The following is a 72,089-nucleotide window of genomic DNA, read 5'->3' on the forward strand; positions in this document are numbered from 1 at the left end:
GTCTCTAGATGAGATAAACCCAAATTCAAGATCCATCCATTTTCGGTTCCCACTTATCCTATTCAGGGTCACAGAGGGTCCAGAGCTTGTCCTGGGGGCTACGGATGCAGAGCAGGGAATAAACCCAGGATGGAGCACTCACACTGCCCTGCTCGTCTGATCCTCCCGTGTGCCACGCCCCCTTCCTACCTCGTGTGGAATCCCCGTGTTTACCAGCTGTTTCTCGTTGTTCTTAATTAGTCCTGTGTATTTAAGTCCGCATTCGAGTATGTTTCCCTAGCCTGCTATTTTCCTCATGTTCAGTGTTGCTTTTGAAATAAATCCCTCGTTCCCCAACCCTGCGGCTTCTTTCCGCGTTTCCCTGGTCCGTGCTTCACCGCAAGGCACGACAGAATGAATACAATTGAAACACAAGGGAACAAAATCTACAAAAACAGAGGAGGTGGGATTCGAACACGTGACAAAGGGATCTGCAGGCAGCCGCATGGCTCAGCACATCGAGGAACAGGAAGCAGGGGAAAGCGGAAAGGCGGACAGGAGGGAGAGGATGGCCAGCGATGCCTGCGGACCAAACAGGGAAGGGACACAATAAACTGGGAACAACAGGACCTGACCTTGAAACACACATGCAGACCAACAGGCAATTCAGTAACTTCAACTCATCTTAGCATGTCTTTGGACTTGAAGGGGGGGACCGGCGTACCCAGAGGAAATGTCATGATGATATGGGGGGAACATGCAAGCTCCACACGAACGGAGCCAAGGCAGAGACTAAGGTGTGAGGCAACAGTGCTAACCACTGCGCCACCACACTTCGAAATCCAATTAACTTTTTTTATTCTTTATCATTAGGTATCAGGGAGTATTCCAGTAACCCATCACTTCATCTCCACATTACTTCAGAGCTGCACAGCTTTCAATCTGAAAATGAGAAATGTCAAAAAAAGAAAGTAATTTTTAACTATCGTGTGCAAAACAAATCGTGTGTGGTTCACCTCGCTCTTCAGAAAAGCATCCAACCCACATGAATGATATGAAATGTCTACGCAAGGTCTTAGGGGAGGAAATAATAGACAAAAGAAACAAAACTAATCTGGCAACCGAGTTCATGAGATCATAAGACACATTAGCTGAGTGCACTTCAGGCGACACCTTGTTTTAACAAAGTGGCGATTTATTCTCACAGTCACATTAACTGTCGGCTCTGGAGGATGTGGAAACAGACCGAGCTGCTTACACACTTCCTTACTCTCATTCTAGCTCTGTGGTCCCGGCAGGTGAGCAAAATAACAAATAGCGAGCATTAATTCTCGGCTAGAACAGGGACATGTGCAAAGTGCCTAATGCACAATATTACCGTGTAATACAGCATTACGCTTTGCATGGTAAAAAAATTAGTTAAAGCTTCCCTATCACGCAGGATCGTGTCCCTGGCAGGATTAGGAACATCAGAGTTAGTTGTGTTTGCCTTTTACATGTCCCAAAGACAGCTCTCCAACATCCATTCTTCTGCGTCGGCAATGATCTTTGCTTTTCCCTAATTTAATTTTAATTTTCTTTTATTGCCTGCAATTTACATTTCTTCTAAGCGTTTTTTGCACAAATACTGCCCTTCCACATCGTGCCTGCTGCTGAAATTACTTTCTAATGTATTGTAAGCGGTGTTATTTCTAAATGGAATTATATTAATTTTGGAACAAACAAGTAACCATTACAGCACCAATGCATTCAGCCAACTGCCCTCCATTTCACAGAACTGCAATTGGACCTTAATGCATAGTCACTGGCTACTTTAATTGAAAGAGATCCTTGGTTTCCATTTTTATTTTTTCATTCTCCTGATCTGGAAAAAAAGAGTTCAGGGAGGGGCGATTTCATCCAATTTCTGTACGAAGGTCGTGAATTTTTCCAACATGTCACAAACACTTGCCATCTAATAATAGGCAGCAAAATGCTGAGGTTTATAATGGACCAGAAGGAAAATGCAAATAAGAATTAATATTTATTTAGCAGATCCCATTATCCAAAGTGATGTACAACTGAAAAGCAGGGTCACCAATCCGTATCACTTCGCAGATCATGGCATTTGAACTGACAATCTTCCGATCATGAGCACAGCATCACAACCACCCCCCCCCCCCCCCCCCCCCCCCCCCCGAGCCACACACTGTTACGTAGATGCTGCCCCAACAGAAGCTAAACAGGGAGTCAGCTAAATACATAATGCGATAAATAATAACAAGAAATTTCTGCTGGAAAGACGCTCGCCTGGTTATTCCAAGCTTGTCTTCACTACTTGCTGCTACATGATTCCCCCCCCCTATGTTTTTATAGTTTGCCGCAAAACAACTGATTAAAAAGAGGTCAGAACAGAAAGTGCTATTCTGTCTTATATCACGTTTCATTTCTACAGATCTTTTGCGGCACGTTGCTGTCCTCTAGAATTTCCAGACTTCACTATTTAGACACCTTAAAATTCGCCCCCATTCTGGTTTAAATAAAACAATCCAGAAGAATATTATTTATCTCTGTTTATTCTGAATAGTAATATTGTATATTTATTGTTGTTATCTCAGTTGTTACTGCGATGTTATTGCTGCTATTGTGATGCTGTAGTTGCGGCATATTCCCATAACCAAGACATAGCTGGTAGAGTGAGGAGCCTAATTATAGGAAGCAGCCACTGGGAAAGGCAGAGTGTGAATAGAACTGTTATACTTTTCAGGGAGATGGAGCAGACTGGGAAAGCAGTAACAGGATACATGATACAAGAAACTTGTAAACACCGGCAGGGGGAGTGAAGGCCCTGTGCATGAAGCCCTAAGGATGGATGAAGAGAGCCCAGGGCTGGGATGGAGCAGGGGAGAGAGAAGGGGAAGGGAAGGATGGCAAAGGAAAAGGAAAGGAAGGAAAGGAAAGCAAAGGAATGGAAAGGAAAGAAAAGGGAAGGAAATGAAAGGAGGGGAAAGCAAATGATAGGACAGGAAAGGAAAGCAAAGGAATTCCCTCCTATTTTAGAGCAAGCTTTTTTTATTAGTTATTATTTTTAACTGCAATATACAGGTATCTGTATTGTAGAAATACTATGTAAATTGCACTGTTAAGTTGCCCGTTGGACAGTGAAGAGTGAAGGTCAGGCGCACGGCAATTGGACAATAACGCAGGTGATTATGGAAATAATGTTTGGTTGATGGATCAAACACGGTGATCAGCGGCGCAGTTGGTTCCCCTTATCTGACAGCTTTGACACCACAGTATGGCAGGCGGCGAATCAATAATTCAAAAGGGTCCATATTTTAGCTGGACAGAACCCACAACCCCCCCCCCACCAGTAGCAGCCGCCTTCCCAAAACCCAACCCCCTGCCGTTCCCGGGTATTTAGTAGCTTTTTCGAAGACTAGCTCCCGAAAACCCTCCCGTTAAACAGAGAGGGGATTGTTAGGGACCGGACGAGCGCTGGCTTCATTGCGCTCGCCAAGTTTCTCATAACCGGACTTATTTAATATGGCCCTTACAAATGACAGGGTTTAATATCACGCAAGACACCTAAATTAACATGCATTAAACGTTTTTTTTTCCTGTTCTTGAGATGGATTCTTCATTTTAAAGTGAACTGGTTTTCCACCGCATCGCCGAATAAAAAAATACTGAATGTTACACCTGTTCGCTTGGAGCAGAAATACGGCTCTTTAATACTGCGATTGATATTGACTGTGTATGAACACGATGCAAAAAGTATCTGGACCCATATGCCGAGGTAGTTGGAGGCGGAATGAAGCCTGAATCTTAGGAAGCGGAGGGTCTGATCGCTTGGATAATCAAACCAGAAATGTTTCTGGTCCCAGTTTTTTGGTTTTTATCCGGGACTATCGCGGCGCCCTCGCTCACGGCAGAGCAGATGAACCTGGGGGTGGTAAGTGAGCCGGGGATCAAACGTAAATTCCCATTTGAGCTTTTATTTAATAAGTGTTATCTTTTATATACCAAAACCCAGATACTGTACAAGTTTCTTTAACGTTTATGTGAATTAAAATTCATTTCCAGGGCTGCCACATCTCAGGAGTCTGACGTGACACTCGGGCTTTCAGACTTTCACGCAAGAAATCTTACGGCAAATCTGTATTATTACATTACAACTTAAAATTAGCTGCATCAGAAGCGTTGGGGTAGTTTGCAAACCGCACAGACTATTTACAAGGTAATAAAGCTGTTACATACATGTACTGGAAATGTGTGCGCAGACTTGTCACGAAAATCTCACGCCCGCCAGCTGACCAAAGTTGGCAGTCCTGCATTTCAGACAAACGGACCAGCCTTAATGTTCTAGGTTAGATTTAGCTTTTGTTTCGGCATTTGATACCGCTGGATTGATGTTCTGGAGAATATACACTAGCCTAAGTAATAATTTTTCTTTCTTTTTAAATCATGAATGTTTTTTTGTGTATAAACTGCTTAATGTGAAATGCCGTTTGCGCGTTTAAAATTGATCTTAGTTACAATCATCAAAGCAAAACGAAGCAATACGATGTTTCTTAACTTAATTACCTGGTTCGCGTCCTGAATTGAAGATTAAAATTCTGTGTTTTAATCGTAGGCACAAGATAAAGATTTCCAAATAATGCGTATGTACTTAATAAATTTACTCATATCAAAAGCTCTTGACAGTGAGCCCGATGCTGTTTTGGTACTGTTTGTAATAATCCAAAATCTGCACTTTCCTTGCAATTAGAAAACTTAGTTGCACGTAAGTTGCTGAAATTCAGCTGTTGGATGAATTATATAATAGTTCTATCCTTCCATCTTCTAGTCGTTATTGGTGGGCAGGGTCGCCAGGAGATCTTGTCCTAGGCAGCATCACAGGCACGTTCACATGGTCAGGGGCTCCTGTAGTGTTTTCTATGATGGTGTAGTTGTCGATCGGGAGGGGGCAGGCTACGGTAAAAATTTGTTGCCCTGAGGGGGAGGGGGAGTGGCGGTGGTATAAGTTAAAAACGTCTTTTTAGCGGAGGCACCTGGTCTTCACCCCGGGGAGGTACGCGCATTAAAGCGTCCCTGGACAGCAACGGAACGCAGGGTTAATCTCGCAACCAAGAATGCAATAACAGTACTTGTGGTCGCGGCAAGACCAGTCTTGCTAACTTATCTTCCAAGAACGAACTAGGCTACTGCGATCACGGGATTGGCCTCGTTTGGTAAGTATGCAGCCGAGGTATCCTTGACATTTGGGGCGGAGCAAGATCAGCATCTGGGGATTTTTACTGCCCTCCTCTTTTTGTGTGTTCTTAGTATTGGAAATGGTTTTCGGCAATGGAAGATAACATAAAACGGGTTAACACGAGAACACAATTATGGTCAAGTACGCATACTGAGATTCACCCTGAAATTACACCCTGGATTGGAAGCCATTCATTGCAGAGAACATAAATTCACAAGGTTCTGAAAAAAATATATAGAAGTGAGTACATTAGTCAATATTTTCTTGATTTTAACATTCTTATATATTGTGATGGACTTTATATCATTCCAACATGGCTCACTGCAATTCAAGGTGGATAAGCATCCATCCATCCATCCATCCATCTTCCAGTCACTTATCTTAATTGGACAAAGTCACAAGTGATTGGATAAGAATTTGTTGGTAACCAATGGCTAGATGTACTGTACTGAAGTCAAATAATATCAAACGTGAATATACCGCACGTCTCATGACATGCTGTTAACATTTATTAATGACTTCTGATTTTCTGAATGTCACAGACTTGATTTACTTCTGTCATGCCATACAATCTGTATCTCCTGGCAAAAGCTGTCAGGTTCAGTGTGAAAGTCAAAACATTGTTAAAAAAAACAGATGGATTTTAGTTTGTTGGATGTCATGTGGGTTATTTTCTTAATATATTATCTTGCATGGTACCATATGTAATGCACGTTCATATATTTTCTTGGTCACATTCTCAAATCATTCCAGTGTTTTCTTTTTACTTCAGATAGTGTCTTTCAAGACAAAGCAAATCGTTATATACATCTGTAAAATATATATTAAAACATGTCATTCCCTACATTTTTTTTTCAAAGGGCTGGCATAAATCATGAGGTTTAATCTTTTTTTTTGTCAAATGGCAACAGAAATCGCCATAGTCTTCAGCGTGGCTTTGATGGACCCGTTTTTGGATCTATTTTTCTTGCGCCATGCTAGTTAAAAATTAACCCTACAGATACACGAAGCTAGATGGTACCTATATAGGTCTGAATAATGTTTGATTGTTCCTCTGTTATAGTCATTCCTGAATTTATAGCTTAGACGTACAGTAAGCAAAAACAGATGTATTTTGAGCTCTTTTAAATGGACAACACATGCTCTTAATAAAATTTACTCTGGCTTAGATGTCAGTCCTATGAGATCGGATTTGTGCTCAGGCAGGCATGTTGGTGTGAGATTTAAAGGACAGCCAGTCAGTGCCATGAGCTTTGACTCCAGATGAGGTTGATGTGGATAAATTTCTTCAGAAGTGCACTTCAAAATACTATGCAGGTTCGTGTACCACTTTTTATATTTTTTGTATTCAATATATTATGTTAGGGTAAATGCTATAAAACGACAGCAAAACAAACTTCCGTCTCTGCATTTTCTTCTGACTTTAATTAGACATTAATCTTGTCACAGAAAATGTGTATGTGTAAAAGGGTTTAGATTAACAGATGATCACAAAAACAGCAAACAACTACAACTGTCACGATTACTCGATTAAACCCGATTACTTGATTACTAAAAGGCATCGATTCAATTTTTCCTTTGATTTCTCTGCAATATGGCGGAAGTGGGACGGCGTATAGCAAATGAAGGTGAAAATAAGAGCGAAAATCATCAGTTATGTGCAAGCACTTCACATTAATGAGAATGAAAGCGCAGTGCTCTATCGGTATTGCAAAGCAGAACTTAAATATCACCACAGTACGATTGCAAAGCGAAAACATCTTAAATACTTTCTGGTTTGACGGACTCGCCCAATATTGCGAGGTTAGCCATAGATATGTAACATTTACCTTCCGAGTAGCTTAGTCTTTTTCCATCGCTTGGACTTTAATTCACTTTGCTTAATTTACTTTCTACGATTCCTCTATTTAATAATAATAATAATCACTGTTAAGAGAAAAGTTAGCCCCGACATTTAGCTGCATCTTACATAATACGATACAAATTAACAATATGCTATTATTTTTCGTGAATATATTGTGTGTTTAACTACTCTAACCACCAAATACACGGTTATAGCCTAATCAATAAAACTTGTCAACTAAATGATCATTTTGTGCAGTACATGCATTTCGTGATCGAAAGTCATTTTGTGGACGAAATGCATTTTGTCAACTAAATCAATTCATTATGTGTACAATATGTATTTCTTGAGTGAAAGGAAGTCACAATTTTTTTTGTGGATGAAATGTATATCATGAATGACACAGTCATTTCGTGGATTAAATTGATTCTGTGGAATCACGAAATGGTTTTGCGGAACCACGAAATGCATTTCGACTTTGGCTGAGTCAGAAAGGCACGTGATAGGCGTGTGCCCGTGGTGGAAGTAAGACCACTAATGAGTAGAAGATGGAGCGCCGGCTCTGATTCCGCAGACCCGTCTAATTATATTAAACTAGAATTAAAATGTGATAAAAATACAAAAAAAATCGTACTTTTTTTGCTGCATGTACTCATTAGTGTCAGTATTTTTTTTAATTTCATTTTAAATATTTCTAAACCAAGCCAATGAAAAATCCCGGCTTGGATTCCCTCTAATTGTAGTCCATTCTACTTTCTCCTGAATAACACCGTCCTCGACAGTTCAGATCAGACACAGAAAATGAAGTCATTTATTTGTCCAAAATGCATTTCGTCCACAATATGATGTTCTTTCATTCATGAAATGTATTTCGTCCACAATGACTTCCTATCACCCACGAAAGATACTTAAACAAAATGAATGTATTCAGTTGACAAAATGCATTTCGTCCACAGAAAGACTTTCTTTCATTCATGAAATGCACTTTGTGTACAAAAATAATTTATTTAGTTGACAAGATGCAAGGTGCTGATATCAGTTCTGTGCGCAAAATGAAACACTTTTTTTTATTTCTGTGCACAAAAGAAAGTGAAGTGTTTATGCTTTTGTGGACAAAATGTAACTGGAGTTTCTCTTTCTATGAACAAAATGTAGCAAGGCATTACTTGATTTCATCATTAAATAATGCCTTTTGTGGTACAGAATGCATTTTGAGCACGAAATTGAGCACTTGACACTTGGCACCCCATAAGTTCTGTTTCTATCATAGGTTTTTAAAAGCATTATTTATTTACTTTTTAAGCAGCCTGCTAATCTTGCATCACTAAGCATACCATTTTTTGTACTTCTTTAGTTATGTATATGATACCATTGATTATTTGTATAAAATTCAGAGGTTTCATAAAGCATTCCAGTCTGTTCATTTGATTGTACATGATTTATGATCAATAGAATTGTTCATTTGACGTAGCTCAATTGTGAGAAAACAAACCTCTACTACTGAAAGAACAAACTTGAAAAAAAGCAGTTTAACTGATCAAAACAAATAAGACAAATATTAAGGATGCTAATAATATTTTACGAATCTAACAAACATATTATTTATGTGGCCCACATGAGTTTGGACAAGTTCCAGTGTGGCCCATTCACTAAAATGAGTTTGACACCCCTGCCTGAAATTTACCGTATGTGTGACCCCGCAATGCTTGGCTAGTTCCTGCCTTGCACCAAATGCAATGTATCTATTATATTATGTTACATTGTAAACATTACTCAATGGATCATCAGATTAATCTGTAGTTTACTCCATCATTGTAATTCATAGTGACAGCCCTAAACAGAACCTGTGTAGATCAAGAATAACATACTGTAAACAAGTACAGTAAAACATATATTATAAACGGTATGTAAATTCTGCTGAATCTCAGCGGCATTGTGTGTTATATAAATACTCTGAAATTCCAAAAATGATATTTACCTAGAAACACTTAGGAGACTCTAGGAATTTCAGTGTCTGATCGCTTCTTCATGACATGCACACACAACCACAAACAAATGTTTGTTTACTTGCCTTTTTGAAGAATGTCACATTGGCTCCCTTTTGGTTCCTAACAATCAGAATTCACGTCATTGGCTAGGTACAACTGCATGTACTGGAATGACGTGTGAGTGAATGACGCGTGAGTGAATGATGTGTGAATGAATGGTGTGTGAGTGAATGGTGTGTGAGTGAATGATGAGTGAGTGAATGGTGTGTGAGTGAATGATACGAGTGAATGACGTGTGAGTGAATGATGAGTGAGTGAATGGTGTGTGAATCAATGATGAGTGCGTGACGGGTGTGAGAGTGAATGGTGTGTGAGTGAATGACGTGTGAGTGAATGGTGTGTGAGTGAATAATGAGTGAGTGAATGGTGTGTGAGTGAATGATACGAGTGAATGACGTGTGAGTGAATGATGAGTGAGTGAATGGTGTGTGAGTGAATGATGAGTGCGTGACGGGTGTGAGAGTGAATGGTGTGTGAGTGAATGACGTGTGAGTGAATGGTGTGTGAGTGAATAATGAGTGAGTGAATGGTGTGTGAGTGAATGATACGAGTGAATGACGTGTGAGTGAATGATGAGTGAGTGAATGGTGTGTGAGTGAATGATGAGTGCGTGACGGGTGTGAGAGTGAATGGTGTGTGAGTGAATGACGTGTGAGTGAATGGTGTGTGAGTGAATGATGTGAGAGTGAATGGTGTGTGAGTTTGCATTGCCATGGATCGGCTCTCCTGGGTTGTTCCCTGCCTTGCCAGACCCCCTGTGACTCTGAATTGGATTAGCAGTTGCAGAAAATGGATGGATCTCACTGAAGTCTGTTTTTCAGGGTTTACTACCAATGTGGCAACATATTCCTCCATTTATAATACTAGGGCAGTTTATATGAATTTACCACAAGTAGACAGAGGATGATCTTTGAATTGCATCTACAGTCAGTGAGACTGAGGCAAGATTAAATTGTTAGAGATTACAGAAGAAGTGCTTCTTGGTCAGGCACTTAATTCATAGGGACACTTAGCGATTACTGCATGTGGGAGCAGCAGACAGACACGGTACCGTCATCTTTGCAGATTCAGACTTTGTTCTCTGCCGCCTCAAATGACATAGACATTGGTGGGTGACACTGAGTACGCAGCAAGAATGACAGCTCCAGTCAATCTGCCTGTCCTCACACTGACTCTAATGATCAGGCAGCATGTGCTTCTGGGACTCAGACAACTTCTGCATTCATATCCCTTCCATGCTCTGCTTTCTTTTTTATTAGGCCAATTAAAAGCTGGGTACAAAGGTCTGTTTTTACGTTATTGGCCAATTTTTTTTTTTCTTGATAATCACTCCAGCTATGAGTTACTTCACCCTAGCTAGGACTGCTGGGCGTTAAAACGGGGGGGGGGGAATGAACAGAAACAACTTCAGATTCTTCCAGACACCCCACAACAACGGTCTCAGTGAGTGGCGTGGACTCGCATATCAGAACTCCTACTGTGATGAGCAGATATAGACATAAACCTCCTGCAATGTGAGCAGCTCCTTCTTTGAGAAGCTCCCCCTTTTCTTGTTCTCCATCTGGGGAAATAAGGAAAGATATATTGCATCTGTTGCAGTTGAATGTATTCCCACAGGGACGTAAGCCTTATTGGTTTTTCATTATAACGCGGGTTCTAGTGTGACAAGGGACATCTTGCAATGCTGGTGCCCACACGTTCCATAAACATTATTTTTTTTCCAATCTCTTTCAATTTTTCGGACTGCTCTCTAATGTCCATCCAGATTAAGTGTCGTTTGGGCCTTCGGAGCCTCCACTAAGGAATTGTGCATTGGACTCTGCATCCTATCCCGCAAGTCAAGAATGGAGAGATGGATGCCGATGCTGGATGCATAACAGGGGGGTGGTTTAAGCCTATTTGTGGATCGTGTGACACAAGTGCAACATAAATCCTTCTTTGATCTCTGACTAATGTAATTCTTTTTTTATTTGACTAACCTTAACTTGTTATTTACTATGCTTTAGTGTTCTAAATACATTTGTCAGCCTGGACTTTGGTCCTGATTGCTACCCTTGAGCACAAAGGCATCGTGCAGTGCACATGCCGTGAGATGAGTAAATACTGATCAGGCGGTTTCTGTGGCATCTATGCTCAAAATGGAAATATCGCGAGGTATGCACTGTGTGTGTGATTTTCGTGGGTGCCTTAATTTCCTTCATATCTTGTCATACATGCCAGGTTGGTGGATCATGTGGAGTCCAGTCCTGCTAGCAAACTGGGCCAAAGTTTGGGGGATCCGGCTGAGGATTTTAGCGAAAGCATTTCATCGTCCGCCACCCGCATGATAGCAGTGTCTCACTGATAACACTGCGAGTCACTGGCTCTGCTCAGACCATACCAGAAGTGAGCCACATTTACATTAATTCAACTGGCCAGTGTTTTTGTCCAAGGCAATGTACAAATACCATCCTCTGTCCCTTCCCCTTTTGTTACTTCTGTCAAACCCTGTCAGAACGCCTGTCATTTGTCAGAACGCCTCAGGGTCTGACATGCAGGGTGCAGGTTCAACATAACAGCTATTTCACTTCAGTACGTGGAAATTAGTCAGGGACATACAATGGGCATTAGGGGATCTGAACCCGAGATGGATGTGTGATCTGAGGTCGAGAGACAAAACATGAGTGATACATTTTTGGCCATTTGGTACAGGGACCAAAGGAGCCTGTTACCTCACTGGGGTAGTTAAAGCCCCCATCTTATCGTACAGGGAAAGTCATTGTCTCCTTCATTTGGTCATACTTACATAAGTGTCCCAATAACAATGGAGGATAACGAACATAAATCACACCATAAATCACACAAGGATGAGATTTCTATAGGTTGGGCTAAGGTAGGAAAAATGTGATGCTTTTGGAAACGCAGTGACAGCATGCAGGTTGCTATGGTGAATACAGTGTAGATGCCTAGATGTCACATTAAGTTTTCACTTGCAGTACAATCATTACGGAGCCTGAAGTCTCTCCCAAGCAGCACAGGGCACCTGCCAAGGGAAAGAGCCCAAACAAGATGCCAGTCAATTAAAGGGCAGGGATGGATGGATGATATTCCAGTCTGTGATTCACGCTGGGTCTTTGAGAACATGCTGTCGTTGAACCTCAGGCTTGAACTCAGGCCAGAACTTTAGCTGCATTGTGTAACTTCCTTGTTTTTTCCCCATGATCATGCTTGACGCCAAGCATCCAATCAGGGATAATCATAAGATGCAATAGCAAGCCCCCGAATCAGGCCTGCTGGGTTTCCAAGTGTGGTGCTATGTACAGGATTTTCAGAGGCAAGCCATGCCTGAAATTGTACGCAATAATAGTATTATGTGATGTATGTGTCTGCAGACTCAATCAGACTGAAAGTGTACAGCCGCGGAAAATATCAAGAGACCACAGCACAATTTTTCGTTTCACTCATTTCTCAATTTATGGGTATGCATTTGTGAATGTGTTTCTCATTAATGAAGGGCTTCTTCTTTGCTTTATGGGACTTCATTCCTGCTTCTAGGAGCCTGATACGAACTGTCCTAGCAGTGCACTTCTCACCTGCACTTAATGTTTCCCATTCCTTTTGAAGGTAGCTTGATGTCATCCTACGATTCATAAGAAGTTGTCACGTTAGAGAGCATTAGAAAGTCGCTTCCACCCTTTAGCTGGCTGGTTTCTGGTCGTTCCCAGTGTCTCCTGCTTCACCTTATTCTTATGTACTGCCATCTTACAAATATTAAACCTTGAAGCAGCCTGATGCTCAGCGTAGCCTTTTTCAAGCAGAACCAGCAATAAACCAGCGTTTAAAAATGCAGATTTGTTTAAAAATATAGAGTGGTCTCTTAATTTTCTCTGAGGCTGCATTTATAATCCAATTTGGTAATATTAATTATTTGTCTTGGGTGATATCAGTGTAAAGGATCAGAAATATCAGAAATAGATATAAATATTGTTATAGCACGCTCAAACACATTTTTTTCATACAATCTTTACCGAAAGTCATCACTGCTCTCCTACAATTTGTGATTTCTGTTTATGGATTTAACATTTATCTATTTTGCTTTGTCTTGGTTGCTTAGGAAAACCAGTAAATACACAAAATGTCAGAATTGCCGGGTAAAGCGGGTACGGCGAACGGGCAGGCAAGCGGGCAGGAAGCAGGCAAGGAGGCGAAATACGGGGAAAACGGGGATTTAATGAAGGGACGGTCAGGGAAACAGCTAGAGAACATCGGACATTGACTAACATCAATGACCGACTAAAATTAAGGCAAGACGTGGACTGGAAATAGACGAGACTGAGCGAAAATAATCGGACACAGCTGGGCAAGATCGGGGAAGCACACGTGGATAATCAGGGGGCGTGGCACACACGAGGATCGTACGAGCCGGGCGTGGCACAAAGTATCAGCCTGAATGTAATTGATGGAACTGCACCGATTACGAAGAGCTGATGCCTCTTTGATGGTTTATAGCTCATACCTGAAACCATGTAGATCCATGTAGTTCCAGGGATCTGCCTGATTGAATGGAATAAGTATCTGAGCTACTTAACGACATCAGTAAAAAGAGTTCTGCTTTTATAGTGACAGAAACTTCTCGATTCTGACCTTGCCAAGTTTTGTAACAATAGCCTTTCATTTTAATTGTTTTGTTTTTATTACAAATTTGTGGGTTTAGCTACACATTTTTTGTGGTCATGTCCTGTTTGTATTTTTTTTTTATTTGTTTGTAAAAAGATCACAAAAAGAAGTGAAGAATGTGGAAGAAGAAAAAGACTCAGATGAAGGACACACCAATATGCCTGTCAGAAAAATAAGCTTTTGATGTGCAGAGCAAAGTCGCAGCAGCTTGGTGAATGCCGTTAAAGGATGTTTTGGGAAATATTTTCCTGGAATGAACCTCCATGTTGAATTCCAAACAGAAAATCAAAGTCAGGTAGCAAAATAATTATGTGTTTGGTTTACTGACTCATATCTTCTTTTGTTTATTTTATGCAACTATATAGCTGTTACTATTTCTGTTTTAACAATAAATTTAAAATCAGACCAGAGCACAGTCATTCTGACTTAAATATATATTTCAAGTTAGTAAAATGCTCTTTAAATCAGAAAACCCTGCTGAACAACATGAATTATGTACCGTATGATGATTATTATTGTCATTCATTTATTAGTATTGTGACATATATATATTAAAAAAATAAGTCAAATTACATTCGTAAAGTTTGCTTATAAACATTCAGCCCTAAACCAGATAGGCAAATGGACATAAAACATGCTGGCTATGAAATGAAAACATCGTGGCCTTTGGCGCACGTGAACTGACCACATTCAGCACTCAACTAAACTCTGACTTCCTGCATCCTTTGGCCTGCTTGTTATTATATATACAGACTCGTTCAGAGAGAGGGAGAAGAACAGCACTTATGGGATTGGGGGGGGGGGGGCAGGCAGGTATTTGGGAGAAATCAGGGTTACAGAACGCTCAGTATGTCGTCATAGTCAATAATACGTAGCTCACAACAAGTGTACAGATTAGACCAGTTCAATAAAACTGGCAATTAACAGGGGCAGTTTTCAGAGTTCAGTTTATCTAACTGGACTAATCTGCCATAAAATATTCCCTCATTTTTCTAAATAAATGGTGTTTGTCCCATTGGTCTGCCTCACACTCCAATATGAATGGCCCCCATTTCCGACTGGAATGAAGTTTTTAGTGAGTTTGAAGGTCTTGTAATTGGTCATATAAGACTGGTTTGTTAAGGACTGTTTTTTAAACTGCTAAGGTATACAGGTCAATTACCATAACCCATTTCATATTTTCTTCTATTTTTCAGATAGACATACTTTATTGATCCTAAGGGGAAATTCTTCATACTTCATCAAATAAAATGAAGCAAAAACATGTTTTCGGCTCCATAACTTAATTCCTTTGAACTGTGAACAAGTTTTGAAAAACAGGACTGAGAATCTTCTAATTAGCTGTAAAATCAGAAATAATGACAAACCTGACAGAGTGTTTTTTTTTCCTCTTGAGACCAAATTAATGAGGTATTTAATAATGATATATGAAGCTTATTAACTGGTGGTCATGTTATTCACCTTTCAGTCTGTTCTTTTTATCACTTTACTGTAGGTTTCCTAATTTGTAATTTCATGTATCATTCGGAGCCAGTGGACAGATTCACACTTGTAGTCTAATCTAAGTTTTAAGAGATGATTACACTAATCCTATTTTAGCCCTATGCAATATGTATCCAAAACTCAATGACAGATTTTAAAGGTAGAAAAGTAAAAAAAAAAAAAAAAAAAAGTTAATTAATCCAATTTAAACTAAGATATTGAGATATACAGATGTTCCTCTATTAACGAATGAGTTACGTTCCGAACGGCTGTTCGTAACTTAATATACTAATATTATAAACATTAATATATTAATGTTTGTAAGTCGTTAACACCGTTTTAAGGGTATACGCAAATACAAAGAACTAGGATGCTGGGAGTGCGCACGCTACACTGCTGCACGGCGGGAGTAGCGGCCAGAAGTCGTACTAGGCGAAATTGGGGCGCAGAAACAAAAATTGATGTTGCGGACAGGAAACTGGAGCCCAAGGAACACAATTTGGACTTACAGTCCTCTTCGTTCGTATGTCAAAGTTGAAAGTTGAAAGTTCGTAAGTAGAGGAGCATCTGTGCAAAATAAAAATTAAAATTTCTGGTGGACTTTCTTGGATGAACAGAATTGCATTTGACTGTAATGCTGAAGACAGTAATTATTTAAGCAATAACATACTAGACGCCATACTGTTGTACTCTGATTTATCACGGCTGTGATTTGGTTGTTGGCATGAGGCCACGGGCCAAGTGCTGAAGATAGTCACAGCCATGATATTCTGGAGGACAATCACAGTCCTTCTCATATGTTTTTGCTTTTATACAACAGTTTATTGAGAAGTATTTATAAGTTAATACTAATAAGCCACAATGGATAATATTTGCTTGATTATTTGGTAATGCTTTACATTAACTGCACCTTCATAGTGCTTTTATATTGCATTCATAAAACGTTCAGTACACCTTCATAATGTATTCATTAAATATTCATAAAACATTAATAAACATCATGTATGTATGCCTTAACATCATAACATCCCTTAACAACTATAATATACATTAATAACAAACATTATATAATAATAACAAACAATATAATTGTATAATCATGTAATGTTTGTTATGAATGTATATTAAATCTGTTAAGGGATGTTAGGATGTTAAGGTGTACTTGCATGCTGCTTATGAATGTTCTATGAATGCATTACGAATGCATTATGAAGGTGAACTGAATGTTCTGAGTGCGATTATCCTCAGATAAGAGCACTCACAGAATGCTTCTTGTCCAATCAGATTTCTTTTAATAAATAATATTATAAAACACCCTAAAGGTTGAATAGCAAGGTTAATCCTTGCTGAAATGTGGTAAAATGTAACAGCCTGCAACAAGAAATGCATCTTGGAACATACAACAAGAAATGCTCCTTCTAGTCATTAGTGAATCATTCGTATTGCAATAAAAATTACTAAAGTTCAGTAAATGACCATATACTGGGCATTTAACATTGTGTAGAATTGAAAATTACATAGCAGATGAGCGGCTTGAGACTCTGAGGATTATGAAAACCGCTTTTTGTTGTTTGAGGCGAAGCTGTATATTTCTTATGTAATGTGCAAGACCTTAAACCCAAACTGTTGGCCATTTCCACCCAGACCCAAAAGAAACTCGTGTTCCCTTTCTTACATTGTATAGCTGTGCGATTTGCTGGCATGCCCTCTAACTGAAAGTGCAATGCCTTAAGGACAATTCATACTTCACTTCTGTGGATGAGGGGGCGTAATGTAAATTTTGCCATCAGGGGGTGGGTGTGGACGACTGCGGTTGGTACACGCGTAGGCTCAATTTGTACGTCTAGCGGAAACCTTGTGCATCAGTGGGCATTGACCACCTATGTGCAAGATAATTGATGAAGTGTTTCCAGTAGGTGGCAGCGTGGACTTTCACAGATCAGCGGTCAATGACAAAAAAAATAGAGGAAAAATACTTGTTCTTGCAGTAGTCAGGGTGAGCAGCTATATGGGGAGGGACAGAGGTACAGTACAGGTAAGTGTAAATTTTCATACAGTCCAGACATTATATCGAGGTATATAGTATTTTAAATAAGCAGCACGATTCCATCATGTTTAAATCTTGCCGATAAAATTCGCTGGGTGGGGAGTGGGGGGGATTTCGTAATGATTTCAAAATACCACAGCATGACTTTTTAATGTAATACCGCCCAACCCATGACTAATAACTTTAATACTGTTCATATTAATTTACCAGTGTCATTACACCACTAACAGTATATTTGTGTGTGTTGGGTTGGTGGAATATCCTGCCTGTATGCAGCACCGACCGTAACCATCCACCTCTGCAGTCAAACGTAGTACGAACACAAGCTGCAGCGCTGACATCCGTCCCCAGCCTGAAAGCGCATGAAAGCACGCGGAGAGGTGAAGTACAAGAGAGGCTTTACACAAACACCCTACCTAAAACCTTCCAGACACATTAGTAAGCTTTTTATCATTTCAAAAAATTGATAGTGTAATTGCATATTAGGCTTATTGTATGTGTACTGCATACAGATGTGTTATAAAGGACTTAAGTAGTCCCCTTCAATGAAACTGCAATCACTCACACACACATTCAGATTTAGGTGTCCCTGCATGTCCCTGCATGGTATCAGATAGACTCCCCCCCAGAACCATGTCAAGGGTTGACAAGTTAAGCTTTTTTTGCACAGGAGCTTTTATTTTTGCATTGTGGCCTTCCCCTAACCTTTATCAAGTCTGCTCATTCTCCTCTGACCTCTGACCTTGACATCCTCATGACCCTGGCTTGATGCATTTTTCTTTGTTGTACCAATTTCTGTAAACTCCTAACACTGTAGTGTGTAAGAATCCCAGAGGTTGGCTATTTCAGAGATGCTGGAACCACTACATCTGGCACCAGAAATCATTACAGATTTAAAATCACTTAAATCAGGGGTCTTGGCCTTTCTAATTTATAGCTGCACAGTAACTCAACCTCTTCACCCTCTTGTCTACATGCTGTATATATTCAGCGGCAGCCTCCTGATTCTCTTTTTGTTTAATTAGGCTGTATTCCTTAATGAGCAGGTGTACCTAATAAACTGACAACTATGTCAGTTTATTGCATATGAGTGCATATAATCGTTAAGTAAACCATAATTAATTCCATTTTATTTTTTTATTCCCTCCACAATAAAAAAACATAATCTTATACCAATGAGTAATGAAATAGAAATAATTATGGAACATCGAATAATACGTGACAAGGTTGAGGTTGGTGCTTTGTAATTAAATTTTAAACATCTGGACGCTGCTGAATGTTGATCCATATGAACTACTTTGGATTCAGTTACAAAAGCAATTACAATAGATGTACGTAAGTGTAATTTCATGTAAGTGTTTCTGCGTGGACATTGATGCAAATCAGTTCCCATCATCCCATAATCTGATACATTAGTCTGATCTAGGGGCGGCATGGTGATGCAGTGGTTAGCACTGTTGCCTCACACCTCTGGGACCCGGGTTCGAGTCTCCGCCTGGGTCACGTGTGTGTGGAGTTTGCATGTTCTCCCCATGCCGTCGTGGGGTTTCCTCCAGGTACTCCGGTTTCCCCCCACTGTCCAAAGACATGCTGAGGCTAATTGGAGTTACTAAATTGCCCGTAGGTGTGCATGTGTGAGTGAATGGTGTGTGAGTGTGCCCTGCGATGGGCTGGCCCCCCATCCTGGGTTGTTCCCTGCCTCGTGCCCATTGCTTCCGGGATAGGCTCCAGACCCCCCGCGACCCAGTAGGATAAGCGGTTTGGAAAATGGATGGATGGATGGATGGATGGTCTGATCTAATGCAGCTAAACCTAACAAGATCTAAGCATAGACTCACTGGAGACTGTACAGTACAAACTGTACAAGAGAATTAGTACAACTCCTCATGAAAAGAACCAAGGAGCAAATATTGAACAATATACAGTTTTCTCTGCAGCAGGTCAATTTAATTTAATTATGAATGGCAATGGACCTATTTATAATTAATTTCCATTTGTTTGCTCTTTGTAGTATTTTAATAGGATGAATTAGGGCACATGACTGCAACTATGATCTTGTTCAGTAATTTTTCAGCAAGTAGTGGTTCCAGCATCTCTGAAATAGCCAGTAATAACCATCTCGGTAATGGATTTTACAATTTAAGCCACCATACATTCATATAAGATAAGGTTTGAGTTAATTGTGTGAAAATTGTGAATGACTGAAAAAATCCAGGAGGCAAGTTTTTATTGTTAAATGTCCATTAGATATAACAATTTGAAGACACTTCAAGCACGACACAAACCACTACAGCTTGATGTTAGCAGCTGCTTATAGCATTATACTGTAGCTCTTCACTGTAGTTTTTCCATGTGCGATACCCTTTCGGTGTACTGTTACCAGAAGGAGTGCAATGGCAGTGTGTGTCACTTCCTCTCAAATGATATGATACACCTCTCAAATCTCCCGTTTTATTCAGCTGATTGGATATGGTGCATCCATTTCAGATGACTGAAGTGTTTTGCTTTTTAAGGAAAATGTAAAAAGTTACAGTATTTATGTTACTCCTCCAAGATTCTAGGTAATTTAAGTTGATCATATGATCTTAACATGAAAAAAAAATACAATTGCGTGCAGTAATTGCAATGTGACAGTTGTATCGATTTTTGGTGGCTTTGTCAGTTTTTGGACGATTTCATTCAAAATTTGAGTCAAATTGGTGGTTTTGAATTGATGCAGCCATATGGACATTTGGACTGGATTTTAGATTGAAATAGTTTTTTTTTTTTGTTAGAACCCTAGTAGCAATCTGTTGTCTCTGTAATTCAGTAATGCTGGCAGACAGAATTAAAAAACACTCGAATACTATTTAGACGGGGATTACTGGGGACATAATCTAAGAGTAATGATGAGTAAGTAGAGAAGCAATCCAGAATACTTCCCCTGCTGTGGTGAGGAGTTGTGTTTCACTGAATTCACAGTCAGCCAAGTACTCGACGAAAATGTCTCAGGTACAGTAGATCTTTTTTCTTTTTCTGAAACATTCGATAACCCCGCTGTTGTTTCGCAGTGTGGCGGTGGGGGGTCATAGGGCTCTGCGGAGCCACAGCCAGAAGAATCTCAGAACCCGTGCTGCATGGTATCTCGGTCCAAAGCCGCACACACCTGTCGGTTCATGCTCTCACTTTGGAAGTGTCATTCGTCAGTTTTGCTCAGCAGAAATAGAGCATTTTAAGGGGGGAAACAAGGGGGGGAGACAAGCCTGCCGCTCTTTGCAGGGGTATCTGTGAAAAACACATTTTCCTAACACTTCAGAAGCAGGCGCAGGTTGACTGGTCTCTCAGCAGTTTGGCATTTCTAAGTTACACCGGTGTGATATTTACTTTTCCACTAAATGCCATGACAAACTCCTGGCACTTACTTTTTCCATGTCTTTTTAAAAAATATTTATTAACAAAATTATTCAAGGCGGACCATTTGTAACACATTCAGATCAGACTCTGATATTCTACTGCCTGCTTCATTGATTTCACACATAATTTTTTTTTTTAAATCAGACTATAAACGTTATTTATCATAAAGTCATAGCAGATATTTCCCAATGTATGTTGGCTTTTAATGCTTTTAGTTCTGCTACACACCAGTGGATAGTGTTTTTATGCATTGAAAAACCAGGATAGGCACCTGGATATTTAATCCATCCATCCATCCATTTTCCAAACCGCTTATCCTACTGGGTCGCGGGGGGTCTGGAGCCTATCCCGGAAGCAATGGGCACGAGGCAGGGAACAACCCAGGATGGGGGGCCAGCCCATCGCAGGGCACACTCACACACCATTCACTCACACATGCACACCTACGGGCAATTTAGCAACTCCAATTAGCCTCAGCATGTATTTGGACTGTGGGGGGAAACCGGAGTACCCGGAGGAAACCCCACGACGACATGGGGAGAACATGCAAACTCCACACACATGTAACCCAGACGGAGACTCGAACCCGGGTCCCAGAGGTGTGAGGCAACAGTGCTAACCACTGCACCACCATGCCGCCCCCTGGATATTTAATAATTAAAAATATTATTTTTTATTAAATGAAATCATTATTAAAACTATAATCGAGTTAAAATGGAAAACATTTTTTGACAATGAGACATTCGCTCTGTTCCTCTATGAAAGTCTCCCCCTAGAAAACCAGTCAATGATCACTGCCTGCCCTTCAGCTGACGACAGAGGATTGATCCCATGCTAAATGCAATGACGCCCTAAGAATTAAGCAAACTGAAGTATCAGCATCCAAACAGAATTATACTGTCTCATAGCATCTATTGAAATGCTGTCTCCTGTCACTGCTGTGTTTTTCTTGCGGCCTGATGCCTGTCTGTTCCCCTTTTCAGCGATTGCTGCAGTATATTATTCAGGGACAAGGAAACCAGATACTGCTTCATAAGACATTTGTTCGGTTTTCCTGTGGTTCAGACCCCATTTCCGCAACATTTTACCCCAGTCATTCGTTGCTCTGCCATTCGTTGCTCTGCTTGTTTGCTAGATTTCAATGCTTTTAACTGCTCATATTGCAAGTGATTCACAAAAACAACGACAAAAAACAGCTCCCTGCCTAATCGCCCCCCCATTTTTTTGTAGTAGTACATTCCAGAGCTCAGGCAGTGAGGACAAAAACAAATACACATATGCTCAGAGTTTAACAAATGGGTTTTACTTCATATTCGGTAAAATTACATGACAGCCAAGGCATTAGTCACAGCGATGCAGTTTCAGCCCCTAGTTCATCACGGGAAAGCAGTATTTTTCAGGGTTTATTATCAGTTACCGACATTAAGTTTGCACCGACTGCCTTGCTGAGAGTACAAAGGTGGCCGGAGGTGTCTGCTTTCATCTACAGCTTTGCGTGTTTGTTACGCGAAGGAATACAATAAAGATGAAAGTCAGACAAGCATGGAAGGTTTTGTTCACTTTTACGCCAGATTGCGCTGCCTCAGTTCTTATGGACAGCCATTTATTGGATGATTAATTGTAGCCCAGAAGGTCCGCTGTGATGTACTCATAGCTGTGCTTTGAATGCTAAATTAGATGAATCCATACCAGTCTCGTCCTAGAGCTTCTCCCCTGGCCGGCAATCAAAGTCTCCTGTCAAATCAGATTCAGAACATTGATATTGGCCAACAGGGCCATTAAGGACTCAGAGCCACGATCCGAATAAACATCAACTCTGCCCTGAGATCCTTCTACTTCCACTAGGCTCACGGAGTCCATCTTGGCTGCCATTTCATCCATACTATCTCCTGGCTTCAGTTCAGCTGGCTCTGTTAACTTGCTACAGTACAAACTGCAGCTTGATGTCCTCTCACAAACTGAAGACTGTCGGCCAGGCTACAATGTGCACACAGCTCCCTCTGTGCTGTCGTTTTCCCCTCTTCATTCCCTCTTCAACAGGCCTAGTGTTGACAGATTTGTCCCTTTCAAGTAATGTAGAAAGGGGGGTTAACTCTGTGATTTTTTTCCCATTATATCTCACTCTAGTGCTTTGTATCATGCAAGGAGAAGAAGGAGGGGGAGAGAATATCCCAGTTTTCCTGAGAATGGCTAACAGATTGAAGGTTTCCTTATTGTATTTTGGTCCGCGATGTTCTTGTCATTTATGGCTTCTTTGTCTCGGTGGGATTGACCTGGAACATTATGGAGTAAAAGTCTTAAGTGCTTAAATGTTGATGATTATTGTGAGTGTCCAATACTCTGAATAGCATTTGCAGACATAAACTTTAAATGTTTATGCACTGGTAGCAAAAAAAGATAATGGCCTTCATTGTGAAGATGGAGTCTTGAATTCAGAGGAAAGTACATTATACGAAACATTTAAGGCAAATGGCCGGTTTTGTTCAGTTAACACAGTGCTAAGCGCTCTAGCATCTGAAATCAGTATCACGAAAGATACCAACAGCTGTTCTGGTGGTCATCCTGTCTTTTGAATTTAAGCGGAACAGAATGACGGTATTGTCCAAGGAGAGAGGGAATTTCCAACAGAAGTATATATACAGTCAGCATGGAACAGAATGCCGGGTGGGATAAAGGATTATTACCGAAGTAAAACGCGGCTTCTGCCTTCAGTGCATCAAGCCGCAGTACCAAAGAACTGAGGAGGATGGAGGCAAATTCATCAGATAAAGCCTTCCAGCATGTTCATGGAGCCATGCAGTCTGCTTGTGCCTTATCGGGGGCATGCCTGTATGTGCAGCACTGCAGTCAGTGGGAGGGACTGTGAAAATCCAGGAGATAAGGCACTAAAGCAGTTCAATTAGGGGAATTTCAGTTAATTTCATGAAATGTTCAGATAAATGTACGGCTTCTTGGGCGCAGAGTGTAAATACATCCCTTAACCAAACCATGGGTCAAAAACCATGATGCCCTAATCACTGAGCATACTCATTTAGACTGAACCTCAGCTCTTAATTACTTTATGGGGATAATTATGTGACAATTACTGCAGGCTATCGTGTAATGTAAGCCATAATCGCATGTGCTAGAAGTCGCCTTGGGAGGAAGAGTCAAATGACACAACGTGATGCCACTTTCAGTGAAAAACCACGCTACCACTACGCAGAATCTGGTCCAGACCCTGTAACCTTTCACTAACACTGCCAGGCAGAGTGTGACTCTGTTTGTTTTTTAACAATGCATTTGTTTAGCAGCCAAACTGCATAGTTTTTATGACTATCTTGGGTTTTTGAAAAATTACTTTTGCAGTTTCTGTTTCTTTCTGTATTCACCTGTGAGTTTTAATCTCAGTATTTGATGGCTGACTCTACATAGTCCACATTAATCATACGCTGATTCTCTCAGGCACTGAGTTCAGCCCAGTATTAAAAAAGTGATAAGAGTAAAGTGTTTCTGTGCATCCTGTATAGGGGACACTTTAGAGTTTATATATATATATATATTTATATTTATATATATATACACACACACATTATGTAGACTGTATCTATAGACACATATATACAGTAGACACACAGTATATTGATACTTTGGTGCAAATGTCTTTGTTAGCAAGCCCCTGACACATGCTAACATGGCAGAACATTTACATTGGGGAGAAGTATTCATATGCAGTCTGATGCTTTCAAACTGTGCACGACATTTCCTGAAAACGCCTACAGTGCTTCGAAACATTGGAGCGTTAGGCCTGTTAGCGTGTCGCCACAGATACAGACACTTTGCCCAAGAAGACGAAGATGGAATTTGTGAATTTGCCTCAGCCAGAAAGCACCAGGGTCCTGTTTATCCTGAGCCGTGAGCTTTGCTCAGGACCTGGTTTTGTTTGGTGTTTTATGAAAAACACGCTGTTGGCTGCCCTGAGAAAACATCTGCAAATCTACCGTTAGTCAGACTCCGACTTTCAGTTTCCTGTCTGTAGTCTAAGCTGTCTTTCCTACCTCCTTGTTTGCCAAAGTCTTGTATTCTGCCAGATTCCTGTCTCTTGTTTGCTGGTTCTCATTATCTGGTCAAAATTGAGTCAGGAATAACACACAATCTCCTCATGCGCTACTCAACCCTGCAAAAGGAAAGTTGTAATGTTGCTGAGCTAAAGCGCAGTTTCTGAACCGAGTCCTTGGCGGCTCCCAGACACAATGTTTTTGCTCCCTCCCAGCTTCCAGAACATCTGAACCCAACAATAATGAGCAAAGAATACCTGGTACAGGTGTGCTGGGAGCTGGAAGGGAGCAAAAATGTGGATCATCTGGGGCTCCCATAGGACCAGGTTGAGAGACACTGAGCTAGAGGAGGAAGTAGCAACAATTTGCCCATTATGCGAGCGACATTAGTGTTGGGCATCTTATATTCCACTAATGTCCGTGCTCCAGTAGCTTCTGCTGCAGGGTTTTCCTGTCTGTCAAGAAAGAGAAAAAGCTGTTAAATTTTAAAACAAGTAGAATAATGAGAAATGCTGGACTTGACTGGGCTGTCAGGCTCACAGTCAGATGCTGCAGCCAGAACAGACAGGACAGCATGACAGGAAATTCACTGTATTTGAAAACAACTGGAAAGAACCAAGACGCATGACGGTGTTTAATTGTATTAGTGTAACTACACTGTTTAGAGCAATGCGTCTGTGACTGGCAACAGTGATTTGCAAGGCTTTGTTTGGCAGGCCCTCCCTGGGGCGTTTGAAAAGATCAGGTGCTAAGTCAAGTTAGCCTGGGGCTTGTTTCATTATGAGACACGTAGGTTTCAAGGAAACTGAGGCATTCAACCATTGGCTGTTAAATATTACTAGTATAATTTATCATCAGATTATCAAAATAAAAAAAAATCTCACATCTCACCTTTAGGACCACGAAGACACACATTCTACGGTACATTATATTACAGTATCGAAAATCCCAGATGATGTTCAATTGCAGAAGGTCTAAATGGTCACATCCCATCCTGGGTTATTCCCTGCCTTGGGCCTCTAGCCTCCGGAAGAGGCTCCGGACGCCCGTGACCCTGAATAGAACAAGCGGATGCAGAAAAAGGATAGATGGATATACAATCATATATATATACTGCTTTCCAGTCTCTCTCTCTCTCTGTCTCTCTCTCTCTCTCTCTCTCTCACACACACACACACACACACAAACCATTTTCTCCAGTGGATCCTGCCTCAGCTGACTGCAGCAGCTCATCCTAACCATCACTGCCTGCACTGGCTGTGCTGTTTGCGGTCTCTGGGCAGCACAAATGTATGTAGATCTTAAGACTACATCCGCGACAAAAGAGAAAACATTTTGTCCCTCTTATTCCTATATAGCATATACACATGGGTTTTGTACCTCAGGTGTGCTTTGGCAATACCTGTTTCTTATGGTCACTGTTTGGCAATACTGTTTCTTAGGGGCTGTTTCTAAAGGGGCACATTCACACCACAAGAACATATTTCAGGAACCAGAACCATTTTTCAGAACCAGAAACCTTTGTTGTGTTCACACCACAGGACCTCGGCCCCATTGTAGTTCCTCAGAGGCAGATCTGGGACCCCTTTTTTAGTATGACTAGAGGTATTTCTCAATACCAAAAATGTTTGCGGTCTTGGCAAGACCGGTCTAGCTATCTCGCCTTTCAAGAACAACTTTGGGGCAAAATGAGTCATGGGTGGCCAATGTATTCTTGATCCTTTGGTGGGGTTAGAATGACATCCTGGGATTTTTACCATCCTCCTACTAGCATTCTTGAGTATTGAAACTGGTCTTCGGCAATAGAAGATGATCTAAAAATGGGTACAAGCACACAAGTATGGTCAAGTACACATATCGAGAAACGCCCTAGGTACTTTTCGTTTGAACCCAAACTACTAGGGAGGCACTCACAGCAATAGCTTGTTGATTGGTTGACCATAAGCACTGCCGCTAAAACTTGGAATTTCCATGGATGTGTGGGGAAAATACATATAATTAGCAGAGCAGATGGAATTATTTTTGTACCTCAGTTACATTTAATGAATACATGTATAAATACATTTGGTTGCATCTCCATATTTCTGCATTGGAAGATTCAACCGATAATATTACAGGTGCAGAAACGTACAGAGCTTATCAGGACAATACATTGCACCATTTTCTATCCTGTGAAACCCAAATTTAATAATGAAATATGAATGTCATGAGTCATATGAATAAAATAAAAATAAGAAGGCTTTTTTTGAGTCCCCCCCCCCCCCCCCACCGACAAATAACTTAAAAGAACTTGTTTATTCTCCGTTATTTTGGGGTGCCAGTGTAGTTTTGAATTATGTGTGAAGTTTAACCTATGAACTTTTTGCATCTCCCATACATATTTAGCATAAAGTTTCTATTTTGCTTCAGTCTCACTCACATGAAAGTTCCCAGTAGCTACAAAAGTTCCTGGTCCAGACAGCCTAGGAACTTGTAACCAAGGACCAGGTTTCAGTACTTCAATTTAAAAGTCCCTAATACTGCAAGCCTATTTAAATTGAATTGAATACCCATGTTCAATGATTTACTTTGAGTTTTCTTCAAGCTTTTCATCTGGGTGCTCGCAACTTCCAAGTTTTTTGTGCACTTTGTAGTGTTTGATTAGTACCCCGTCCTTCTGGTGTTGCAAGTCAATTTCTACTCTGTTACACAGTCTGTGTGTTGATTTGCTATAACACAGTTAGAAAACTGTGTTATAATCATCAGTTAGAAAACACTCAGGACTAGGCTTAAAAAATACTCGCGGCTAGGCTTAAAAAATACTCGCGGCTAGGCTAGCCGTCTGGCTCTGTCACACTTGTTTTGCCTCCGTTACGCCAGCAGGTGTCGTTAGCCATTCTGTTCCCGCTACGTTGTAGCCCACCGCATAGCTGAATGGGTTTATTGAGTGGCTCAGGAACTACTACCTCTCCAGTAATGGGTTCCAGGCTGGCCTGCTTCACTGTTGTTTAATTTATTGGGTTTTATTTTATCATTAGCTTTTGGTATCATTTATCTTTATCTTTGCTCTGTGTCCCTGTTTAAAGTCTACCCTGTCCATGCCTTGTTGCATTATGTTCTACTTTGGTTCCTAGTCTCTCCTAGTTTAGTAAGCCCCTAGTATTTGTAACTTATTACACCTGTTTCTTGTTGTCCCATGCCTGTCCTGATTGGTTGATTTGGTTATGGTCCACACCTGCCCTTTGTTAGCCTTCTTGTCTATCTGTATTTAAGTGCCTGTTCTTGTTCTGTTCCTTGTTGGTTCATTCTTTTATGATGGGACATGAGGAAGGATGGAAGGATGGTCTATGTTGCAGCTCACAGCAAACAGGGGACTTTGTGGTTACTTTTAGTTGGTTCTTATTTTTCCTGTGTTGTGTTTGACCTGTTTGCATGTTCTCCCCATGTTGTCATGGGGTTTCCTCCAGGTTCTCCGATTTCCCCCCACAGTCCAAAGACATACTGAGGCTAATTGGAGTTGCTAAATTGCCCGTAGGTGTGCATGTGTGAGTGAATGGTGTGTGAGTGTGCCCTGCGATGGGCTGGCCCCCCATCCTGGGTGGTTCCCTGCCTCATGCCCATTGATTGCGGGATAGGCTCCGGACCCCCTGCGACCCAGTAGGATAAGCGGTTTGGAAAATGGATGGATGGATGTTTTTGATCCCTTGTGGTTCCCCCCTTCCTGTTCTGTTTAGTTAATTAAGTCCTCTGTTTGCTGTGAGGTGCAGCGTGAATCACGCTTCCTCCATCATGCTGTGCCATGACACTTATGTATATTTGTATTAAAGGTGGAATGTGTAGCACAGTTTGTTTTTATCTGTCTGTAAATCATGTTATGGGGTTAATTGCCCACACCATTATTTTCCCATCAGTTATCAGCGGTCATCTCCGAAAAGTGCTCCAGCTCAGTAATTCCTGCTTTTTGTGATCAGGAAAACCGCTGTTGCGTTTTTTTTCTTTCCGTCCGCTCATGTTGCTAATTTAAAGCTGCCAATCTTCTGCTGAATGGTAGTTCCCCCACTGCTCCAGTTACCTTTCTTCAAGATCATCAAGTCATTCCCTAATGGTCCAATAAGACAACTCAAAGGATTTTTCTAAGTTCAGCTTCAGTAAATTGAAAAAAGATAAAGTTTGTGATCTTTGGGGAAAAATAAAGCTCCAAACATGATGTTTTCCTGTATATGTTACCCATGTAGGCTATCAGGCGATAAAACCCTGGAAATGCCACAGGATATGAAGAACTTAATCACGTGACCTATAGTTCATCTTATAGGTCTGCAGAATCTTTGTTTGCCTGGTTTCTCGATAACGACAAATCACAAACACAACCTTCTATAAGCAAGTTTTTTAAGATTATTCTTGCCTTTTCTACGGAACATTCATTTCAAGTTATTAGATGTGTATGGATACATACTGGATCATTTTACAAGAAGTCCATAACAGGAGACCAAATAAGAGTCAGTGTTACACTCATACAGAATCAAAAAAAGAAATATTTAACTTATTCTGTACATATCATACAACTTGCTTGCTTTCTGCTGAATCTCTGTACCCCTCACATCTCCTGTTATTCCACAAACATTAACACATCAGATCATGGACAGTGCTCTCAATGAGAAAAGCGACGTAAGATCGTTCTTTGTGGTCAATGATGTAAGTATTGGATATTTTGTGGTTTTGCGATCACCGTTCATAACGAGGACCTTTTGCTATTTACCATGTTTCTGTCATGATACAGGTTTGAACAGACAAATTTAGAATGCATTCCTCACCTTTAATATGAATCCATGCATTACTGAAGCCAGTTTACAGAGCGCAAGGACGAAACGTATAGCTGACAAAGACTGTAGTTCTATGTCATACAAAATCATTTTATAATATCCATCCATCCATTTTCCAAACCACTCATCCTACTGGGTCGCGGGGGATCCGGAGCCTATCCCAGAAGCAATGGGCACAAGGCAGGGAACATCCCAGGATGGGGGGCCAGCCCATCGCAGGGCACACTCACACACCATTCACTCACACATGCACACCTATGGGCAATTTAGCAAGTCCAATTAGTCTCAGCATGTTTTCGGACTGTGGGGGGAAGCCGGAGTACCCGGAGGAAACCCCATGACGACATGGGGAGAACATGCAAACTCCACACACATGTAACCCAGGCAGAGACTCAAACCCGGGTGCCAGAGGTGTGAGGCAACAGTGCTACCCACTGCACCACCATGCCGCCCACATTTTATAATACGGATCAGTTATTTTTTTAGTAACGTTTAGCTGTGAAATTGCAGCCTGAACAGTGTTAGTCTTATTTTAAATTATGAAATCTATTTTAAATCTAGTCGCATCCTTTCACGATGTAACTATTGCATATGTGCCCATTGTAGTGTCACAAAACACATTTCATAGTCATTTTATTATACCAGTAGGCCTATGTTAACTGGTAGATGCTGTTCATGTTACACAAAAGATATCACATATTACATAGACTCATTTGCGGTACAGATTACATTCTGGCAGTTCTCTGTGCTTGTGGGATGGGGCATCTGTATGTATGGAATTTTCATCAAAAGTGTGGATAATTATGAAGTTTGATTCTATTGCGTCTTTGATTTCTGAGTTACATTCCTTCATTTCATCCTGCTTTTCTGTGAGTTTAATAATTCTAAAATGGAATCAGGAGAGAATTAAGTATTTGACACATTCTTCTTGAAGCTTAATACACAACAAATTTGTGAATTTGACCTTGTTCAGCATCGTTTATGTATGTACTGTAGTTAGAAGGGGGGGAAGAGGGATTACAGTATTACATGCTGAGATCCGGGCTGTGAAGTTGTGAGCAGAAATTATATACAACATTGCAAAGTGAGATTGCAGTATGGGTGCTACCATGTTGTCATAGTAGGTAAAAAATTTTTGGTGCAGACTTTTAGCTACCGTCATTATCTTCTTTAATTGACAGGATTGGCTGAGCAAGTTTGGGTACCTCCCACCCCCAGACCCTGTAACAGGACAGCTGCAGACCAAGGAGGCTCTGACCAAAGCTATTAAAGCCATGCAGAAGTACGGTGGCCTGAAGGAGACGGGGGTGCTAGGTGAGTATGTCTGTGTATGTGTGTGTTTTGTCCATCTGTCTCTCTTTATGACTCAATGAACATCTCATCTTCAGATGAAGAGACCCTGGTCCTGATGAAGACCCCGCGCTGCTCTCTACCTGACCTTTCACAGTCAGAGTCACCTCTGAGGCGGAGGAGACGCACGCTACCTTCCCAGACCAAGTGGAGCAAGAGGCACCTGTCCTGGAGGTATCCTGGAGCACGGTGCACAATTACAGACCAAAGTAAACCTAAACAACTCACTACACATTATTGCAGGAAGGAAAAGACACGACACCTGTGTTTGCACAATATGTCCCAATCGGTCAGCATCACAGTGGCAACAGCAATATTTACGAAACACATGAAAGAAATCTGACGCATTCAAGTTTGATGCTCCGATTTTTCCCAAGAGCTCCCTCATCTACAGCAGCACGAACATTATAGCCAGATGCCAATATAATAAAACTTCACTCACTGTTAAAACAGCTGAACCTGGCAAGTCTCACTGTTGAATCACCTCCAAATAATATCGTTCTCCTGGTGGGCACTTTAGGCATTCAACACATCGGCTATTGGGTTCCTTGGGTCACTTACCACCTGAGTGTATAAAATCACACACATAATTCTGCTTCAGAGACCATATTCCCCTATCAACCAGCTATTCCACACAGTAATTTGTAAATGAGAGAAATGCTGTGCTCAGAAGGTAGGAGAATCATGTAAATTCCCCTGTCAGATGGATGATCATGAATAATGCTACACCTGCTACTATCATAGAATACTGATATTTTATTAAATCCCTTTGTGGAAATTCTCTTTACACCTGGGCAGCTGATTCCAGCTCCTGAAGATGTAAGAACCTACAGAGCTTAGGTGCAGCCATAATTTAATCAGGACCTTCAATAGCGTCTCAGTCTTAGAGCCATCTATGCTGAAGCTAAGCTCTGAAGGGTGGTAGATCTCCCGGAGCAGGAATGAGCACCCTTGGCCAACACCATCATCTCGGGCATAAGAGCCTTTTTCAAGTGCTCGATAGACATCTGACTATTCTGCAGAGGTCGGGGATGGAACCAGTGACCTTCTGATCACAGGCCCGAAAAGCCATGTTTGCTGCCCTAAAGAACGCATACATAGTTTTTGAAGGCATATATGTTTGATAGCATTGCTTATCATTGACCTTTTTTTTTTTTTGCATGAAAAATGACACCAATCTAGAATTTGGGTTTTGAGGTATAGATTCAAGCAGATATTAGGAAATTTGATAATATACTAATTTTAGAATTTATTATTCAAAACATTGTTATTCCAATATATATTTGGCCACTTTATTGGGTACACCTAGGTAATGCCAGGAAGTTTCCAGTTTTGCTTCCATAACTGCTTCAAAGTTGGATGAGCTGTGAGCTCAGAGTCTCCTTTTGCACCTCAAAGTTTTATCAATCTGTTGCATTTGACCTTGAAACCTTCAAGTCCGGCCATTCGACTCTGACCTCTCTAATTGATAAGGTTTTTTTTTTTGCTGGCAGCTCTGCCATAGATTGGATGTTTACATGTATTGCTCTGAGAGGATGTCCTTCAAGAATTGTCAGCTCTGTTGATGCCAGATGTATTGACACTGCTGCTGATGTCTGAATGAGGACATCTCATGCTTTTGAGGGCGCCTGCACAGTGTGGCATTTCTGCAGATGTAATTTACAAACACAGATAAAATGTCATATAATATATATTTCTCCAGCCCAACAATGCAGAATGTCTATGGATGGTGCTCCAGGATTAATCCAACAGGCCGCCAACTACACTTTTCCTCCCTTTTTTCTAAAAGAAAATGGTCCATCAGAATGGAAAAGGAAGTAAATAAAGAACTTCCCTGAGCTAATGGGTTACGAAACTTTAATTATTTTTCCTTCAAGGACAGAAGGTTTTTATGTATTTAGAACTAACATGCATGCATTAGCTTTGCCTCTATGCCCCTCATCTCTGTTAAAGGGCATTCAGTAATATGTGAATTTCGCCTGTCTGTATACCCTGTGATGGACTGACATCCAGAGATAGGTTTCAGCCTCACTGCTACGTCCTACCAGGTAAGTGGTATGGTAGATGAATGGAAGGATGGACCTTGTACAATGGTGTTAGGAAGCTGGTATTCTGTGCAGGCCCCTCATGCAGTAACATCAACCAATTAGAACCAAGTGCTGGTTGGCAAGAAATGTATTTTCTTTCGTTTTTTTTTTTTTTTTTTTGCAAAATGTATAAAAAGCGCTGCATTCAAACATACCTACAGTATGCTGTTTATCCGCAGGTTCAGTCTTTGTCATTTGATGACCACTTTCTCTTTCACACTTTTATCTATTTTTGCACTTTTATATTTTTTTGCATAAAATCATTTTACATGAAGTCAGTCAATAGGGAGGCTATAGTGGCTTCTGATTTCAGCCGGGCTTTCATGAAACCCTGCTTGAATGGGTTTAATGGTGTTCACGGGGGAATCATGATCGTGCAATTCCCCGATGGAACAGTTTTCACAATAGGGTGCATCTGCTTCTGGCTCAGAGTTCATGCTCCAGCAGTTCACCTATCAGGACTAATAAATCCCACGAGGTACGGCTGCCTGTTCCGACAGAGATGTGAACTATGCAGATGTAAAAGGAGTCTGGGCGTCATGCTCCTAAAAACCAGGTGATGTGCTGTGCATTGACTCTTACAGCATGCATTCGTTGTCGAAGCCGAGTCACAAAGATGATAATTCAGTCCTGTAGTCATTTTTGAGACCATATTTTAGCAACTATCCAGCAAAGTCCCCATAAATTAACTGTTTAAATAGGTTTAGTTATGTCTATTTTCTAAATATGACTACTTTTAATTTTGTGTCAGTGTTTTGGTCAGGGCTGCATTTAGAGTTTCAAATGGCTGTCACATCTGGGGGACGGGATGGTCCAGGGGAGGCTGTGGAACAGGGATAAAAGGTTTTCATTGTGCCAAACAGAACAAAACAAATGTCCTTGTTGAGTGTGAACTTGCACAACACTGGCTACAGATGTATGGAACCCAGCAAATAGCAACGCAGTCAGGTTTACAAACATTTGTGAAAGAATGGGACGTTCTGAAGAGCTCAGTGAATTCAAGCGCGGTACTGTCAAAGGATGCCGCGTTTGCTACAAGTCAGTTTGTCAGATTTCTTCCATGCTACACTGGTGGCCAAAATTGTGGAATCACATAGCATTTTTGGCATTACACTGTAAAAAATACACAAATGTTTGCGCTAATATTATAAACAGTCAAAGAATGTCTAGAATATGTCATACATTGCATGATTAGCCCCTACTTCACTTGATAAAAAACAATTCAATAATGGGACCGCGTAGGGGATGGGGGGGGCATGGTTCCCCCCAGAGTGTGTGATGCCCCTGGGCACCTGCTCAAATGCCCACATGCTTAATGCTACCTAATCCTGCCTCATACTGTATCCACCACAATGTCATATACTGAAAGTCAAACATACTGCAGTTCCAACAAAAAAAGATGTCAAATAAACTGTCGAACTTCTAACATGAGGACTGCTACAGTACTTCCCACTGCCAAATGTGGATATGGGAGTCTGTATGTGACAAGCATTCAAACAGCAGTGCGTGAGGCTGCATGTTGTGCTTAACCTAGACAATCTGTGGAACACAAAAAGAAGAAAAATCAATCCGATAGCAAACCAATAAATACAGTGAAGTAACTGGTTTCCACTGAGAGGTGGTCTGTTGATGTTTTTTGATAATTTGTTGTATTCAAAGCCTTCATCTACAAAGCCATTGCTCAGAACAGAACTAAATGAATGTACAACTTCAGTAATATTTTCAGCAGAATATATTCTCCATGAAAGCGTGACAGACAGGAACATCAACTGAATATAATGGCAACGGAGCAAGTCTAAGACAGGTAGCCTCTCTTATCGTACAGAACATTTCCCCATCAAATAATCTGTGCAGTGTTAATTGCTTATTGGTAGTGCTGTCTTTTAAGTCTATACATCAGGGGTGACCAATCCTATCCGGAAACGGCCAATGGGTATGTGAATTCTCACTGCGACTCCCTAATTAGGTTGCTAATTAGAGGACTGATTGGCTGAAGAGTCCTCACACCTGGGTTTGAACAGCTGACCTAAAGGTTATTCTAAAAACCTGCATACACACTGGCCCTTTGCGGAGAAGATTGGACACCCTGCTATACATCTTCCCTACAAAAATAAAAATCTCTGGTCTGTTATGCTGACTTTGCACCTCGTGTCTCACTCATCTCATTAGAAAGTTTCAAAAGCAAGAACGAGCTGGTAATGCAGCATTCAGTTCTGTTCCAGACAGAATCCTTTAATCGGAAGTATAGGGTTTGAAATGGCTAGCTCTAAAACCTGGCAATAATATGCTTATATTTATATTTTCTGGAAATCATGTTTTAGACTTTGTAAGTCCTTAATTTTTGGTTAATTGATTTAATGCATTTTCATGCTTTTTAACGAATTGCAGATACTCAGGTCTAGGAGCAGAAAGAATCACAAAGATAGGCCTTTGGAAAATTCCCCATCTTGTCAATATGCATTATGTAACAATAAGGCAATGATTATGTGGTACTTCTCCATAATTTTATCATATTGACTCTGACCTATAAAATATAAATGTAAACTGATGGAAAAAATAATCCTTTATAAATCTAACCAAATGACCTCAGTCAGGTTTAGCTTCTTAGTGTGAGACATTCAGATTACTGGCTATGTCAATACACTTTTGTCACAAATGCGATCATATTCAACATATTTACAAATTAGATTGCAGGAATGGCATCAGTGAAGGGAATTAATGTGAGATCTGGCAGCTCCACTTGCAGGGCCGGATGCAGTTTAACGTCATACCCAAAACTTCTGGTAGGAAAGGGATGTACAGTGTGGATGGATGGATTGAAGGAAGTACAGTGGTGTGTCCGTCACCTCAGACGTCAGGGCTTTCAATCCTTCCTCTCTTCATGGTGGTGGAGAATAGTTGTTCACCCTAAGACGTGCTGTTTTGTCTGTGTTCTCATAGTCAAAAGGCTTGACAGTAGGTGATTTGCTGTATGTAATCGCCCCATGATTTGCGCATGTGTGTGCCCAGTAAAATACAGGAATCCAGAGTGCCCCCCCCCCCATTCCCTAAGCCAAAATTATATTTTTTAAGTTATATTGTCTTGATATCATCATTTTTATGAGGAAAAACTACTTGCGCCTATTTCTCAATTTTTAGTTTCATGTAATATAAAAATTTGCAGGCACTACAAAAATAATCTAGTAATAAGAGATTAGAGTCTCTGTGATGTAGGGGTGTCATTGAGAACCTTTTTATGGTTTAATATTATGAAGGAATATATGGTTAGTGCCAGATGGAAATAAATATCTTTGATTTTGCATCCATTTGGTAACTTGTTGAAGTTATCTGGTAGACAGCAATGCATGGTGTTTATATATCGAAAGAAACTGAAAGAAATTGAAATGGAAAACCATAGGTTGGATTATGATTCACTGGATAAACACAGACATAACAGACAGTTTCAGAGTCTAATGCTGAATGCTTCTAGATATTGTGTTTCTAGCCTATTTATGCTGTGATCGCTAAAATGAAATTTGAAAATGAAATTTTGAAACGGCTTTTTTACCTCAAACAACAAACCCGCACTGTGGCATGTCATTGTGTTTACATGTGGGAGGTGTTCCCATGACACGATGGGCACATTCTCTTTTAACTGTTTTAACGGAGCTCAACATCAAACATACATATACAAACTTTTGTGAATAGATATTATGAAAATATGAAGTAATTGTCTCCCTAATAAATAGAATGTTGCATTTTGTTATTTCTATTTGAACTCCAGCCAATTTTTGAGTGTTTTTCTATCCGTTTTTATTTATAGGATTATAATAAATAAATTATAAAATAAATATTTTTTTTTTTTCCTAGAAGGGTAGTAAGTGGATCATTGCGGAAGCGAATATGTGATTTGTTTTCTGTCTAAAATGAATAATATCAATGTTTCATAGATTATTAGGGGTGTGTTTTTGGGGAAAATGCTTACAATATATGCCTCACTGTACACAGGATTACTGTGGAATACTTTAGTGCACAAAGTTGCAACTTGGACAACCGGATCTAGTAATTTCTATCAATTCCAACGATATACAATTCATTTATGTGCACTATACCTATTCAAAATTACGAGCCTGAGATTAATAGGCGAGAAAATCAACACATTTTGCGTTTGTCGGGACATAATTGTTAATGGCTCTAAAAGCCAGGACCACGGACTGCAAATGTATGCGAGTACCTGCAGGGAACCAATGAAGAGAGACAAATGTCATAGTGGTAGGACTGAGAGGGACGACATAAAGGTTGGTTTTGCAGAGATTTCCAGGGAGGTTGCGATCCCTCATCCAGACTGCAATGTCAGCAGGGCATGCAGAGATCTGAGCGGAAAGCATGGTCAGGAGGAAAGGTCACAGGTATAGCTGTGTTTCATTGGCAGAGTAGTAAAAGAAACCATGTGACTAGATTATCAACCTTAGAGAAGTTATGTAAAGAATAAAAGGGGAGAGAAATACATACAGAGCCTTGGGGACACTGTCGTACATGACTTGGACACGTCTGCACCCTAAGGCACTTGGAATGATGAGCCTGATAGGTGCGAGTTAGACCATCTCAGAGCAGTCCCTGTGACGATAAGCTGAGAGAGGATAGTTAGGAAGATTTGATGCTGCACTGTGTTGAAGGTGACAGAGAGGTCTAGTGGAATCAGGACAGCTGTCTGAGATACAGTCGTGGTTACTTGGAATAAGCTTCAGGCTGCCTGCAACACTGTACTGGATAACCACTTGGGATATGGGCGGATGGGAGGTAGAAGGTTACCCGTTTAAAGAGATGAAACAGAACAATTCCTTGTATTAGCGGTTATAATAATATATTTTTTTAATTTATTGGACAGTGTGTAGATGTTGCTAACTGAAACTGCCAGGATGCGGGGAGCTGCTACTTTGTAGGACAAACGTTTACACTCCACCTGGACCCCCACCTGCAGGATCCGCAATTTCCCCAAGGAGTCTCAACTGCTGGGGAGGGACACGGTGCGAGCCCTGATGTACTACGCCCTGAAGGTGTGGAGCGACATTGCGCCTCTCGACTTCCACGAGGTGGCGGGCAGCCAGGCAGACATACAGATCGACTTCACGAAGGCCGACCACAACGATGGGTACCCCTTCGATGGGCCCGGAGGCACTGTGGCGCACGCCTTCTACCCAGGGGAGCGTGTCACCGCTGGGGACTCTCACTTCGACGATGACGAGGCCTGGACTTTCAGGTCTCCAGGTGAGGAATCACTCTCATTCCCAGCTAAGAATCCTATGATCAATCTCAGTTAGCCTGTCCAGTAGTGCGTATCTACTATTCTGTTTTAGTCTGTATTGTGTTATTTTGGTCTGTTTGTTTACCCAAGTTGTAATGTGCCATTAAATCAACCTAGCAGTCACATTTCCCTAGTCAGTGTTTTGAAAGGTCACTCTTCATAAGTCTCCATCGTGGATGTGTATATTTGTTGCTCCATCGCCAAAGCCTTGCTGAAGACAATCATAAATCTCAGCACCATCATTTGTGATTTACAAGACTCGTCAAGCTGAACAGCATGTGGCCATGGGTTCACAATTAAATTGCAAGTTAGTGGTGTTGCAGCAGAAAAACATACAGTTTCAAATTTTAAAGTGAAACACTATACGCTGCACTATTTTTGTTTCATGACAGGGCCTATATCAGGTGTATTCAACTAAAATTCACAGAGGTCCAGTCATTCAACCATCAGCCCCAGTAAAGTCCGAACCACGAGCGTGACGTTACACATGACTTTGATTCTGGGGGCTTCATGTAAATCCAAGAAATGGTCATTTTCAAGGTTTTCAACCAAAGTCTACACAAGTATATTTTCAAACATGAACATGTCATGTTGCAGTTACATTCATCGCATTTGCCTGGTATCTCGTCTGCTGTTCCATTAGTTTGCACAAAGGCAGTTACCTGTATCCATACAAATGGGCTGAAACTAAATAACCCGCTGCTGAGTTGGCCTCTCTGTGCCTTTTCAAAAGTCTTGCAACCGGACTAGGACCAGAGTCCGCCAGATGGTCATCTCTGACCTATATTATTAATACTTCAAGCTATTTGAGAGTGAATAATTTTATTGGTGTCAAAGGAAAACAGAAAGATGAATGTAAAACAAAGTGGCGTGTATTAATGCCATTATTCTAACTCCTCCATTGAAATGTTTGGACGGATCACTGATGATGGAGGGATAATTTCAAGGGAAGTACATGTTTATTTTAGTAGCAAACTTGTCTTGAGTGATGAACTTATTTATTTATCTGCTAATGCATTCAAATGAAATGCTAATCAAAACCTTTTAACATACAGTACATGCAGGGAAGCATATTGTCAAACGTATTGAAGGGTAACCATTTTGAATGAACAATGATTGCGTAATTGGTGGGGGAGATAAGGATATCTCAAAGGAGGGGGGGACAATCAATCCCATTCCTCACCTGTAAGCAATAAATTGTTGATTGAGAGTTAATTGGCTATTGATTAATTATCATTTCCCTATGATAATTTAGGTTGGGTGAATGGCAACAAAGGAATAAGAATTTCTTGGGGAGAGTGAGAACATTAAAACAAGACTCTTTTAGTAAACTCATTTAATAAACTCTCCACGTTTTAAACCTGTTTATCACATGTATCTGTTCATTTACATTATCAAAGTGACTTTTTTGCATATTGCAGTGCATTAATTATATTTTTGGCATCTTTGAGTATTGTGTAAGTCCTGCACATATCCATTGCCTTGTCCTGCACATATCCATTGTTTTGAAAGCCTTTCTGCCTGCACTGTGACAAGCTGCTGGCCATTTGACATTTTGCACTGGTACAAAATCTTAGTCCACTTCTTTCTGTCAGATGTGGTCATGACAGGTGGAAGACCCTGGGATGTCAATCCACTGGGAAAAAAATACAACTGAAATCAAGGATCCTCAGTTATTTGTCTTTCCGGTACTTGTTTTGTCACATCTCCAAGTCACAAAGCCTGCCTTGAATTTTTGTAGGTTCTATCTTCTGCCTGGACAACAGTGTACACAATGTGTCTGAACCTCGAACTGACAGTGTGGGAATATGTGGGCCAGTCAAATGAAAATAAAGGGGGAAAAAATGAAGAACATTGTTTTTCTGTGACTGCAGCATAAATATCTATTCTGGTTTTTTTCCAGCATTTTGCATAGCAGTAGCCAGGATTTTTTAATGTAATATAAAGCCAGCTAACTGGCTTTGAGAATCCCAGAATTATTTTGTAGCCTTGTGAAGGTGGTCAATTTATTGTCTAATCCAAAAAATGTGAGACCAGGGGCATTTGGGAACTGGTAGAGGCATCATCATCATGTTGAGGCAGAGAACCCAAACACGGTGCATGCAAGTAGCCAAAACATTATACAAGAATCAAAGTTGGGATCGGAAGTAGAAATTGTAAAGCGGGGGAATCTATCCTGGAGAGTAAGGGGGCAGGCACACTCCCGTGATGACATGGGCAGATCGTTACACTCAGGCACCTCTAGATGGGGGTTGGGATCAGCACTCATACAGGAAAATGGGACCGGGAGAAAAAGCACATTATACCACACAGGAGGAGATAAAATCCACGAGGGAAAAGCAGGGAAGATAAGCACTTGGTTGTCGGACATGCCAAAGCGAAAGCCGACAATGATTAAAACAGATCTGCTGGGTACATATTAGCGGCAGTTAGAACATGAAACAAGACAGCTGTCAGAATTCAGTGAGCTTGGCTGGGCAAGGCGGCGGGGTCGCCTCAAGCGGTCCGGCTCCTCCTTCCAATCAGATGTCCATATGCTAATATTTCAGGCACATTTACAGGCAGTCTTAACAAATTTCTCCACAAATGTTCCCAGAAAATAAGGCGTACAATTAACGTTTTTGGCGAATCCATTATTGATGAATATATGGAAGAAAGTGGTAGCATTGGCAAATCCTTAAGGCATAGTGCAGTACTCATCATGTCCGTCATTTGTGGTCTGGAAATCCTCCACTTATCACCATGGCAAATCCAGACTTGATTTCTAAGCATTTCATAGATACAGCTTTGTAAAGGTTGTGGCCTTACCAGTGTGTTCAGTAGTGGTTGTGATCAGGGTAATAGATACAGATTCTTAATAGTAATGACATTTCGGTTTCTGTATAAACATGGTTTAAGTCATCCATCTTTTTTCCCCCACAAAGAAAAACTCAGCACAAGTTGCTTATTCAGTGGTAGTTCAGTGGCTCTTTGATTCCTCAACACCTACAAATCTTCATATAGCCTGGAACACACACTTAGAGTTTTTTTAGCGGTCTATACAGTACACCCAATATAGTCTAGGGCTGCCACTAATGACTGTTTTTCAATGGATTAATCTATCGACTATTTTACCGATTGGTCGATTAATCTAAAGGAATTAACTCTTCTTCTCAAATTGACCGTTTAATTTTATTTTGACAACCACGAACTCTATGTCATTTCGTGGCTTTAAATAACAGACGCCAGCTTTTCAGCACTAGTGACACCCTGGTACGCCATCGAAACTTCGCACAGTGTACAAACCACCTTTTTGTTTCGCGATATTTTAAACCACATAGTGAAATTAAAGGAAAACATTTGTTATAATGGATTGAAGAGTTTCAGAACTAAAAAAAGGTATTTTTTTTAAATAAGAAAAACTAAGTGTTAATTTAAAATGTTGATGTCGATGAGCGACTAATCGTGGCAGCCCTAATATAGTCAGACCAAGACTTACTGTGAGTTCCCTTGCCTGCCAGTCTTACTGGACTGTAGTGTCTTAACCCGGATCTAGAAACATTATTAGAGGAAGAGATTAAAGAGAATATTTGTTGAAGTAAAAATTCAGGATGGAATAAAGCAATGTTGGCAGGCATGCCTGGACTGAAGGGAGGATGATGGTACTGGTGGAGTAATGCAGATGGGCCCAAAAATGAGGAAAAAAAATACGGTAAAAGGAGGGAACCAGCGAAATATAATTATGATCTCAGGAGGGAAAATGTAACACAAATACACTAGGCAACGTGAACTATGATGCGAAGCAGGACAAAAATGGACAGATGAGTACTGTCTGCAGTCAGGTAGATACGCAGGTGAGTAAATGGCAAAACTTGGTAATGTACTAATTTTAACAAGACAGCAGTTACTAGTATTTTCATACAAATATATGTGCTTTGTGTGAGGTTATGGATAAAGCAGTGCCTAACTACTTCTATTTAATTCTATAAAACAAAGTTAGGAAGCAAAAACTGAAGGTAGGTGTCAAAAATTATGGTTTTAATCCTGCTACTTGGCAGCAAAAATGTACGTTAATGTACATTTAATGTACGTTAATGTAAAGTTAATCCTCTTTGACATTCTTTCCCAGACTCTTTCGGGATGGACCTGTTCGCGGTGGCCGTGCATGAGTTTGGACATGCCATCGGCCTGGCTCACACCTCTGCCATGGCATCCATCATGCGGCCATACTACCAGGGTCCTGTGGGAGACCCGCTCAAGTACAGCCTCCCCTATGAGGATAAAGTCCGCGTCTGGCAGCTTTACGGTAAGAAGATTCTTCCTTTGGCCATCTGTCCGACGAAAGCAGGCCAGGTGTTTTCCTTCTTCCTTCGTTATCCATAAATTAGGATCTTCATTCCGATTGGACAATGTTCTTTGTCATCAGTGGGCAGATTAGTCTAATTTATTTTGAATGTCCTGCTTGCCTGCTCCCTTGCCCCTAAATCAGCCACCAAAACAGGCATTATTCTTCATTTATCTTTGTTTATTGAGTAAAGTAATGGGATAAATAATAAGCCTGAAAATCACTTCACCTTCTCTTAAAAGTTTCAGTGTTTGTTAAATACCTACCATTTCAGTCTACAAACTACAGACATGTGTGTGCCTTTTTCTGCCTAAATAGGACCGGATCAGGTAGATAGTTATTTAAGTCAGTATTTAAATGCACTATGGCAGCTACTCAGTGGTACCAGTTCTCAGGATATGGACAAAGATATCGTAATCCAACAGAAGAAAATATTATACATCAAAAATATGTTGCCTTTTCAGTCTATTTCCTCTTTTGGTACTGTATGGGTGGCACAATGGTAATAATAATAATAATCGATACTTTATTGATACCCATGGGGAAATTGTCTTTACACCTCCCTCCACTTGCTCTTTGTAGAGTATGTTCTCCATGAACGGCAGCCACCTGTAGTGGCACCCAGGGAGCAGGAGGTTAAGGGCCAAGGCTGGGTTTGAACCAGTGACCTGATTACAGGCACATAGGCTTAGCCCCCTGAGACACACACTGCCCCATAAGGGTGCAGTGGTTAGCACTGTTGCCTCACAGCTCTGGGATCAGGGTTCATGGCTCTGTGTGTGGAGATAGCATCTTCTCCCTGTGTCATGGTGGGGTTTCCTCTGGGTGCTCTGGTGCTCCCCCAAAGTCCAAAATCACGCTGAGGTTAATTGGAGTTACCAAATAGCCCATCGGTGTGCTTGTGCGAGTGTGCCCCGTGTTGGCTTGCAGCCCCTTTCTGGGTTGTTCCTCTCAGGATCCGCGGTGGACGGGCAGGCCTGAAGCGACGAAGGACGAGGCAGGTAGGCGGAAGGCGAGAAAACTAGGGTTTATTAGGGATGACAGGGGTTACAGCGACCCATATTACAACAATGACCGACCTCAGACAGGGCAAGACTGATATAGAAGAGACAAGTCGAAATAACAGGGAAGAGCTGGACACAATTGGGGAAGCACACGTGGACGATGAGGGGGCGTGGCACACACGAGGAGGGGGCGTGGCACACACGAGGAGGGGGCGTGGCACACACGAGGATCGGACGAGCCGGGCGTGACAGTTCCCTGCCTTGTGCCCATAGCCCCAAAACACTAAATTAGACAAGCAGTTTCAGAAAATGGATGGTACTGTATAAGCCGTACATTTGAAAGTACAGAGTCCCTTACTGTAGCCAAACACATAAAGACATTTTTGAAAGCTTTTGCAAATGTCTCTTAAATCTACTCTTGGAATTCTGTGTCAAGGTTGGCTGATATTGTCAAATACTTTTGATCTGAGTCCATCTTCGCTTGGCCCTCAAATATAAAAACAAGTGATGGATGTAGCTGGTGCACCAGGAAAGAAGCCTTTGTGACATCATCCCACAGAGCCCTCCCAGCTCTCGAAGTCCCCCCATGATGAATGAAATTGCTATGGAACCTTTGTCCTCCTGTTTCTCCAGGGGTGCGGGACTCTGTGTCCCACACCATTCAACCCGAAATCTCCCATGGCACCGATCCCCCCGTACTGCTGGACCTCCCTGAAAACCGGTCAACAATACTGTGAGTAAGATGAAGCTGAGTGCAGCTTTTGGCTTGAGTAATCAGACAATCCATGTCTGGGAGGCCACTTTGAACTATTCAGCCAAGCATATGAACTTTTCAGTTTTAAAGTATTGTGTAAACCCTGAAGTAGCTGAAAATGTTCTCCCAGACATCCCTGATTATTCACCCTGTTTTTGACTCTTCAAAGACCTGAAGAGAAAACAAGACTTTGCAAGCTATACAGATGTCTTTTTGCACGACTTCACATCATAGAAGTCATAGAAATAATGTATAAACTGAAACAACTGGTAGTTCATAACGGTAGCTGCGTAATTGCCATCAGAAAGCCAGAAGCACTTTGGTTTCCCCCTTCAAGGCATGCTGGAGTGTAGCTTGTGCGTTAAGGCCCTGCACTCCAAATCAGAAGGTCGCTGGGTCAAATCCCATGATCGGCGCAGTGGTTTTATCATCGGGCACTTGAGCAAGGCCCTTTACCCAAACTGCTCCAGTGATTGGCTGGTCCTGCTTTTCCATTTGAACGTATTTTTGCATAAAAGCATCAGCTAAATTAATAAATATGCATTATAAAAAGAACGATTTGGGGATTTACGTCAAATGCAGTATAGCCTTATAATCCTTAGAACAAAATTCAATGAAAGTTGATAACAAGCAAAAAGCTCTTGCTGATTAACTTTTAAAAAGAGGCATTTAAATCAGTGGGAAAAAATTAAAGGTTAGATTTTAAGGGTTTATTTTATTTGTAGAGAAATTTTTAAAGAAAAAAAAAATCAAGATCAAGATTAGGAACATTTGCAGAAACAAGCCTTTTGGAGACTGGCATTTGTGGTACTAAGTAGATGTTTCTTTCATCATTTTCCAGGCTGGTTCGTGATGCCCCAAAGAGATGTAACACTCATTTTGATGCAGTGGCCCAGATCCGTGGTGAAGCCTTCTTCTTTAAAGGTACAGAATCGATGCTAAAATCAGCCAAGCATTCAGAGAGTTTCAACAGGACTTTTCGAAAGTCCTTGCAGGCAGGAGGCTGCAGCAGATCCAAACTCTGCTACTCTCTATCTTTTTTTAAACCTTCTTTTTATTGCACAAATACAGATTAACACTTTAACAGGGTACATCATTTTTTTTTCATACTTTTTGTTTAACATTCCCTCCCTCCGCCTACTCTCTATCTTGATAGTAAACCCTGTTCAGGCTCCCAGACAGATTTACTATTTATTAAAAACAATTGGGCATCCGCAAGTGCAGAAACACTCACATGTCAGACTTCTTGAAAGCAATTCCCAGTTATTTACCAGTCACACCCCTCGGTTCAGTGGAAGCTCTGTTTTCCTCCCTAACCACCGTCTCTAGATACAGAAAAATTACAGTCCATAAAGCAAAACAAATTACTTGAAAGGCAGTTTGAAAATGAAAGTGTTCCAGAGTCATTTCTCTTCCCTCTCTTCTCTGTTTCCTCCTTGGCAATACATGGCAAAACAGAGCGATTAAAACTGCAGCTAACAAACACAATCATAAGAATGGATGTGGCCAGTTCCACCGAAACACATAATCCAGTTTGTTTACGTACTTTATCCCACAGACACTCACATTCCAGCTCTGAAACATGTTTTTACCTCGAAGAATCAGTTCCCTTTTGTTAACTTCTCTTAACGGGATTTAAAGAAGGGTTAAGAATACATAATCTCTCTGGGTGCATGTTTCCTTCTTCTAGGGATTTATTTCTGGCGTCTGACAAGGGAGAAGCAGCTGGTGTCTCTTCATCCGGTTCATCTCCACCGGTTCTGGAAGGGTCTGCCTGATAGTCTGGACAGCGTGGACGCTGTGTATGAGAGGCCAGGGGACCACAAGATTGTCTTCTTCAAAGGTACCCCTGCAACTCTGAGGTCATTGTGTTTCTTGCGTTAAAACCCAATTTTGCTTACTCAAAATTTGTCCGTGCTGGGTGAATTTGTTTTATGATATAACTGATATGTTACCTTCTCTTAATTTCCAGTGCACAACTAAGTCCCAAAGTATGCAGATTCATCCAGAGGCAATTTTCAGCTGAAGCCGTAGCTGAAGTACATGTGAAAATAATAACTTATTATGAAAATCACAAAAGAGGCATAATATCCTACACATATTTCAGCTAGTTATACACTGAAACCGCAATATATTGCATAATCATTGTGATTGTTCAGAAATTAATGAAATGCTTGTCAGCTTATTAAACATGAGATGAGCATACTTTATTAGAAACGAGCTGACGATGTGAGGGCTGGAGTTAATTATTCTCCTTTTGTTAATGGCTGTCTATGAAAAATGGTGGCTTCATGCACTCAACAGATAATCTGTCTCTATTAGTAACTCACTATTCAGCCAGATTTTGTGTCAAATATTAGCCTAAAACATTCATTCTATAAACTAACATTAAGAATAAAGCAGGCGTCTCTTTATTTTTAATGAAGCGCTAAACGAATGGTGTCACGATCTAAGCCGGACGGAACGGCGATCGTGCGGGCAGGCAAACAAGAAACAGGCTGGAAGCCGCAAATCAGGGCAAACGAGGGGTTTAATGAAAACGAAGGCACGGACATTCACTAACATCAATGACAGACAAGGGAAACTGGGGAGACCAGGACTTAAAACAGAACAAGACTAATCAAAGTAATCAGACACAGGTGGCAACGATCGGGAAAGAACACGTGGGTATTCAGGGAGCGTGGCACACACGAGGAGCGGACGGGCCGGGCATCACAAATGGTGTGTGAGTGTTTAACAAACCAAAAAAAATCTGCAAAGAATTTTTTTATTTTATTTATTTAATTTCTCGTTAAAGACATTAATTCCAATAAAAACATTCAACCCCTAATATGTATTTTTCTGTTTGTCTTTTCTGTTTCACTTGATAGGCAGAAATTGAGCGCCAGGCCAGTTGTTACAATATTGTATCTTTAAATATTTTTATGCTTTGAAACATTTTTTTGTGTTATACAGATTAATTTGGAGGATTTCTAGCTGAGGGGCGGCATGGTGGTGCAGTGGTTAGCACTGTTGCCTCACACCTCTGGGACCCGGGTTCGAGTCTCCCGCCCGGGTCACATGTGTGTGGAGTTTGCATGTTCTCCCCATGTCGTCGTGGGGTTTCCTCCGACTACTCCGGTTTCCCCCCACAGTCCAAAGACATGCTGAGGCTAATTGGAGTTGCTAAATTGTGCATGTGTGAGTGAATGGTGTGTGAATGTGCCCTGCGATGGGCTGGCCCCCCATCCTGGGTTGTTCCCTGCCTAGTGCCCATCGCTTCTGGGATAGGCTCCAGACCCCCCGCGACCCAGTAGGATAAGCGGTTTAGAAAATGGATGGATGAATGGATTTCTAGCTGTGAGAATTTCATGTAGATTGAGTCCATGTAATGGGAAAACAGACTTCTATGGGTTGCAGCTTGTAATTCACATGTCTGAAGATTGACATTTGTTTCACAGTGATGGGCACAAAGAAATTAACATGTTTATATCGTGAGCAGTACAGTTTTAAGTGAGAGCATATGTTTATACCAATCTTCACACTGTTTAGTTCAATATGCCAGCGCAATATTTGCCGCATTATTAGGCCCTAGATGTTTCCTCATATTTGCCGTTATTCATCACAAAGCTGCAGCTTGATAGAGCAGGACTTATATCAAGTTTTTCTAGCTAATAATTGATATCCTTTTGAAGAATAAGGATATCCATTTGTGCAAGTAGTCATTAGCCCAATTTATGCTAAATGCCACTGAGTATTTAGTCATGAAATTCCTAAAAAAATGTTTCTGGTAGTTTGGTGGCACTGAATGTTTTGCACTGCAGATTTATTTATTGATACTTGTGTCCCGCCCTCAGGGTTAAACTACTGGGTGTTCAAGGACAACAACGTGGAGGAGGGCTATCCCCGACCAATCAGTGACTTCGGCCTGCCCACGGAGGGTGTGGATGCCGCCTTCGTCTGGCCGCACAATGACAAGACCTACTTCTTCAAGGGTGACCAATATTGGCGCTATGACGACTACCTGCATCGGATGGACCTGGGCTACCCCAAGGACAGCGTGCTGTGGAAGGGGATCCCGGCACAGCTGGACGACGCGATGCGCTGGTCCGATGGTGCGTATGTGGTCCATGCAAATCATAGCATATTAGCCTGATAGCATGTTACTGTTGCCAGTAACTCAGGCTCGTTCTGTCTGTTTCATCGGCAGGAGCCTCCTACTTCTTCAAGGGGTCAGAGTATTGGCGCGTGCGGGGCAGCGACATGGAGGTGGAGGCCGGCTACCCACGGCCCATCGGCAAAGACTGGCTGCTCTGTATGGACACGCTGTCGAACTCTCCAACCCTGGAGGCCAACGGCACAGAGACCCACTTGCGTGGGCAGCACCGGGCCAGTCACGCGGGAAGCAATTACGAGGTGTGCTCCTGCACCTCCGACTCGGCCGCCCCCCTCTGGCCTCGCGTATCACTCCCTCCGTTCGGCCTTTTGGTTTCCCTCTGGACATTTCCTGTGGCCCTCTCTGCACCGCCGTGACCACGTGACACAAAGACTAATGACGCACCAACCTGCAGAACCTCCCCCTTTTTTCCGGCTCACTTTCATTCCCCGTTCGGCGATACAGGCTCTCATCTCACCGCTGCCTGCAGTGTGGACGCTGGGAATGGAATAAGAATGCTTTCGTAACGAGTTTCAGTTGAGGTTTGTTGGTTGGTTAATTAACAGTCATGTTACCAATTGAGTCCTGCCGGTGTGTGTAGATAAGGGGGAGATGTGATAGCCTTTGAGGCTGCCACAGTTATACCCAGGTTAGGATCAGAAGAACATATACCACTTAATAAGGATTTCTGTCTTTATTTTCTTTAAACAAAGAATTTTTGATTATGTTATCAGACAAACCAACTTGGGACTTTTATTGTCCATCTTGGGATAGTGTCTGTATATTTGTCTTTTCAGTTGTTTGGTGTACATAGCCTTTCAGCACTCTTAGTTAAGACATAAAAGCTGTCTAGTTGTTTCTCATTAACGCCGGCTTACAGTCATGCTACGACAGGGGAAGTGTGTAATATATTCTCACAATACCTATATAAATGCCTGTCAGCAGTGTCCCAATGCTTGTTAAACTGGTCCAGGTCAGTGGGAGCATTTGTTATTCTCTGAGAAATTCGCCGTGCTTTTTTTATCTTTAACTGTACTGCATATGAATTTGACGCCAATGTTCAATGCTGAAGAAAACACCGAAGCTGTTCTAAAGACCTGTTTTACGAAATACGTCTATATTTATGAGAAACGAGAGATCACAGGTCAAGTGTTTTTCAAATTTCTGTAATATTTTTGAATACAAAAAAAAAGCAATAAGCTGGCGTGCTAAGAGTGCAATGATTTTGTGTTACAACGGCACAACACAAAATGAATACATTCCCTAAAGACTTCAGAGGATCTTCACTCACGAATATTGGATTATATCAGGAAAAGAAGCAGCAAAACTCAGTTGTAAATAACATGAATTATACATTATAACTATGTAGTAAACATGTCATGCAGTCTGCGATGCATTTAAAATATGATTAAATATCATGCCTTAATCATAATGAAAGACATACATACTTTATGGAATATGTCATTACATTATCACATGGCTCAAGGTGACTATGGGAACACTGTAAGTCTGCTGATATTCAGCAATAGCTCATCCATCTGATATGCTCATCCTCGTGAGGTTGGTCCAGGTTTGCTAAGTAGTGACTCAAAGGTTCTTATCGTCTGAGGACTGGACCTGAATCTGAATCTCTTCTCCTCAGACGCTTTCAGTACTTCACACAGCAGCTACAGCTGAGCTCGAGATCATCAAACTTTACTTTTTAATGTAGTTCAAATAAGCTAAAGACATCAGAAAGGAATCAAAAGTAAATGTTTTATTAAACGCTGTGCACTGAAACATTTACGTTTCCGTATTTTACATTTAAAAGGCTGGAAAAAAGGGAATGTGATGCGAGAAATTTGACTGCCGGGACATTTAAAAGAATGTAAATGTCAAACCTTCGGGACTCTGAAATCAATTAAGATGCCTGCCTTCAGTGACCTGTGGCTCAGACCTTATTCTGTCACCCAGTGGCTGCCGCCGGACGGCCGATAACTCTGAAGCATAACTGGGGTAGTATCAGATTGCCAAGCTGCTATCACACCAGCGCCTCCTGGAGACGGTCCTCCTGGACGGAGGCTAATAATCTGCAGTGCGACTGGGAAAGACCTCCAAGCAGTGCACAGGCAAGCAGTTGGGCAGTTACCTAGAGCGTGTAAATTCTGCATAATACATTGTCCTTAAAAATTTGAAGACACCTCAGAAAAGATTCCTTATGTACAGACATATGCAAATAACACAAAAACTACTACAACACATCATCCTTGCACAATCACCTCAGAAGGCAGTAAATGGGTTCTTAGCTACAGAGTGCACTGGTCAGTGAGATAAAATAATGGCGAATTTCAGTTCGGGGTTTGCATTTAAAACACCTTTGCAATGCTTTGCCCAACTTCCTGCCTGCTACACAGTCTCCTTCCTCCACGTTTTATCTGGGCATGCTTCATTGCACGTAATTAAGCACCACACGGACATAACGAGCGAGAACAGGCTGCGTCACAGGGGTCCGCCTGTGCTGCGTAAGGAGGAAATTACTCTGCTGCCTCCCCATCATTCCATTTCCTTCTGTTCTTCTCTTCCATTAATTATTTTAATTAAGCCTGTCTGAAAACAACACGGATTTGTGCGTAGATCTGGTGTTAGTGTAGAAATTGCTTATTAGTCTTTGTAGGGAATTTGCTCTACATTTAAGTCAATAGATAGAAAATAAAATGAGGATTTCTCGCCGAGTGATTGAAGATCCAAAAGAGGAATCCAATTTTACATTCACTTTTATAGCACTTTTGAGGTATCTGATCTGAAACATTTACATAAACCATGTAGCTCTCCACAGGGGCCGGATGCGGTCTCTGTTGGAATCCTTTTGATTGGCCATGGGAGATAAATGCTCCCTTTAAGGAGGGCTGAAGCAAAAGGCAGCATGTTCACACAGAGCAGACCCACGGACAATGTTCCCGGCTATTCCGCATGCTTTGCCAGCTCTCGGTAGTGCTGTTCATTGAGCTGTTGGCCTGCTGTGTATGGACTAATGATCTGAACCCTTTTTACAAATAACATACTGTATGTCGATGTTACCCAACCCGGTCCTCTGGGTACCATAGCTCGCCCATATTTTTGCTCCCTCCTAGCTCCTGGTAAAAATGTGGACCATCTATGCATCCTCAAGGACTGGGTTGGGAGACACTGCTGCAGGTTGTGTACGGCATACTAGCCTTCAAGACACAGGTGCAAATTTATGTACTTGTATCCTGGTTAGCCTATTCGTCTCTAGAAAATTTCTGGCAGATGTTGCCGAAAGTACTGGCACCCTTGTATTTTATTCAAATAATACGAATCACAATTATTCCTAAAATATACTGAAAAAAAAAACTACATCCATGCATGCTTTTCTTTACGTGGCAGTGGAACAAAACAAACAAGAAAAAGCTGTGAAATTAATGTAATTGTTGCTTATTCTACAATGCCATTTTAGACTGTCTGAACAATATTATTGATACCATTTAGAAGTTCTAAGAAATAATTTCATTGCGGGGAGATCCCATCGGTCTGCAAAAGTCATCATCCCCTCTCACTCGACACAATATGCCACAGCGCAGTTCTTCCCAATCCAGTCCTTAGGGACACGCAGACAGTCCACGTATTTGCTCTAGGGGCTAGAAGGGAGCAAAAATGTGGACTGTCTGGCAGGGAGCCCGGAGGGAGCAAAAACATGGACTGACTGTGGGTCCCTGAGGACCGGACTGGGAAACACCACCATAGGGGGCCACTGTCACTCCCCGCATGCCAGCACAGCATGATTAAGTGTTGAGTGGGAACACCAGTGGCCAGTTCCATTTAAAGCCCTGCTCCCCCTTGCACTCAGTGTGAGGTATTGCTGATCTGGATGTCACTTATACTGTACTGAACATTTTTCCTGTGTCCTTTGTCTAGCCCTGACCTGCCCTGCTTTCGTGATCCCAGTCCTACCTCATAAGCTTCCCCCTCGGACCTTCCCGCTGTTTTCGCATCCTGTCTCCCATGTAGGATGGATTACGCTGCAACCTGAACCTTCTGGCTTTGTGACCACAACGACAAGAACCGCGAGTCGATTTCAGTTCTGTTTGCCTGTCTCTGCAATAAACGGCCTATATACCAGGTCCATAGGTATATTAGGTCCTTCAGCTTCATTCTCTACAACCACAAAGTCCTGGGACAATTTTAATTCCAGGTCGTTAATTGCAGCATACTGTGCTCTTCATAATTACTATCAATCACATAATCACTCACTCAGTATTATGCTGTTGTTCTGTTATCAGAAAGAAAAGGTAACAGAAGTTAAAAAGTAACAGTTAAACATGATCAAAGTAAAGGTTACAGCACCATCTCCCAAAGAGCTTAGTGTTCTTGTGGCTATTGTTGGCAACACTGTATTATTGAGAAGTTTAAGGCCTGTAGGGCTGTAGCCAACATCGCTCAATGTGGCTACAAGAAAAAAACTGAAAATAAAACAATGAAACTGATTTAAGCCGACCGTCAAGCTCAAGACACAACAGTTTCAGGTTCCACAATTCACCACTTTCTGAATAAAAATGGGTTGCTTGATAGAAGACCCCAGAGAGACTCTGCTTCTAAGAGAAAAACACAGAAAAGACTGACTGGAATCTGCCAACCTGCATGTTGACTGGCAACAGTCAGTCCAGGAGAATGTCCTTGGGATAGTCAAAACGAAATCAGAGCCCAGTTGTCAGAAAGTTGTATCTCAGTCATAGGTCATGGGTCTTCGAAGAGGACAATGATTCAAAACATGCCTCAAAATGTACTCATGAATGGATGGGAAGAGTATTGGAACATTCTGAAGTGGCCTGCTATGAATCCTGATCTAAATCCCACTGAACATCTGTGCAAAGAGCTGAAACTCAGAGGCACCCGCCAACATGAGAGAACTGGAGGGGTTATTGTATATTTAACCTGGCTCTGAGCTATCTCCAAATTCTTTCAATTGTGTCATTGTATGCTTGTCATGCCCCGCTCGTCCGATCCCCCCATGTGTCACGCCCCCTCATCTACCTCATGTGGATTCCCCGTCTTACCAGCTGTTTCATGTTGCTGTCATTAGTTCGATGTATTTAAGTCTGCGTTAGGTATGATTTCCCCAGTCCGGTCATTGACGTCTAACATCCGTCCTGTTATGTTGCTTGGTGTTTTCTGAATAAACCCTCGTTCACCCGCTTCCCCGGCCCATTCCACGACAATGCTGAAGTGCAGTGATTCTGAGAGAGCATGTGAAGTTACCGCTAATACATTTTAATGGCTGCTCACAGATTCATTATACGAGTATGAGCGTACTGAAAGACATTACCCATTATATTTGGAATTTGACATTCTGTATGACTGGTGGGGGTAAGATAGGCAGGCTCTCTTGTTTTCTTAATGACCTATGAGACACTGTTGTATTGCCATACCTACACTCAATGGTTAATTCATTAGGTACATCTGCTTATTGATGAAAACATTCTGCTCCTCTAAAGTGGGAACCATGTGACTGCAACCGAATATAAGCAGCAAGCAGACAGGGTCAAGAGGTTCACTAACTGTTCAACTAACCATTTGTATGGATAATATAGCTGGTCTAATTGATTTTAAATGTGGTTGGTGCCAGATGCGGTGTTTCCAACATCTCAGAAGCAGCCGCCCTCCAGGGAATTTCACGTACTACAGCATCTAGAGCGTACAGAGAACTGTGAGATAAACAAAAAACAGACCGTCCGTGGTAGTCCTGTTGCTAGAAGCAGAATGGTTCATTAAAGGTAAGAGGAAGGCCACAAATGCAAAAATAACAGCTCTGTACAACAGTGGTGTGCAGGAAGGCAAAGGCTCCTCTGAATGCACAGCTAATCAGTACATGGAGGGATAATCATTAGTATTTAACTTTAAAAGTGCATTTGCTGGAAATTATACCGTTTCACCATTTAACGTTTTGCACAGCATGGGACTGTAAGCCATTTAGTCATTTCAGGTGCTTGAAGAGGACATTTTGAATTGCACAGGAATTCGTTTGAAAGCTTGGAAACACTAAAAGGAAAACATTTTGGGTACCTGAACTAATCTCCCGCTGAATGAGCACAGACAAGCTGGGCTGGGGTATACAAGCAGGGGTGGCCCTATCTTTTCAGGCGCCCCAGGTAAGTTTTACTTGGGAGGCCCCCCTACTCACTCAATGATCATTTCGTTTCCTCCACAATGCATGTAATTCATATGTCCTACGTTTCTCTTTTCTGTCTATAGCTAGAAGTGGCCCTGCATACAAGCTATGGCCTATAACAGAGAAGCAACATTGCATGGGTATAGGTTAGACGATTGTGGGTTAAGGCCTGTTGTTGACAGGACGACCTCAGAGGTCAATGTGCCATACTGCATATATAATGAACCACAGTGAGGCTTCCCATGACATAGGTTTAAAAGGAAGTGAATTTCTTTACTTTCACATTCAAGATTTCTTTTTTAGTCACATGCATAGTACTGTACAACACGCGGACCCATTCCCTGTGCAGACTGTGCATAAATATAGAAAATATAGAAGGCATACAGATATACAGATTCTGACAGCTCTCTGTCAGAACCGGTATGTACTTCAGGCAGCCATGGAACAAGCCATGTGAAATGGGTGGTCCTAATTAGTGGGCTTTCCGACCCCGACGCTGAAACTTAATCAGAAACCACTGGAGCACTGGATGTAAGTCCTAGGCAGGCGACGCAGCGCTTTGACTTTTGTGTTGTCCTTACTAGTTTTGTATAGGATTCTGTACTGAAAGGTCAACAGAGCAAGAGGCTGTTGTTGGATCCTTGCAGAAGCCAGAGGTTTCCCATTGAACAGGCCTATCAAGGGATTCTGATCAATGGCAATGGAGAAAGGGCAGCTATAGAGATATTTATGGAAGCGTTTCACAACGAACATAAGAACATATGAAATTTACAAATGAAAGGAGGCCATTTGACCCATCAAGTTCGTTTGGGGAGAACTCAACTAAAAGCTCAGAGTTGTTCAAATATTGTCTAGCTCTGGTTTAAAGTTTGCACTACACCAACAGGAAGAGTATTCCATACTCTAACTACATGCTGTGTAAAGAAATGCTTTCTGAAATCCATTTTAAAACGTTTCCCCGCTAATTTCCATGAGCATGATGGCCAAGCCTTCATTGTCTAATCATGAATAACCCCTCTCAGCTTTGGCAATTGTGTGTGAGTGGAAAATGCAATAAGCTGTTTAGACCCATCATTTATCACATGTGAGAGCACTGCCCCACATCCACATGAGAGAGACATCTCTGTCAGAATCGAGATGTACAATCAGTTTGGCAGACAATGTAAATACAGACATACAGACTAGAGGAGGTGAGACTAAGACTTGATTGGTTGGTCCCGATTCCTTGTTTGCACCCACCTCTTCTACAATCTGATTGGTTATCTCTCTGAACCAATAATTTTTGTTCTGCCCTCAGGACATTCTTGTGTAAGTAAAACTCCCTCGAGCACATTCTTGGGGTTTGGAACTTCCTTAATAACTTGGAACTTCCTTTCTGGCACTAGATGCAAGCCATTAACAAGAATTTCGGTGAGCCAGTTAAGTCACTCTTGGTGCCTGGAATGTACACTTACTGCACTTCAGACACAGCCCAGCCTCACACATCCTCTTCAGCATCTGTTCCAAATTATCCAGGTGCTCATACTCAGTTTTTCCTGTCAGAAGGATGTTACCAAGGTATAGACGACTCGTGGAATACCCTGCAGCAAGCTATCCATGGCTCTTTGAAATATTGCTGGGCTGGAGGAAACAGCAAAAACCAATTTGTTGTACTTAAAGAGTCTATTGTGTGTGTTAATGGTGACAAACTGCTTTGACTCTTCATCCAAGAGCAAGTGCTGATAAGCGTGACTCATATATAATTTTGTGAAACTTTTTCCTTCAGCCAGTGTGGAAAACAAATCATGAACCCTTGTAATCAGGTATACCTCAGCAGCTGACACCTGATGAATGATCATCCTGTACTCTCCACAAATGTGCACCATTTTCATACCCTTTTGCACAAGGAAAATTGGGACTGACCATTGTGAAAACTGAAAGGGCTCAATTATACCTGGCTGTTGTCCATCCATCCATCCATCCATCCATCCATCCATCCATCCATCCATTTTCTGTACCTGCTTGCCCTATTCAGGGTTGTAGGAGGTCTCAGAAACGACATGCACAGGGTACGGAACAACCCAGGAGAGGACCCTAGCTAGACCTAGATTCTTTCTCTACCTTGCTTATAATTGCACATGGCATGGTCCTAGGCTTGAAAAACCTGGGATTGGTCCATGCTGAGCTTCATTGTAACACCCTGCAGAGTGCCAAGCACACCCCTAAACACAACAGCTGTTGTGAGGTGAAAGTTGGATATTGCATACAGTAGTCAGATGGCAACACCTTGCTTGTGGGTAGTAAATGGGGCGGGGCCAAGTTTGTTAGGCTGTGATTGGCTCAGGAAAATTAAACTCAACTGGGGTGAAATTACAACCATGGGGGGAAGGTGTGCAGAGGATGTGATTCAAAAATTATTTAATTTTAATTAATTAATTTCCTGAGCCAATCACAGCCTAAAAAACCTGGCCCCGCCCCATTTACTACCCACAAGCAATGTGTTGCCATCTGACTATTGCATGCAATATCCAACTTTTACCTCACAAAGGAACCACTTCTCCATTATATCTCCTGAGGTTGAGGATTGACTCCACAAGGGTAGGTGCCTCAAAACCAGTCAATTTCCCATGAACCTGTATTGACGTCCATTAAGGCAGGATCCCCATTTATGCTAACTGTAGCATAGCGTGGCCCAGTCATGCTGAACATCATATAGGACAGTCTTGGGTCCCCTAAGTGACGTGCGGCTGCCAGTGGCTTCCCTGAGCGCCTTCGCATTTTTGGGTGGATTTTAACACCCCTGCATTTCCTAAAAGTCCCTTTTTGTGTCAATTATATCAGACATTGTCTTTAAATTGACAGGCATTTGCAAAACAGGCTCCCCTGCACCTGTAACAATCCACTATTTTGTCTTTTCTGTCCTTATTCACATGAGATGTGAATAAATAAATGGCTATTGATAAAACCATTAGTTCTTTGAATGTCCTTTGTACTACCGGCAGCAGGTTCCGTACCAAGGCTCTCTTAAATGTGAGTGTGTCCTTCCCCAGTAACCGGCTCTGAATCGCATCATCAATGATTCTAAACATTAATCCGTCCCGCAGAACGTTATCCAAGTGCCATTCCGATCTCCTAGTGTTCTGTTAATTCATAGAGATGGACGACAGTCCACAGTCTTCTGAAAGTTACAGCGAATTTTGATTTTTTTTTACACAGTCATGCATAGTTTCAGCATGACTGCGGCAAACCTCGCAGTGTACACAGAGTAGATACGTTTCTGAGTAGTTTGTGCGTCTTAGCACCACAAATGCTTTGAAGAACAGAGTGTTTTTAGCCTCATCAGCAATATCATTTACCAAAAAGAAGTGTCCCAACCTTTCGGTGATTTCTGCCCTATCACACTGTGAAACTCAGCAGCTGCACCAAACAAAGCCGTTCGACTTTTCAAAGGTCCTTCTACCTCTGCGCAACTTCCTTCATTCATAAAGAACGTTCATATATAATGGAAATAGTTCATCCTCAGTGTGAAAAATGTAGCAAATTGAAGACAATTCGACAGACGTTTTAAAAGCAAGTGAATTTAGTCACATTCAGGCAGTCATACTTCTTGCGATGTAAAATGGCCGGTCCATCCTAGCTTGTAAACTTCTGGAGCCTGTCCATGGTAGCACAGGACACACCGCAGAGGAATGCTAACACGGGCAGAATATGCAAACCACGCACACACAGCCCTCCAACGTCGGAGGTGTGAGGGCACAGTACCACTCGCTGAGCCACCAAGTCCCCGTAGGGAGGAGTTTCAGAGCTGGAATACTGCGTAGCCTCAGGACAAATGCGAAACAGGAGGAGACATGCAATTTCAAAACATCATAACCCTAACCAAATACACCGTTTTTTGATCATTGAAGCATGGATTACGACTATTCTTATACAGTAATACATTGTATTCTTAAATTCTCTTTATAGCAAGGCAGAAAAGTTACTGGTACTAGTCTACAACAAGACCATCCTTATAAATGCTTTATGAATGGTTTATAATCAGGTTATTAATTAAGTAATAACTCTTTGTAATTCAGTAATAGACATTTATAATCAAGTAATAACACAGCTTTTTTGTTACTACCATTTATAAGTGGTAAAAGGGAGTCTTATTGTAAAGTCGCACCAAGTTACTTAAACTGGCTGCATGTTATTTGCATAATCAAGTCTGCTAATTGCAGTGGCCCCTTTAAATTTGCCTGACATCACCTCAGTATTTGGGATCGGCATCATTTTGTGTTTGACACAACAATGTTGATTTATGCATGCAGCTGGGGGCTGGGAATCGCCACAGCCTCCTTGAGAAATCCTCAGGCTGGCTGTGCCTGGGACTCTCCCTGTGCCCACCTGGTCCTGTGGGAAAAATCGGAGGAATTTTATTCGACGTACAGGACATGCTCACCAGACTCATTTGCCTAAAAAAGAAAAAGCCGATGTATCAACATCCAACACAATTTCCGTGAGCCCTTGCAGAAAGGTCACTGCATATCCCATATTCTATTCTGTCGAGCGGGCTGGTCCGTGGAAGTCCGCGGCAAATAACATAAAACTGACTACATGTGCATTTTAACAAGCAGCTTAGCCATTTGTAGAAGCCGCCGGTCATATACCTTGTGTTCTGTTTTCAGAATTCATTGATCTGATGTCTTACACTCATTCATCCAAGTATCTTCTGTAGCTGCTTGCCCTGTTTGGGGTTCCAGGGGGTCTGAAGCCTCCGCTATAAGCTACAGGCACACAGCAGGGAACAACCCAGAATGGCGTGCCAACCCATCACAGGACACACTTGCGGACAATTTGGTAACTCCAATTAACCTCCGCATGGTTTTTGGACTGTGGGAGGAACCCAGAATACCCAGAGGAAAGCCCAGAATGACAACATACAAACTCCACACACACAGAGCTGTGGCAAATTATTGTATAAATATGCAGTAAGAGCAATAAAAATCATTCTGAGAATGCTTAGCCATCTGAAAAGCAGGTTTTTCGCAGCGAGAAGGAAGGAGGTTGGCTTCCCCTTGAGCAGAAAATAATAGCACCTCTTATACGTTTCACATTGGTGAGCTGACTGTTGATGGAATCGGCCGATGACTCATTCCGAGGAATATGCTTCTACAAAGAAATCCGTTTGGGGACACAAGCAGGAAAATTATGATCAGTCAACCTAAAAATTACTCCCATCCATTTTCATTAACTGCTAAGCAGATGCTGTGTTGTGTATTCCAGAATGGGGTGTTAGTTTGGGTGTACCTCACATGGGGCAGAGTTGGTGACCATGCTTACATGATGTTACTCCCACACAAATTACTGTCAATGGTTAATCTGAACAGTGTAACTTTAAACTGTGCTGAAGGACAGTCCTACTAATATATGCACGCTATAGTATGCACCCTAGTTATAGTATGCACTATAGTGTGCATACTATAGTCCAACAGGACAGAATTATTATTCTAGGGTTTTAGCACTCATTTAGATGGACTTCCCCCAAACATTATCAAATTTATGCTCTTTTGTTTCACAAATGGAGCTTCCACATCCATGCAGAGCTGCATTAACATGGTCAGAGGCCACTGGATTATTTGAGCAGTTTGAGGGCTCTCTAATATTTTTTGCCAATGACAAATTAAAGATAAAGACAATGATAAAGTAAATTTGGAAATTATAAAAGTTCTCAACCGGGGAAGAGGAGGGATTCACACTTTATTAAACACGGTTAGTTGAGACCCCTTTTAGTGGACGCCCCTGGGCTTCAGCCCGGGTAAGCCTGTATTTGAAAGGGTCTGAATGTCTGTGACTTCAATCTGTAATGGTAGCAAGTAGCTAATCTTGAGACACTAGTCACTGAAGAGGCATATCAATATCTGGGGTCCCCTTTATAGGGCATAGCAGCATTGAGGAGAAGAGAGTAACTTTTTTTGTGAAATGATCAAAATGATATATAGTCACAGATCACTGCATTGATCGTTCAGCTGTCATTCTAGCAGTGTGCAGGCAACCTTGCATTGAAAGTCCAGTGGTTAAGAACTATGCAAGAAATTCACAGAGCAGTTTGGGTTGCGAGGCTGCATGCTTAAACAAACTGGTTGAGAATTAAGCTGAAAAAAGCAGTAACATGTCCAAGAGAAGGCTTTTCAAGTTTCTCTGTATAGCAGAGAAATTTTGAACACTGGTCTGTTGGGTTTCATCTTATCGCGTGAAATGATTTGCGGCTTTCGTGATATTATTTATACAGATTCAATTGCCAAAGCTGGCCGTACATCTAAGTTTAAAGTTATTTTATGGAGGATTTTGGAAAAATAAATGTTGGAAGTTGCGGCATAAATTGAATCAAAAGATCTACTCAGTGATCTTAAGGGAAACCTGAAAAGTTTTCAGAACCAATGTGGAAATTCTGCTTAATAAAAGGACTTGGTACCCTAGGCTCTCTGCCAGTGATGAAATGTGTGTGTATTTTGCTAGGGAGTAGCTCAGCACTGGCTATCATACACATCTGTTATCATGCTGCTGCATGCAACATGTCAATCAGAGTTGAATGATTGTGAATTATGGGCTTTTTTGAGGCAGAAGCCGTGGCAATAGTCACTGCTGTCATATGTGTCTTTGTGCTTCACATTTTGATAGTAGATATTTGGTTTAGACAGGGTTTGATGTTACCGATGAGTCATTTCTCTGGCTTGTTGGGTTCACATTCACAAATTGCCACAGTTACTTATTTCTCAAGCCGAAAGCCATTGCTGCCGGCATGTGACAAGCACTAAAAGCCAGAACAGCAATGCAGTAGACGGGCGTCTCTGTCCCCTTTGCGAGGTGGTAGATCATCAGTCTGACAGCTATGCAATCAGCTCCCCTTCCCAAATCTACCTCAAAGGGCCGAGGCGCCTCGGTTTAGCGTCACTGGTAACTAAAGGGCCATTTGGAGTGGAACTTCAAACGATTCTCCTCCGTTTCCAAATCCTCAGCTGCCATTACAGAAGCCCCAGGTATCCATAAACAGATGAGGTGGCCGATTTGAGAGTGTTCTGAAGTTTTATTTTTTTTTTTTAAAAGTTACCATTGCAAAAATAATAATAATAATAAAAAAAACGATTGCCCTAAATTTAGTGGCTGTTACGGTGATGACTGACAGACCTAGAGCACTTGACGACAACTTTTGTCAACACTGATAGGAGGTGGCGTCTTAAAGCAAATCATGAAATTGCAGGCATTATATTTATAAAATGCCACAGAAGAGGGTGGGAGTTTATAACTGCAGATTGACTGCCACCAGGAAGATGAATCCATCACATGTCTGTGTACAGTAGGTGGACAGCGAGTGCAGTGTGAGGCTGGCCGCTTAATGGAATGTGTTCACAGCAGGAGACATAAGGCTTTCAAAGTACAAAACAGCAGAATGTGTTTACTGGTGCCTCAACACACAGAGTAATAAAAGATCAAACTGGTGAGTTTCACATTATCACCATTCCACTAAATATTACACACACCCTAAACTAATTATTTCACTTTTATTCCTTTGCTCCAACATTGATAAAACGCCATATCTAGTTAATGCAACTTCAATTAACTGACATTTTGCTAAAAGTAGCGGATCTTACTTTGACAGGTACCTTCAGTCAATGCAGATTGAGTGCGGGCTTCAGCTCCTATAAGACAAAACCACCCAAAAGAATGGGAAATGTTCAACAAAATATATACAATGATGTGTGCCCGCTTCATTGTCTGTGCAAATCTGCTGAAAGTGCAAATTACACTTCACACACTGTCCATGCTAAGGTGGGTAAGAGAGAGGACCATGTGTTGTGTTCCTTTGTACCAGCCCCATGTCTTCTCACTAAGGATTCCTTTAATGAACTTCTGTCCTGGCTTATTGTCAGGTTTTCATTCCTATAGCTTGTATGGCAGCTGAGAATCTTAACATGGCTCATAAGTAACCCCTTGCCCCCCCCCCCCCCCCATAAAAAAAAAAAACAAAAAAAAAATTGACCAGTCTGTTTTTTTTTCCTCTGCATGACTTTTAGATTGAGTGGGTTAGTGATGCTTTTACGCAAATCTGCCTCCTGAACACCCACATCCCGAACATCATTAAGGGTGAATATACATTGCATAGTTGGATAATCACAATATGTGTACTGTAAGTGAAAGGATTTGAGCGACTTTGACAAGGGCCGTACTGTGATGGCTAGGTAATCTCTGAAACGGCAGGTCTTGTGGGGTGTTCCCCCAGAAGAACCTTCCAAAAGTGGTCCAGGGAACGAGTAACCTGGCAATAGGTTCATGGGCACCCAAGGCTCACTGATGTTTGTGGGGAGTGACGGGTGGACAAATGCGTGTGCATTGTTTACCTGGGGAAGAGATGGCACCAGGATGCATTATGGGTTAAAGGCAAGCTGAGGGAGGAAGTGTGATGCTCTGGGCAATATTCTACTGGGAAACCTTGGGTCCTGGCATTCATGCGGATGCTACTTTGACATGTACCACCTACCTAAACATTGCTGCAGACCAAACACACCCCTTCATGGCAGTGGTATTCCCCAGTGGCAGTGGCCTCTTTCAGCAAGATAATGCTACCTGCCACACTGCAGAAAAATGTTCAGGAATGTTTGAGGAACATTACAAACAGCCCAAGGTGTTGACTCAGCCTCCAGATTCCCCAGGTCACGTTTCAGATCGAGCATCTGTGGGATCTGCTGGACAAACAAGCCCAATCAATGGAGGCCCCACCTTGCAACTTACAGGACTTAAAGGATCTGCTGCTGACGTCTTGGTGCTGGTTACCACAGGACACCTTCAGAGGTGTTGTACAGTTCATGCCTCAATGGGCCAGAGAGTTTTGGTGGCACAAGTGGAAGCAATACATTACTAGGCAAGTGTGTTTAATGTTACTGCTGATTGGTGTCTATATCTTTCAATGTAGTTCTGAACCAGTGTATCATTAAAAAATTGCTTATTTTGTTCACCTTCAAGTAAAGACATTGGCTTCTGCTCTGTGCATGTGGAGATGTTTCGTTCTCTCTATGTTATACAGTTTTCCTCCAGGTACTTCAGTTTCCTTTTGCAGTCCAAGACACGCTGTTAGGTTAATTAATGTCTACATTTCCCATAGCATGTGTTTGTGCAAAGGACTGGAACTCTGTTCAGTAAGTTCCTCAGCCTTGTCCTTCCTGGCAGCCCTTAGCAGAATGCACGGTTGGAAGATACATGGAAGGATTGTTCTATTGTAAAGCCAGGTCTGTAACTTTCTTCTCACTTGTTCTATGCAGCTTCTCAGATGTGCTTAAACTGCACTAGACATGCTGTGATTGATTGCAATGAAAGATCTCCATGGCAACCAAATATAATTTACTTCAGGAGTATAGAGTGCAAATTAAAATTCTAATAATTTTATTCAATGTGTAGTAAATGCACAGCAGGGTTAGGCACAGATTGTAGTTTAGTCATAATGAATCTTAAAGTAGCAATTATTCAGAATTAGGATCGTATTATACTGCCTTGTGATATGCTATGTAGTTCAAGAAGTTGATATTGTGTGATATTTCATTAGTAAATACGATTACTTAGTAAAATTAAAAATTAATGATTTTATATTAATAAACAGGGAGCGGGATGGTGGTGCAGTGGTTAGCACTGTTGCCTCACACCTCTGGGACCCGGGTTCGAGTCTCCGCCTGGCCGAGTCACATGTGTATGGAGTTTGCATGTTCTCCCCATGTCGTTGTGGGGTTTCCTCCGGGTACTCTGGTGAGGCTAATTAGAGTTGCTGGCCCCCCATCCTGGGTTATTCCCTGCCTCGTGCTCATTGCTTCCGGGATAGACTCTGGATACCCCACGACCCAGTAAGATAAAGATAATAATGGAAAATGGATGGATGGATATTAATAAATATATAATAGACTCAAATTGCAGAAGGGAATTCTGATGGTTTATCAGAATATAGAGAACTATTCATTTATTTTACATAAATTCCACCAGGGAGAAATATTTGGTTCATGCTGCCACCATTTATAATTTTACTAAAATCTTTGTAAATGTACAGGCCTCACTCATCAGCAAACTAGCAGTCATGCGGCCCATAATTTGCAATTATTTTAGCTAACATTAGTTGTTCAGAATTGCTACCCTTTTCTAGGATGGTTCATAGAGGTTGAAGTTGGATAGGTGATACTTTCTCTATGGTGGCTAATGCAGGTCAAATCGGATGTGAGCTTCAGCTGTGCTAGATATGGTGCATGACATTTTTGGGACCAGAGCCTGCAAACATCAGTTATCTAGAACAGGGCTATTTAAATCAAAGGCCAGGCACTGCTGATTTTACAGCCTTCCTTTACCTGGGAGTCAGGTATGAAGCCACTGTGGCCAATCAGAACCAGTAATTATTAAACTAACTGCCTGGGAGAACCAAAAACAAGGCCTGGATTTGGAATCGATGACCAAAGTTTAAGTCCTTATCTAGAAGATCCTTTTTTATGAGCCTGACTGACTGGATTTGTGTTCAGAATTGAACTCTTTCTAGTGGAAAGTCTTGTACATAAAATTTATATGTTGTTTTTCTTCAGCATTTTTTTTTTATCTGCCAAGCTTTATTTACTGTGATGTTGTCACTGATTTTCTACTCACATGCCCTTTGAAATGCTGTCCTCTGTGCTTATAAATGCACTTGACAAGTGGGCGGGCAGGGGGTGGAGTTTCCTGTGATTAGGCCGAAGACCCTTTCATAAAACTTTTTCTTTTTTTTTTCCTGTCTATAAATAAACCAAAACATGGTAAAGGATGTTGAATCCACTGGGGAACGTAGGTTTATAAATACACTCAGTGACTACTTTATTAAATACCCATAAGTAGATAGTACTAAATTTTTTTCTCTGGAGCCATTTCGCTGTTATCATTTACTAGATGCTTTTATCGTAAGCAGCATACGACTGAGAAAGCAGGTCGATCCCTGGAGTAATCTGGGTGAGGACCTTACTCAAGGGTCCAATGGAGAAAACACTCTGAAACCACTTTAACCACTTTAAGGATTGATGAATTGGGCATCCAGAGATGCGCTGTTGTCCAGAGCTGTTATTTTTGTATTTCTGGCCGCCTTGATCAAATTTCACCATTCTCCTCTGACCTCACTCATTGACAAAGTCTTTTCGGCATCAAAATTGTCCCTGACTGGATAGTTTTTATCGCACCACCCTCTGTAAGCTCTTGACAGTGTCGTGTGTGAAATTCCCTGGAGAGCAGCTGATTCTGCCACCACCAATCCCACCACATTTAAAATCACATAGTGTGCATCTTACCTGTTCAAATGCCACTGAGCAACTCATCCTGTCTGCTGGCTGTATATATGCATCTATATCCACATCTTTCTGTTTGGTGGAGCGGGTCAATTGTCTCAAATAGCAAGATGAGTCTGAACTGGATCCCGGCTAAACTTTGTTCAGAAATTGTTGTAGATCCGTAAACTGGATCTGGTCCAGTGTCTTTTTGCACAATGGACCAATACTGGTCTGAATCCGATTTCCAGATTTGAAAGATATAACATACATGGGCCAGATTTATGTCTGGCCCATATTTGCACCAGAGAGAATATAACCAAAGTTATATTAAGATGAAGTACAAATCGGAGCGGTGAGCGCCTCTGTGATACAAGTCCCTGTGCTTACGATCTGAACATTGCTGATTCATACCCCGGCCTCAGCCAAGGGCACTGCACATGAGCTGGCCCTGCACTGTAACTCCCAAGCTATAGAGGGTAAGAGGGGGTCAGTGAGTAGAAACTTTCCAATGTACCTGTACTTGTGAAAATAAAGCTTGTTTGTTAAATGTGGCACCGACGTTTTTCCAGACTGACTGCTGACCAGTTCTGCCCCAGGATCCTTGAGTGGTGGTGAGTGGTTCAGAGGGTTAAGTCTCTGTGCTTGTGAGGAGAAGGTTGCTGGTTTGAGCTCTGGCCTTGGTGGAATGGTTGCATGACTGCGGGCTCTGAGCAAGGGCTCTACTCCCCAGCTCTAGGAGTGCTGAGTGTTGTTTGACCTCCAAGCTATGGGGTAGATGAAGAGAACCATTCCAGTGTAGCTGTGCAAATAAAAGCTTAAGTTCTGCTCCAGGATCCTAACATAAGATGCTGGTGCACACATCTCAAAAAATGCTTTTATTTGTAAAGGTAGAGCAACACTGGGACACACCCTTTTACCTGCCCCATCTTGCTCTGCATAGCTTGGAGGTCAGAACACAAGGTCAGCACCTCTGGAGCTGGGGGTTATAGACCTTGCACAAGGGCCCATGAACATGCAACCATTGCACCAATGAGAGGACTCAAACCAGCAACCTTCTACTCACAAGCACAGAGACTTAGCCCTCACCACCCACATGCATTAATAGAGGATCCTGGATCAGAACTGGTCAGTCTGGGAAAAAAAGGTTCTGAGCCTCATTTAACAAAGACGCTTCATTTGCACAAGTATAGATACATTGGGATGCGTCTCTTCATTGACCCAGTCTTATTTTCCATAGCGTGGGGGCCACAGTGCAGGATCAGCTAATGTACAATGCCCCTCTGCTGAGTCAGGGGTTTGAACCAGCAGTGTTCTGATCCCTAGCTCAGAGATTTCCCTCACCAAGCCGCTCACCCATTTGGGCCACATCTGAATTTAACTTTTGACTCTGCTGCAGATCTGGATTTTTATCTAATTATTGTATTCGAATGTTTTTATGACATTTTTGTCATGTTGCACATATGCACATGATACCTGAAACTGCAGCAACTTAACTTCGAACATTCGGAACAGAATGGATCACACAGTATAAGTAAAAGAAATGAATTTCTGTCGCTGTGCTTGGGTGATTAAATATTGACTGTTCTCTGTTGACTTTTTGCGGTCAGGGTTAATTTTCTATTTCATGACAGTTTTGTAATGGCTTTCAATCAATTATTAGTTTAAAACAAAAGTCAAAAACACTAACATTGCTAGTACAATGAATGAACATACAGTATGTGCACGTGCTCATAATATGAAGCTTTTAATTATTTCTCTTTGTGTTGGAAAGTCATTTGGAAACAATCAATAGTTACAGTTCATAACCATGTGAAGTGATCGTAACATACGCAGAAAGTAAGCGTGAACAAAGTGTGAGATAGTTTCTTTGCCATTGTTTCTGAAACATTCATCATAAAATGTATTCAGCATGCAGCCACAACATTGACCAGAAAAGTATCTTCTGAAATCCCTACTAATCCTTTATTTAGTACACCACCCTCTACTTTACTTGAGTAGGCACAAGTAATGAAGCACTATGCTCTTACTTACATATTCATTAACCACAAACTAGGTCATAGTTACATACTGATCTCATGTTTGTTAATCTTTAATGAATTGTGACACATCTTTTATCTCAAGCAATTATTCCTGTATCTGTTAATTCTGTAAATCTTTGTGAGCTACTGAAGGCGCAAGCAAAGAATAACCCAAGTGAAATACTGGTCTCATGCTTGTTCATTATTAATGAATCATGATGCATCTTTTATCTCAAGTAGCTACTATATTTGTTCATTATCTGTACTTTAGTCGAAATTAATCTGTACCTCCTCAAGTATAGTGTTTTTGTGCCATCCATCCATCCATCCATCCATCCATCCATCCATCCATCCATCCATTTCTCCATACTTGTTTGTCCTATGCAGGACTGTGAGGGTCCTGAGCCTATCCTATCAGCATTCAGCACAAGGCAGGGAATAACCCAAAACAGGGCGCCAACCTATCGCTGAGCACAGATAACCAGCATACCTGCGAACAATTTGCCAACTCCTTTTCACCAAAGCGTGGTTTTGGATTACAGTTGGAACCCAAAAGAAACCCCAAGACTAGCGTGAAACTTCAAGATCTCCCACCTTGGGTCTTCTTGTTCAGATTTCCTGTCAAAACTGTACGTGTAGTTGTCTTTGTGGATTATTATTATAATTTTTTTAATCAAGAACTAACAGCAGCCATAGCTGGATATCTGAACCGCCTTGGATGGTCTCCTTCAGCTGTGTTTACAGGTCCCAGAAAATCAGTAGTTTCACATCAAAACTGCGCACTGGCAGCATCTCCAGATGACTATATCTGTTTTCTCAAACCCACTGAAATATATTTGAATCAAGCTAACTAGCTAAAGAACACATGGGAACGCAGTGTCATTTTAAACTGCATACTCCCAAAAAGATGTCATTACAGAGAAGGGCGACTCCTGCCATGCCGTGTGCTAAATGGATAATGTTAGCAGCAGAGGTGGAAATTTCAGGTCCAGAAAGTAAAAATCCAGTCCAATATTAAATTGGCAGCACTCATCTTGTTCCGTTTTCATTTGTTCGATGTCCTGTGGTGGTTGCTGTGTGATTAATTGATTAAATAACTGATATTCATCTGTAAGTGAAAACTTCCTATGCTTCAAATGTGTTGTGTCCAGCAAATGTCAGCCACATTTTTTCTGCAGTTTTCATAATTACACAGTTTAATTGCCAGTCTGAGCAATGAAACTGACCTTCTCCTTTGACGTCTGTTTAATAGACAAGAGTGGCGAATAACCTCTACAAAAGTTCTTCTGTTTTTCTCTTAGCTTATTCTTAAAGGGTCTAAAATCGCTGAAACACTGCAGCGTCGGCACTGACACCCGTGGCAGCGAGAACAGGGTGCATTGTGCCTGTCATTATTGGCACATGAGGTCAATAATTTCACACCATTGCCTTAATGAGAAGCTGAAGAATGAACCGTTTTACCTTGGGTCTTTTCAAAAATATAATTCTCCCTTCCCAGGTTGAATATGCCTCTCAATACAAGCTTTGCAGGTTCATACCTTTTCTTAACCAGTGTTGGCCGTTGCGTCTCCCACGTGAATTACTGACGGACACACAATATGGCACTTTCCTGTCAGAGGCCTCTGATATTGTCAGTGTTCATGGTAACAAATGTGTGGGATTTATTTATTTAACCAGATGAGTGCTGTATGAAGAGGATTTTTAGTGCTTTGACGTGACCTTGGATTTTTCTCCCTTTTACGCAATTATATCCTTTGTATTTCAAGGCAGAGGTAGACAATGACAGTAGATAGCACTATGATGTATGATATATTCTAGAGAGACAGATAGTGTGCTCTGGATGAGTTCAGATGAAGAGGTTTTAAGTGACTGTAAACTCACTTCAGTTTCAGTTTAATCATTAAAAGGGGTTCTGGAGCCTTTGGGCTGCTGCCTTAATGGCCGATAAAAAAAGTTCTCCTTCCTCTTAACCTGTCAAAATAAATAATTATTCTAAAACGAGAAAGGAACAGCAGCCGGTTCCGTTACGGGGGGGAGAGAGAAAGAAAACGTTTGTTTTGTTTCTGCCCCCTTTATCCTGAGCGGGTCTCTTAGATTTCCTGCCTGATAGCTGCGACCAGGCCGATACTCACCGTTGCTGGGAATTAGGACAGCCATTTAAAAGTTGTAATCCCAGTAGCATAGAAGAAAAATCACAGCAGTAGATTAAAAAAAAAACCTAGAGCCTTGATCTATAATATAGGGCAGATAGGAAGGAAAACATAAATCTGTGAAAGAGGAAAAAATATATACAGTGCTGATATTGCTTTACACCATTTACCAAAAATATTATAACATACATACTGTAATGTAAGCAAGTATTTCTTCAGTGTACAGTATATAAAGGAAATTAATGGGCAAAAAGTATGATCAACTTGTCCTGCCGACTCTCCTGTCCCCTGGGCAGGTGACAGCAAGCGGGCCTAGTTATACAGTAGTATGGTTCCATGGGCAGACAACATGGGCCACTGTCCAAGGTTCTGAAATTCTCCTCTGTAGAGCTGGTGCTGCAACCAGCTCATCTGTGATTTTTTTTAAGCCAGTTTCATTTATAATGGGAAGCTGGTTTATGAAACAATAATCAAACATGGGTAGAACATGCAAAGCCTGGTGTGAGTAGTAACATGCTACATTTACTCTGCTGCATTTACTCGGGGAGGGGATACTTTTAGCTTGTTGTTGAGTAAATCCCTAAAGGTACTAATTATGTTTATTTTCTCACTGCTACATGTTTTTGTTTTGTATATGTCTCGAAAAATCAAGCCATGTTGTCGCGCACCCACGTCTCACCAATCAATCGTGTCCCATCACACTCAGAGATGCCAAAATAAACAAACATTACATTACATCAATGTTGTCATTGTCACTGTGTGAGACCAAATACATATTTGATGAAATACATTTTATGGCATCCAAAAACATTTCATATTTTAAAATAAATCTGTGGTATCACGTTGCAATAAGTTGGAATGATGCTTTTGTGCACTGCTCTGTAGCTAATGCATCTGTAATGCATACCTGCAAGCTTCTGGGTTCCTATCAACCTTCCGTCTCAGTCACTACTTGAGTAAGGTTTTTGCCTATTCTGTTTACCTCTGTGCAAACTCCATGCTCACACAGTCAAAGGCAAGGATCAAATGAAATTATATAAATAGTTCAGTAATCTGAAAGATCCCATGATGGAAATCGACATTGATATTCTCAACTATATTTTATACACGAGTTTGCATGCTCGTGGGGGTTTTCTGCAGGCACCCTCAAACGCCCCCCCCCCCCCCCGGCCCCCACCCCATAATCTAAAAAAATAAAACATTATGCGAAACTTTATTTACAGTTTATCTAAGTACATTGAACTGTGTTTTTTCCCACATCTGCCATCTTGCTCTCATTTTTGTTTGCAACAAACAAGGTCTTAGGCAGCCAAAGAAAATGACGTTTGACTGATCATGTTGGAGTGAAATTGTGCTATTATGTCTGTCAAAGTGTGTCCGCTTATCCATTTCAAAACGTCTGCTAAAATCACTCCTTTATTTACAGCAACCGTACAATACACCCATGTATTTTTGACCTGACCACTAGCACACCCCATACAGCTAATCAATATCTTGTTCACTTTTACAACCACTTAATTAATTAATTAACGGAGCTGGGGAAGAAATTCAATAAATACATGGAATGGCTGAGGTGGCTCTGAAGGGAGGTTTGGGAACTGAAGTGGTGTTCATCTACCCATCTAGCTAGATATCAACAACTTTTTGGAGAACTGAATAAATTCTTACTAGTTTTTACTATGTTACACTTACTGTAGTTTACATATGTTCTAATGCTAAACTACGTTTTTATTCTGACTAAATATACACTTACTAGCCAGATAAATATCTTTAAACATCTCTTTGGACTGCATAAGACTTTTATGCAATGCTGTACATACAGTGCATAGGTGAGGGCAAACCATGGGGTCTGAGCAAAGGGTCACCCACCCAGTTCCTACGGGGGATGTTTCAGGGGGCTAAGGACCCTGGCCAAGGGCCCACTGGAGATGTGGCTACCGTGCTGAGCACTGCATTCGAATCAGTGACTTTCCACTCATAGGCATAGAAGTCCACCCACTGAGCCATGTGCCAAGGGACAGATT

The 72,089-nt window shown here is 41.5% G+C and overlaps 1 protein-coding gene across 2 annotated transcripts; it reads left to right on the top strand.

The window, feature by feature from the left end:
• The first annotated feature begins 3,423 nt into the window (after nucleotides 1-3,423).
• On the top strand, nucleotides 3,424-49,759 carry LOC125727205 (matrix metalloproteinase-17-like). 2 transcript variants are annotated; one of them, XM_049003950.1, is made up of 10 exons: nucleotides 3,424-3,913; nucleotides 30,702-30,834; nucleotides 30,909-31,044; nucleotides 37,918-38,204; nucleotides 42,350-42,526; nucleotides 44,203-44,302; nucleotides 45,165-45,247; nucleotides 46,014-46,166; nucleotides 48,160-48,417; nucleotides 48,513-49,759. In XM_049003950.1, exons 1-10 carry the CDS (start codon nucleotides 3,830-3,832, stop codon nucleotides 48,833-48,835), a joined length of 1,734 nt encoding a protein of 577 aa, XP_048859907.1. In that variant the 5' UTR covers nucleotides 3,424-3,829; the 3' UTR covers nucleotides 48,836-49,759. The 2 variants fall into 2 exon arrangements, with proteins under 2 accessions (XP_048859907.1, XP_048859918.1); XM_049003961.1 differs by lacking the exon at nucleotides 3,424-3,913 and adding an exon at nucleotides 5,065-5,192.
• The last annotated feature ends 22,330 nt before the right edge of the window (nucleotides 49,760-72,089 follow it).

The sequence above is a fragment of the Brienomyrus brachyistius genome, chromosome 2 (genome assembly GCF_023856365.1).
Source record: "Brienomyrus brachyistius isolate T26 chromosome 2, BBRACH_0.4, whole genome shotgun sequence".
NCBI lineage: Eukaryota > Metazoa > Chordata > Actinopteri > Osteoglossiformes > Mormyridae > Brienomyrus > Brienomyrus brachyistius.

What these genes read in the sequence shown, in the direction of transcription:
- LOC125727205 (XM_049003950.1), top strand. Translation starts at nt 3,830, where the DNA reads ATGTTTCTGGTCCCAGTTTTTTGGTTTTTATCCGGGACTATCGCGGCG. An exon ending in CCGCGTCTGGCAGCTTTACG is followed by an intron (nt 42,527 to 44,202) that starts GTAAGAAGATTC and finishes CTGTTTCTCCAG; the next exon opens with GGGTGCGGGACTCTGTGTCC. An exon ending in GAAAACCGGTCAACAATACT is followed by an intron (nt 44,303 to 45,164) that starts GTGAGTAAGATG and finishes ATCATTTTCCAG; the next exon opens with GCTGGTTCGTGATGCCCCAA.